General features: G+C 47.3%; 1 protein-coding gene, 11 non-coding genes and 2 pseudogenes across 12 annotated transcripts; 1 reads left to right on the top strand and 13 right to left on the bottom strand.

Moving 5' to 3' along the window:
• Positions 1 to 418, bottom strand: part of LOC146183850 (uncharacterized) — a 1274-nt pseudogene extending 856 nt beyond the window's left edge.
• Positions 419 to 519: 101 nt separating this feature from the next.
• Positions 520 to 592, bottom strand: TRNAK-UUU (transfer RNA lysine (anticodon UUU)). The gene has a single exon. It is a non-coding gene; the product is annotated as a tRNA-Lys (tRNA).
• A 31844-nt stretch (positions 593 to 32436) lies between these two features.
• On the bottom strand, positions 32437 to 32509 carry TRNAK-UUU (transfer RNA lysine (anticodon UUU)). Its single transcript has one exon. It is a non-coding gene; the product is annotated as a tRNA-Lys (tRNA).
• A 68-nt stretch (positions 32510 to 32577) lies between these two features.
• TRNAK-UUU (transfer RNA lysine (anticodon UUU)) lies at positions 32578 to 32650 on the bottom strand. The gene has a single exon. It is a non-coding gene; the product is annotated as a tRNA-Lys (tRNA).
• Positions 32651 to 32720: 70 nt separating this feature from the next.
• TRNAK-UUU (transfer RNA lysine (anticodon UUU)) lies at positions 32721 to 32793 on the bottom strand. Its single transcript has one exon. It is a non-coding gene; the product is annotated as a tRNA-Lys (tRNA).
• A 70-nt stretch (positions 32794 to 32863) lies between these two features.
• Positions 32864 to 32936, bottom strand: TRNAK-UUU (transfer RNA lysine (anticodon UUU)). The gene has a single exon. It is a non-coding gene; the product is annotated as a tRNA-Lys (tRNA).
• A 68-nt stretch (positions 32937 to 33004) lies between these two features.
• On the bottom strand, positions 33005 to 33077 carry TRNAK-UUU (transfer RNA lysine (anticodon UUU)). The gene has a single exon. It is a non-coding gene; the product is annotated as a tRNA-Lys (tRNA).
• Positions 33078 to 33148: 71 nt separating this feature from the next.
• Positions 33149 to 33221, bottom strand: TRNAK-UUU (transfer RNA lysine (anticodon UUU)). Its single transcript has one exon. It is a non-coding gene; the product is annotated as a tRNA-Lys (tRNA).
• A 3945-nt stretch (positions 33222 to 37166) lies between these two features.
• Positions 37167 to 38149, bottom strand: LOC146183842 (uncharacterized; annotated as a pseudogene).
• A 122-nt stretch (positions 38150 to 38271) lies between these two features.
• Positions 38272 to 38344, bottom strand: TRNAK-UUU (transfer RNA lysine (anticodon UUU)). Its single transcript has one exon. It is a non-coding gene; the product is annotated as a tRNA-Lys (tRNA).
• Positions 38345 to 38411: 67 nt separating this feature from the next.
• On the bottom strand, positions 38412 to 38484 carry TRNAK-UUU (transfer RNA lysine (anticodon UUU)). Its single transcript has one exon. It is a non-coding gene; the product is annotated as a tRNA-Lys (tRNA).
• Positions 38485 to 43554: 5070 nt separating this feature from the next.
• On the bottom strand, positions 43555 to 43627 carry TRNAK-UUU (transfer RNA lysine (anticodon UUU)). Its single transcript has one exon. It is a non-coding gene; the product is annotated as a tRNA-Lys (tRNA).
• Positions 43628 to 43694: 67 nt separating this feature from the next.
• TRNAK-UUU (transfer RNA lysine (anticodon UUU)) lies at positions 43695 to 43767 on the bottom strand. Its single transcript has one exon. It is a non-coding gene; the product is annotated as a tRNA-Lys (tRNA).
• Positions 43768 to 52902: 9135 nt separating this feature from the next.
• Positions 52903 to 53361, top strand: LOC146183837 (uncharacterized). Its single transcript, XM_084608431.1, has 2 exons — positions 52903 to 53095; positions 53208 to 53361. Exons 1-2 carry the CDS (start codon positions 52920 to 52922, stop codon positions 53359 to 53361), a joined length of 330 nt encoding a protein of 109 aa, XP_084464557.1. The 5' UTR covers positions 52903 to 52919.
• The last annotated feature ends 17368 nt before the right edge of the window (positions 53362 to 70729 follow it).

The following is a 70729-nucleotide window of genomic DNA, read 5'->3' as shown; positions in this document are numbered from 1 at the left end:
TCATGGACACCGTAGACAAGCCAGTGCAACTTCAGCCTCACGTCCTGGTTCATTGGATCGATGATGACGCATCGTCGTTCCTTCACCTTGAAATCACGCAAGGCCAACATTTTCTTCATCCCGTCTCCGCTCTTGAATGTAAGCGCCCAGACGTGATTCATCTGGTACGTCCCCAAGGCGATCACCTCGGGGAGCATATCCAGACCATCCAACGCATCACGGAAGTCTTCCACGCGATACGGCCGACATCTCACATCAGCATGCAGAAAAACAGTATTTAAAACATTCCGACCTGATGGCAGTTAAGGCAAAATGACCTGATAATCCTGGTCCGGTAAGTCCGCAATCCTGTTTCCGCGACCCAGCTGGGCCGCTGTTACCGCTCCGTCGGAGCACATGATGGCACGTCCGTTCGCCTCGGCGGCCGGAAGTAGAATCGACTGAGCTATCCGGGCTGCCCTCGCGAATCAACAGGAATTGTTGATGGAACAAATTCTTAAACAGAAAAAAAGCAGACTACGCCCGAAGAGGGGCTCGAACCCTCGACCGATAGGTTAAAAGCCTAACGCTCTACCGACTGAGCTATCCGGGCTTGTGCGTAGCAGTATCTTGTGCGTAGCAGTATCTTGAGATGTGCTTCGCAATTAAAAGGTCTTCCAGAATACTGGACATAAGTGCACGTTCTAATCAGCATTTTTAATTGTGAAAGGATTAAGCCAAAGGCTACTACCACGAGCAAAATATTGTCTTGTTTCCAGCTGCATAGCATAGCTACGACACTTCTCTATTCATCTCGATCGTTGGCAGCGTTTGCCAGCAGGGGCTGTAAAAAAGCTGATAATAATAATTGCACAGTGCAGGCCATCTACTCTCTCCCGGTCGAAGAGAGTTACTCTCTAACATTCCTCCCAACGGGACAGGAATAACTGTGTTAGTTTAGACCACGCCGCAATTCCACAACCTCCACATCTAGTGTCCCGAGGCTCGTTTAGAGCTAGTTTCAGTGTGTGTATGTGTGTGTGCGAGCGTGTGTGTGCGTGTGTGTGTGTGCGTGTGTGCGTGTGTGCGTGTGTGTGTGCGTGTGTGCGTGTGCGTGTGCGTGTGCGTGTGCGTGTGCGTGTGCGTGCGTGTGTGTGTGTGTGTGTGTGTGTGTGTGTGTGTGTGTGTGTGTGTGTGTGTGTGTGTGTGTGTGTGTGTGTGTGTGTGTGTGTGTGTGTGTGTGTGTGTGTGTGTGTGTGTGTGTGTGTTCTTCTTCCACACAGCTGCTCTCGGCGTGTGGTGATACTCCCTCCGTTGCTTCGCCCCGAACTTCATTGCTTGAAAACGAAGCTCCAGCTTGTACTGCGCATGCGTGGTTGCTGCGGCGGCTGAACCTAATCAGGCATCACGTTGGAGAACTGCTCGGATCTGGAAAATGTCTTAGCTGTGAGCGTTCATAAAAACGGGGAAACAATATTTACGCAGTTATGTATTGGGCTAATTCGGCCGAAAACCCGTCGCTGCACCCCGTGAATTGAGATGCTGCACAAAGAGCAAGTAGAAAAACATGTCCGCAAACCAATGCACGTGATTTCATATCAAAATTATCGCACAGCCACTCTTTGTGTAGGGTTTAGGCTGTTGTCATACCAGTTCCCTTCCCATTTAGCATGAATCCGGCATAGTCAAGTTGGAGGTATAGTTGGCGACAGGGATTCGAACCAATGACAGTAACTTCCCATTGTGTCCCGTTAATTGTAAGTGAATGCGTAGACCGCCAGATACTTTACCTGACTCCCTCATACCAAGGTATATAATAAAAAACTGAAATATTCGACTATTGAAAAGCCGGTGTAAATGACGCTATCGCGTCTACACTCAAGCCGACGCATAAGAGCCCCCCTCATTTTTCTCATACCTTGCTCAAAAGAGCTATAGCCATCCCATACGCGCAGTAAACGGCATTCTCTCGTGGATTCTTGCGAACTCAGGAAATATGCACAAGTGCTTCCAATTCCTGCAGCGGACACCGCTTGCTGCGAGGAGATAATCATCGAAGATAACAAGGGTTCCTCGTAGGCATCGAGGCAGCATAAAGTTAACTGAAGTGGCTATAACTCTGGAAACTCCGCAGCCTTCTTCTCTAATAAGTGAGGAAGCCTCGACAATCTGATTCATGAAACCTACTTAGCATCTGGGGCGCCAGAGGGCAGCACTATACTGCAGAAAGGTCATTCCGTCGAAAGATTCCGCCGTTTCAGTACCGGTTGCGTTATGAACGGGAGAATGTTTTTTGTTCTTCAGGTAATGGGCGCATGATCACATGACACAAGGGTGCTGTAGTGTCTATCACTCCTATATGATCATCATCATCATCAGCCTGACTATACCCACTGCAGGGTGAAGGCCTCTCCCATTTCTCCACTTAACCCATTTCTGTGCTAGCTGTATCCACTTGACCCCTGCGAACTTCTTAACCTCATCCGCCCACCTAACTTTCTGCCGCCCCCTGCTACGTTTTCCTTCCCTTGGAATCCAGTTTGTTACCCTAAGCAACCATCGGTTATCCTCTCTTCGCACTCCATGTCCTGTCCATGTCCATTTCTTCTTAATTTCCGCTAGAATGTCGGTAACGAGTTATTTCTCTGACCCACTCTGCACGCTTCCTATCTCGTAATGTTACCGCTACCATTTTTCGTTCCATAGCCCTCTGGGTTGTCCTCAACTTAAGTAGAACTCTCTCGGTTAGCCTCCACGTTTCAGCCCCATAGGTGAGTACAGGTAAGATGCAACTGCTGTATACTTTCCTCTTGAGCGATACCGGTAAGCTGCTAGTCATAATCTGCGAGTACTTCCCAAATGCGCTCCACCCTAATCTTATTCTTGTTATTTCCTTTTCATGGTCCGGATCTGCGGTTACTACCTATCCTAAGTAGACATATTCACCGACTACTTCCAGTACTTCGCTGCCTAATGTAAACTCCTGTTCCTTCCCTACCCTGTTGAACATTACCTTAGTCTTCTGCATATTGATTTTTAAGCCTACTTTTCTACTTTTCCTGTCTAGGTCATCAATGATTATATGCAGTTCATCCTGTGAGTTGCTTAGCAAGGCAATGTCATTAGCAAATCGCAGATTACTGAGGTATTCTCCATCTACCCTTATTCCTAACTGCTCCCATTCCAAGTCTCTGAATACTTCCTCTAAGCAAGCTGTGAACAGTACTGGGGAGATTGTGTCTCCTAGCCTAACTCCTTTTTTATTTGAATTTTGTTACTTTCTTTATGGAGAATTATGGTTGCAGTGCAGCCACTATATATATCTTCCAGCACTTTCACGTACGGATCATCTACCCCCTGATTTCGCAATGCCTGCATCACCGCCGAGGTTTCAGCTGAGTCAAATGCTTTTTTTTAATCAATGAATGCTATGTATAAGGGCTGGTTATATTCCGAGTATTTTTCTATGACCTGGTTGATGGTATGGATATGATCGATAGTAGAGTACCGTTTCCGCAAACCTGCTTGATCATTTGCTTGATTGCAGTCTAAGGTTGTCCTGATTCTATTCGCGATTACCTTAGTAAATACCTTATACGTAACAGACAGTAAGCTGATTGGTCTGTAATTTTTAAGGACCTTAGAGTCCCCTTTCGTATGTATGAGGTAACGTTTGCATTCTTCCATGGTTCCGGTACTGCCGATGACACCAGGGACTGCTTATACAGGGTGGCCAGTTTTTCTAGCACGATATCCCCCCCCCCCCCGTCCTTCAACAAATCTGTAGTTATCTGATCTTATCCAGCTTATTTCCCCCTCTTCATAGTTTCTAAAGCTTTCTTGACCTCGTCCCCCGTCAGTGGAACGTCTGACTGTTTCTCCCTACCGACAATCTCCTTACGGTCCTGACTACTTTGGCTACTGTAGAGATCTGTATAGAACTCCTCGGCTACTTTGACTGTCGTGTCCATATTCGTGATGACGTTGCCCGCCTTGACCCTTATCGCATACACCTGGTTTTTGCCTATGCCCAATTTCTTCTTTACCGCTTTAAGCCTTCCCCCGTTCTTTACAACATGCTCAATTTTCTCCATGTTATACTTCCTCATATCGGCCACCTTGCGCTTATTGATTAGCTTTGATATCTCGGCCAATTCTATCTGGTCTGTTGGATTGGAAGCTTTCATACTCTGGCGTTTCTTAATCAAATATTTCGTCTCCTTAGACAGCTTACCGGTATCCTCTCTAACTATCCTACCGGCTACTTCTACAGCGCACTCAGTAATATCTCTGAAATTATTGTTCATTGCTTCTAGGGTAATGTCGCCATCCTCGGTTAGTGCTGAATATCTATTCTGTAGTGAGATCCTGAACTCCTCTGCCCCCCCCCCCTCACCGCTAATTCGTTGATGGGTTTCTTTCTTACTAATCTGTTGCGTTCCTTCTTCAGATTTAGGCTAATTCGGGACCTCACCATCCTGTGGTCACTGCCTCGTACTTTCCCGATTACCTCTACATCTTGCATATAGGCGGGGGTTGAACAAAGTATGAAGTCAATTTAATTTTTAGTCTCCCCGTTAGGACTTTTCCATGTCTATTTCCGATTCTTCCGTTTGCTGAAGAAGGTATTGATGATTCTTAGGTTATTGCGCTCTGCAAACTCAACTAGTAACTCCCCCCTGCTGTTCCTGGAACCAGTGCCATAGTCACCTACTGCCTGGTCTCCTGCCTGCTTTTTCCCTACCTTGGCATCGAAGTAGCCCATTGGTAGAGTATACTGCGTCTTTACGTTTCGCACTGCCAATTCTACATCTTCGTAGAAGCTTTCAACTGCCTGGTCATCATAACTAGATGTAGGTGCATAGGCTTTTACGACCTTCAGTTTATACCGCTTATTAAGCCTAATTGCGATGCCTGCCACATTCTCATTAATCTATAGATTTCATTTATATTTCTATATTCTTGTTGACAAGGAGACCTACTCCCAGATGTCGCCTCTCCGGTAAACCTCGATAACACAGTGCATGCCCATCCTTCAGTACAGTATATGCCTCATTCGGCCTCCTAGCCTCACTAAGCCCTATGACACCCCATTTCATACCCTCTAGTTTCTCTAACACAACTGCTAAACTAGCTTCACTATCTAGGGTTCTAGTGTTAAACGTTGCCAGGGTCTGTTTCCAATGGTGGCCTGTCCAGCGGAGCCAGGAATTCTTAGCACCCCCTGCTGCGTCACAGGTCTGACCGCCTCCGTGGTAAGTTGTTCCGCAGCCGCTGGTGACTGAGGGCAGGGGTTTTATGGAGCTTATCGTAGGAGGTGGCAGCCAATTACTTCACCAGGGTGGCCAACTCCTGTTCTGGTGAGGGAGTGCGCTGCGGAGGTGTTCACCGGCATCAGGTCGCACCCCAAACCTGTTTATGCAATTCCATCGACACGCCGATTTTTTTCTTTTTAATCCGGTAGAGAATTGCGCTGCACCGGGATTTGAGCCCCGGTCCTCTTGCATGCGAGGCGGATGTTCTACCGCTACGCCACCGCTGCCCTCTGGGAGCCCTTATTAGTACTATGCGTGATAAGCAGCATGCTCCTAGTGTTTCGATATATACCCCGACCGAAATAGGGGGAGCGGTGAAGAACGACGACAGCGTGAAGCGACTTATAATGGCCGTCACAAAAGCAACACGGAAAAGAACACAGGGTAGTTCGGCCGGTAGGCGACAGCGGACAACGACGGACCATCGGGATCAAAAAGCCCTTTCGACGCAGGGGTGTCCCAGACCATGAGCCGCAGGCACACACCGAGCTCCTCTTGTGCCATCATCTACACCGCAACAATGGCTTCCTCCACACCAGAACTCTAAACTCTTTGGAGGTGGCGTGTCTGCAAGAGTGACAGTGTATTAATGTGAGAGACAATGAAGTGTTAAGGACAATCCCTCCACGACGAGCCTGCCCTTCACCTAGGGAGCCTGGGAAACACGAACCCTATAAAACTGTGTGTGTGTTCGGGCATCGTTGTCTTCTCTACTTCTTCAAAAATGTAAATAAACGAAGTCTTTGTCAGTCAACTCCTAACTCCTTCGCTCAGTGGCACTTCTTCATAGGTGGAGCGGGCGTCGTTGCGGCCAAGGATACGTCCAGCAGCGCCCGAGTACCACCTCTAACAGTATACATCGCCGCAGCACAGCAAGGAACAAGAGTGAGTAGATGTGAGCCGGTCGATCCCTCCTGCGGAGCGTGAGATGCAGCCAACACTTAGATGAGATTTTATTGCACACAAATGTTAGTCTCATTTCTGCCAACTGCACAAAGCTGTACGACGCGAAAGCAAAAGCCTGCACAAAATCCGCTTTCGCGCGATATTATAATTTTGAGGCTATTAACTGCGTTGCTGCTGGATTTTGTTTTTGTGGCAACTTCTGGTTGCAGCAAGAATAGGTCAATGACTCTTACTTCATCTGGGAGCCCTTATTAGTACGATGCGTGATAAGCAGCATGCTCCTAGTGTTTCAAAATGTGGTAGCGAGCGCAGGTCAAATGACATGAAATAAAACTATAGTTCACGCAGTGGTAGTGCGACGCTTGCTCTGAAGGCTTTTCTAATGCAGTTGTAAGTTGTTGATTTGCGAATATTTTGGCAGTTTTTACTTACCAGTGCAAATAACGACCGGAGTTATAAATATTTCAAACGCCGTGTTGATTTTATATGGTCGTCAAAACTTTTCGGTACTGTGCGTTCCTACAGTGAGGTGGTAGCCACAGCCTTGCGCCTCAAACAAGGTCTGGACCGGTGGCAGCGTTTGTGAGCAGGTTCCCTCAAAAAACTGCTTACAAACAGTTGGACAGCGCACGCTATCCACTCTCCCTCGACTGAACAGCGACCCTCTCACATTCCTACTACCGTGACGGGAATAACTGGTTTAATTTAGACCATGCCGCAACCTAACCAGACAACTAGTGCGCCGAGGATCGTTTGGTGCTCGTTTCAATGAGTGAGCGTGTGCTTGAGTGAGTGAGTGAGTGAGTGAGTGAGTGAGTGAGTGAGTGAGTGAGTGAGTGAGTGAGTGAGTGAGTGAGTGAGTGAGTGAGTGAGTGAGTGAGTGAGTGAGTGAGTGAGTGAGTGAGTGAGTGAGCGAGCGAGCGAGCGAGCGAACGTCCTTTTCTTTGCTTCTCTGTGCTTCTCAATGCTGTCCTCTCCTTTCGCCGACGACGGAGGGGGAGCAATTACATTCCGGCGTATGCACCAATACATGGAGCGATCATCGAGCCATGCAACTGTCCTTAAGGCGGCACTGAGGGAGCAGCAATGTTGCAAGAGAGGCCACAATAACCGAAAATAGAGCGGTCATTAGCCACGCAGCAAAACCAATCAACAGCAGGCATAACCTAGAATAACGCCATAGCACGTCCGCTCAGTTTAGCGGCGGCTATCCTCTTAATCGCGAATCTCTGAGGCTAGACCACAGCGCCGTCCGCATAACCAGCGATCTCGGAGTCCAAGAAAGTCGAAACGCTATAAACAGCGCCAACAGATTGCATCAAGTTCCTGAAAAATGAATCCAGCAACTTCTCATCAATAAATGCTCTTGCCGCCAAACGAGCGTCACAGCCAAATTTACGAGGCACGAAAATATGAGGGAGTGGGGCTCAGCATTGCATTCAGTACAGAAGTCTCTGAAAAAAAAAAAGCGCTAAAACCTTGCAGGTTTATTCTGAGGTGTCCAGTACAATAGTTCTGTAGACGTCACCCCTGCAGTGGCCCTCTACCTTTCCGCCTACCTTTCCGCTTCGCTGTCTTTTCATTACTCTGACATCAGGTTTGCTCTGCTTCACCATTTAAATAAAATTTAGCATTTTGTGTTCCCAACCGTGAAGCCACGATCTCCAAACAGCGGATTTTGCATACTACGCCTTGGGCCTCTTCAATCAGATGAGCGCGTATTTCTAGCGGTGAAGCGGAGTCACATAATGCCGGCTGGCTTATGAATATATACACGTGCTTGCCTGCGTTGCCTATAGGGACAGAGTGTCCAACTCTGAATGCAAGATTCATGGATTGCTGCGCTTGCTTTTCGAAAATACTGGCCATGTTTTCATTGACGTACGTTGTGTACTTGAGCGTAAGCATTTTTCCCCGTGCTTTCCTTGCATGCTCATGGAGCGAAATCCTGTGCACGAGAGTTGTGCATGGGATTTGTGCGAATATGTGTCATTTGCTAATAATGGAAAGAAGGAAATTAGGAATGAAAACGATTCACGGCGATTGACAATGAATAAATGTTGTACGATAGACATCGATACAGAATGTCAAACGACGGCTTATAATGACCGCCACTGACTGGAAATTAGTAAAAATGCAAAGCTATGAGTGATAATGACCACTATGACTAGGCATGACTCATCATGGCTACGGAACGACCAATATGCCAAACGCCGACTCGTAAGGGCCGCAAACGGCCGCAAACGGCCGCAAATGACTGGAACTGAGTAAATATGGTTAGATAGGGAGTGGTAATGACTACGGTGACTAGGCATGATTTGGTATGACTGCGGGGCAACCAATATGACAACCGACGACTTGTAATCACGGCAACTGACTGATCGAGTGGATTTTAAAGAGGAAGAGGCAAACGATGAGAGGCTAATAATAGAAGATGAAGGGCAAGCTTTAGCCGCTCTTCTTTAAAAGGTATCTAAGAGACGCTCTTGTTTTTGAAGCACCATTCAAGCTAGCCAGCGAGAAAATAAGTACTTGTCAGGACAGTGCTTCGCACCCCGCACCGTTAGACTAAAAACCTCACGTTCTACTGATTGAGCAATTATAGTTTCTCAATCAGTAGAAAGTTAGGTTCTTGAGCAGCCTTCCATGGGGCATGCTCTATTAAAGCACTGTCATTGATGAAAACTACAGAGCAGTCGAGCTGTGTGCATGGAATAGGACATACGGGCATCACATACTTGCTCACGGGTCTATGGCCGTAAAGCTACAAAGCTCTGGATTGATGCTGTATATTTGTAAATGCTGCTAAATGCACTCCTTTTCACTCCCTTATGAAGTAAACTATGCTTGAAGAATGCCTCTTGGGAATGAAACCTTTTATCACCACCGTGCGCTTGTGCCGCATCTGACAACATAAAACTGAAACAATGCAAACACTATTGCAAGCTCTTGCACAGTAACTGATTGTTAAACGTGTTAACTTATGAGCCAAAATATTTTTAGGACATCACCAGGTCATACTAATTCAAAGAAATGCGAAACTCTCGAGATTCTTGACCCATATGTCTCAGAACAAGGCATTGTTGTTGCAAAAACAACAAAAAATCAAAAAAGAAATTTCAGATGCAGACATGATGTACCGTGCAGTACGATCATGTTTGACCTTTTTCCTTACCCCTTCACTGCTCTTACAAACTTTGATAGCGGTTCGGCTCCGCCTCCAGTCACCAATTCAATGTCCTAGAGCTCTTTTTACATCATTTAAAATTGCTTGAAACTAAACAAGAACTTGCATGCCTGCTAACAAATGTAGTAAATAAACCTGCTGACCTCTCAGGATTTCAACACAGCCATAATTTCTACATGTTTAATTTGATTAAAATGTAATCAGGCCACATAATTTGGCAAAATTGCAAATGATTATATGTAGTTAAGATAGATAGCATACACACTACAATGAGAGATAAATGAGAGGTCCAGGACTCAAAATTCATATTTGCACTCTCTAAAATTTTCTTTTTGTCTGGAAAGCAGTCAGAGGCTGTCATCGCAGCACCAAACTAATATGAGTCGTATGCTAAGTACTAGGCAATAAAGCAGTCATTTAGAAATTCAGAAACATGAATATTCTAAATATACAAATTGTTAAATCTTCTATTAAATTTTATTTTATACCACTTGCACCAAAATTGTATTACCTGTTCAAAATACCATTATTCAGTTAATTGGCCGGAAATTTTATTTGCTCAATTGGCTAGGGAATGGTATTTTACTTTATGTAATACGGTAATTCTTTAAAATGCTGAATTTGCTTCAACTTTGTGTTCTCACTAAGAAATACTTCCTTTCACTGGTTTCACCTGTGAGTAGTTTAAATACTATTCACAAAAAAACGCGGGCCAAATTGCTTCGGCGCAATCTTACAGACGTTTCATCCGTCGTAAAATGGATGAGATGTAGGGGCTACGTTTGAAGCAAAATAAAGTGTGATAAACGATAGCAGGATACAACTGAGACGTGCAGCAATTCCGCCCGCCCAATCCCTGCCCAACGGAAAGCAGGCTGCTGTTAATGCTTTTATCTTTACCCTAATATAAAAGATACTACTGGTCATCGAAGGAAACCAGAAATAGTAGGAAAATGCGGATTTTTAAAATTTTCTTCCAACTATATAATCTGCTCATGTCATTTGTTGCGCGAACGGAGGATCCGCGTGGCCACAACTGAGGTATACGTGGTAACGATTCTCGTATGAAACTCGAGCCACAACTGTGCTGGCAATAGGGCCGAGCGAGGGCTGTTTTGGCCGCAAGCACTCTTTTCTCTTCACTTTATGCTAACTTGAGAGAAAATATATAGTTCACCGAATGTCAGCTTATTTCTTCGTCGCAGCCAATCCGCACGCTGACAATCGTCCCCCGCAGAAATTAGTTTCCTTTTCTTCATAGAAGATAAATCATACACTGACTTAGTTGTTCACCACTAAACCTGAGAGCCCTAACTTTACAATGACACGTATGAGAAATATTGAATGTACACGTACCTTACAAAAGATCGGCACGTTCGTTTGCCGTAACTTGAGTCAGCAACACAGATGATCTGAGAGGAACGCGGGGTTGTTTGTCCCGTCGTCGACGGAGGTCAATGAGCGGACCATCGGGGACAAAAAAGCTCAAGTGACTCTGTACCCTACAGGCGGCCGCGTGGGCATTCCCCCTTTTGGGTAGCAAGACGGAGGGCAAAAGGGTCCGGCTACGCTTCTCCCTTCTCTTGGAGACGGCGAGCGTGGGCTCCTCTCCCGCAGGTGTGTGCCCTGAACATGAGCCATTGACAGATACTGGGCGCTTCTTGTGCCGCCATCTTCACTGCCACAACGGCTTCCTCCTTGCCACCAAGTCTGAACCCTTTCGGAGGTGGTGTCACCAGGAGTAAGAGTTTGTGGAAGTGCGTCACTGTGCAGTGATCAAGACACTCCCTCGACTAATAGCATCCTCAATCGCACGCACCAGTGCGCACAGAAGCGCCCTAGTGCGCAGCATCTATCCTCGATCAACTGCACTGGTGCGCACCCGCTGTCCTCAATCACTGGAAGCGCCCCATGCTGGGGCAGTTTTTCGTTGCCCCGTCATCATCATCATCAGCCTGATTATACCCACTGCAGGGCGAAGGCCTCTCCCATATTTCTTCACTTAACCCGGTTCTGTGCTAGCTGCATCCACTTGACCACTGCGAACTTCTTAATATCATCCGCCCACCTCACTTTCTGCCGCCCCCTGCTACGCTTTCCTTCCCTTGGAATCCAGTTTGTTACCCTCAGCAACAGCGTGGCGTTGCCCCGTCAAGCACTCAGAAAATTGGTGGTTCGCAGGGGTGCAATCCCGGCAAGCACTGCGGGACGCACGCTGCAGAGAAGCCACTTTGCCCTGCTCGATGTGCTCGCTTCTGCCATGGCGTCTGCACGCAGACTGACGCGATGGAGAAAAATAGTACGGATGGTTGCCGTAATCGATAAAAGAGCAACTGGTGACGGTATGACAACCGACCTCACTCAGCACGGTGATAGCCCGAAAGTCAACCAAGTTTTTCATCGGGCCGATCATCTGGCGCCTCAATGATAGCGAGCGGCTGTTTACGATTAACATAGCAGTGTGTAGAGCCTTTAAAACGTCAAGCTTGTAACGTACTACATGTGCCTTTGAGGCGTGAATGGTGTTATTTATATGCAGTTCCGAAAGCATTTCTGGGTGAGCAGGAACATCTGCTATGAGAAGTCGTGATCGTCTGAGCGAGGCCCTTACCTACAGACGACGCCTGAAGAACCCATGCTTTCATTTATTGTTTTTGAGTAATCACGATTGTGTGCGTAATGACTGGATTTAACTCACTCGTGGTATGCGGCAAACAAAAGTAGCGAACAAGCCGTAGCCGTAATATTTTGCATTGCAGAAAGTACACTCTATATATCATTCGACCGTGCAGCCGCTTCCATGATATCATTGAGTTATCTTCCAGACATTGCCGAATGACGCCTCGTACCGTTGATATTGTTACTTTCTACAACGGTGTGCGTGCGGCACGGAGTTTGGCGAGATTGCAGCAGAATATCAAATTCGCGCTCGAGAAGAAAGGTGTCGCTGCATGCATGCACCCGCGCGGTGCATTTTGTCCTGGGTGTTGATCCTTCTCAGGGTGCACTGCCGCGGTGCAAAAGGCACCCAGTGCATGGTGATCGAGGATGCTATAAGGCCCGCTCTTAACCTAGGGAATTTAGGGAAGACAAAGTCTATAAATAAACTCCCCAATGGGTACGGGCATCATGGCTCTTGCTCTAGCTGTTGGTTCTTGATTGATTCGTCAAAGATGTAGATAAACCCAGTCCTCTTCGTCATTCAACTCCGTACTGCCTTCACTCATCAGCATCTCTCTCCTGGGTGGAACGGGCGTCGCCATATTTAATGAATCGTCCAGAGCGCACCCGAACCCCAAATCTAACAACGTCGGTATATTAGTAGAAACACTGTGCTACGTAAACGGCGTGTTTCCAAAGTTATGGGAACACACAAAGCACTGTGATCCCTACGGGTTTTAACAGGAATGGCATGGCCAGAATTGCTTTTAGAGCAGCTCTTGGAGCAGGCAGATATGCCTTCTGAAGCACGCTATGGGGCAGAAAATGTGCGTTCAGAAGTATACTTATGGAAAAGGAATATAAATGTTTTGTAGCAGCAACCTGAGACTGCGTCCATGCAATGTAAATCTCCATTAAAATCATTAAGTCATCCGCGGCTTCTTTGGCCAGGCAAAACAGTGGAAGCGGTACCTAACTACAAACGGCCTGCTTCACTGCACCGACTCCAGGCAGCACGCAGTTTCAGCGCACTGGACGAACCGCACGGATGAAAGTGAAGGAAATGTGTGTAGACATTAAAACGCGTGAACACATCCGCAAATAAAAATAAAAAACAGTGTGGCGCCAATAAATGTTCAAAACGGCCCGATTGACCCAATCGCGCACCTGATTGCAGCCACGGGGCGACGATGAAATTAACGGAAAATATGCCCCTTAGCTGCACTTGAGATCTGGGGCTCCGACCGTCATCGTGCCCGCCATACCATGCGTGAAGTACACGTGCACCACTGTTCTATTAGATTCAGATTTCAGGGACCTTGTTCTGGGATCGCTGGCAGCGCGGGTCGCACATTTACGGGATGCCGCGCCCAAATTTACCGGTGCGAGCTCGACCAAGCCCGTATTAACGAGCGACCAACGCCATAGAATTACGTGGACCTGGAGGACGACGCTTCTACAGTCGGAATGAACGAAGTTCGAATAAATTCGACGTTGTAAAATTGTGTATAATATTAAAACGGTCACGGCGAAGCGATCGCAGGAGAGCACGCATACTTTGTCTGTTCCACTGTGTTGCTATGCGGGACATGCTGCGCAGCTGCTGCGTCCATCGTGGTACAGTGATCGAAAATGATCGTAGCACTGGCACCCGCTCACTTTTTGTCACCGCTGCTCGTAGACTGCGCTCTGGCCCCGCACTATGACGTGCCGCGCAGCACCGCATGTCTCACTCACTTGCTGGTGCCGGCTCTCATTGCCGTCAAGGCATCGCTTTCTTCCCTAACTAGTACTACCGCACGCGTCGATTCCACGAAAGGTGAGCAACTGATATGAACCTTGTGAAAAGCTGCAACCAATGAACGCCGCTTGGAATCCACGATTGCTGGCCGCGAGTATGGACACAAAAAATACCGCAGTTCACGAATATTCACACAGATCGAATACATATACGTAGAAAACGTGTGGTTCGAGTGCAAGAGCAATCGCCATCGCGAATTACTTCGTATGCTCGGACGCCCCTGGAAACCCCAGCAAGTGGAGAAAAATATTAAAAAGTGCGGAATTTTTGGCGCAAGCTCGCTTTATTTCGGCGAATTTAATGCTTTTCGAGCAGTATGGAAACGAAAACTCCATTGAATGAAAATGGCGCTTTGGCGCAGCTGTCCCCCATCTGGGTAACCGCGGAAAAAAATAATGTGATCGGTTTTAAGTGTTATCCATGAATTTCAGCTAAGATCGAAACTAACAATGAGATGCGCAATTGAATGCCTGCAGCTGTGAAGTAATACATGATAGTAATAAATCATAGATAACGGGGAAAACAACATGAAGGCAGAAAAAAAAACAGTCGCGAGAGCACTGTAGTATCTGCAATGGAGAATGGCGCTAGCCCGAGCGTTGCTGCTTCACACGGTACCAGGTTCGATTCCCGGTGCCGCAGGTTAAACTCCGGTTTCCAATGGGTGCAAGATTTCCCCCGTCCTGGTGCTGGGCTCTTCTGGGGTGAAATGCTTGTGAAAAAGGGCCATGGATGAAAAATCTTGGTTGAAAAAACCGATGCGGAGACCTTAGGAAGAGCATCCGCCTCGCATTCGGGACGTGCGAAGTTATATTCCCGATACCGCCGGGCACCAACCGGTTTTCAATGGCTACAAGCTTTTCCCTGCCCTAGTGCGCGGCTCTTTAGGATGAAAGGCTGGGGAAAGAGGCTATGCGCCAAAAACGCTCGCCGGTGGGACAGTAATTCGCTCCGCCATTGGACAGTCGTAAGTCCGCCTTGCGCGGCAGAAGCCCATAATGTGGCCCCTTTTACATCACTATGCGATGGAGATTCATACTCCTGATTTCCCGTGAATAAAAGCAAGATATCCTTTCTGCGTTTTTTGGTGAAAATTACCGATATGGTAGAATGAAATGACTTTTCCTTCCTGATCTTTATTTTCAAAGATGAGCCCACCAATGAAATAAAATACAGGAGTGAAGTCGGGAAGATAAAACGAAGAACAAACTAAGGAACAGCACTTTTACATATTTAGCAAGAAGCATCAAGAACACACTACCACTTCACTCAAACCACACTTGATAGCAGAGGGCATCGTTGGCGACAAACCCGGCCTTTACAACGTTGACCCACGCATAATCTTGGCTGTAAACGGCGGGATTTTCAGTTCCGGCGACTGGCTTCGTAAATGCATCTTCTGGCACTGCCCGTAGTGGATATAACTGTGCATTCATGAACCTTGGTTTCCTCTGGGGATGAAGGACTTCAAAAAAAACGGTCTTGCGGAATGGCCAATGACAAAAGTTGTCGTACTCTCCCAAGCAGAAAGACAGGCCCAAAGAGACCATGGTCACACCAAAAAATTTGCGGAATCGGCACACCACGTGGAATGTGTACAGGGACAGGACTTCGCGCATTTTACTCTTCAGCGTCACTACGGGTTCAGTCTCGAGTGCGCTGGTCATCGCCCCGATGCCGGAAAAGGTGAAGATAACCTTGCGAGCCTCGCACACATCAAACTTCACCTGTGGTTCAACCTTCATCCTTGCCTCTCGACTCGCACCGGAGTCTGAAGCACCGCCACCGTCAACAGCACCGAGAACATCCTCGCTTGTACGCACAAAGCTCGAGTCGCCCGCCCCGTCTGGCTGGGCTGCAATACTTGCCCTGTGAACGTACAAATTTTGAGAGCTGCCGACCGCCACACTGCGTTGCGATGCATTCTTGTTGCACTCAGCACTGGGAACATCGAGCTGGGCGGACCTTTCTTCACAACGACCACCTTCCTTCTCCCTCTCGGGTTCGTTCCAGATTTGCTGCTGTGTCACAGATGAGTGCTCGTGCGAATGCTTAGAAACTCTAGCAGCGTCGTCGATGAAGTGTCTGCCATCTTCGTCTGCCTTTAATTGTAGCAATGCGGAAGCACCGGAGGGTACCCCCGTTATGCTACTGAGAGCGCCCGATGAAGTGCTGAGCATGTCGAAGTTTGCCACCTTTCTATCGTTTTGCCTCAACGTCAGCGGAGTATTTGGAAGGGCCGCACATGGTTCTGCTGACGTCAGCTTAGGGGCCTCAAAGACAAAGTTGTCGGCAAACCTGGAGGCTTCTTTTTTACTGACCTCTCTCTCTTCTACAGACTTCGTCCCACTTGTGGTAGGCCAGCTCCAGTCAGTCCCGGATCCTCCGTCTCCGTTGCGCTGAGGAGAACGCGGCGCTGAGGCCAACACTGGCAATTTACCTTCCTGTCGCTCATCGTGGTGTACCTGCCTCAAAAGAGGAGGCCTTTGAAGACCGGGTGTGACGACGTCGGCCCTAGGATGTGGCGGGCAGTGTGGTTTCTTCGGAGCTGCTTGGTCCATTGCACTTAAATCTGCGGCGACGTTTCTTCCCTCGGCTGCAACTTCAATGGAACATGGCGACCTGTCTATCGCGGCTGACACGTCATCTTCTTTTTCACTTCTGTATTTGCCCGAACCTCATGAAAAGCAGCCCGCCTCGCGCGGCAGAAGCCCTTTATGTGGCCACTTTATTCTTTTTTTTTAGAACTGCTGCTGACTGCTCCTAAAGCCGAAATTCAAATTGAGAACTAATACGAACATAAACCACCTTTGCAGGCTGTTAGGTTGTTCGAAACTGGGTTTAGCCCACCAGGGGGCGCCGCGGGGTTTATGCAGTTTTAGCGCAGTTAAGTCGGGTTTGATGAATTTCAACGGCTCAACTGATCAGTGTCTTAAAATACAAGGCCATGAAATACCCAGAGTATCAGAATATAAATATCTCTGAGTATGGGTAAACGAAGGATTGGCATACATTGGAAAGCATGAGCAATCACTTAAGTTCAAAAGGCGATGAAATGCTTGGAAGCATAGAGCATTGTGGGGACACAACAGGTATGAGGTTCTGAGGGGTATTTGGAAAGGAATTATGGTGCCCGGGCTTACTTTCGGAATTGCGGTTCTGTGCCTAAACTCAGAGGTACAGTCGACATCAAAGATAAATAAGAGAGCCGTCGGACGATTAGCACTAGGAGCCCAAGGCAAAACCAGAAATGAGGCGGATCAGGGCGATATGGGCTGGGCATCATTCGAAGTACGGGGAGTTCAGAGTAAAAAGATTATATGAGGAACGCCTGAGGAAATTGTACAGTAACAGAGGGACAGCGAAAGTGTTTTAATATCTATGCCTAAAAAGCGTTGACTCACAATGGAGGAAAAAAACTAGGAAACTGACCAGTAAGTATGCTGGTCACAAGGACGAAGAAATAAAGAGCGTTAAGCAACAGGTTAAAAACACAGAGGGTAAAAATTGGATAAATTCCATTTATAAGAAAGAGCGGAATTATACCGAAAGTGGAAAACGCGGATCAGGAAGGAAGCTTTCTTTGATAGCTCAAGAGACAGTGCCCTACTTTTTGAAGCTAGATCAAGGTGCCTTAGAACACGCAGCTACAGAAATAAATTTAACAATGAAGATGACGCACGTGCTGTATGTGGCAACTCCAGTGAAACAATTGACCATATTATACTCTAATGTAATGGTATCCATCCGGAAGTCGATGCAGGCGCAGTCACTCTTCCTGAAGTTCTGGTGTTTAGAGATACCAGTGGCCGGGTGAAAAACCGTCGGTGGAAGCTAGCAAAAAACGACTGGAAGATTGGTGGCTTAAAAGCAGAAAAGTGACATAATGTTAGTAAGGAAACAAAAATTCAATAAATAAAATGATGGTATAGTTAACCAATCTAAAACAATAATTAAGATATAGGGAGAAAAATGAGCATGATAGCTACTGCTACCACCCCGTTTCAAAGGGGACTCTCCTATATTCCATCCATCCATACACCCATCTATCCAGCTTTTTCCAAGCGCACACCCCCAGGTAAGCTAAGCGCGAGGCCGGGGGACACTTGTGCCCATTTTTACCGGTGGGAGTGCGGCGGTGGCTGTCGAACTAACCACCTCCCGGAACCGAGACGGGTGCTCTAACCACCAGGCCATGGCTGCTTTGCTGCGCCCCTTGAGCTTTGAGCCCCTTGAGAGCAAGAGCATGTGCCCTGCAATGCCAGGGCTCGTGACGAACAGTGAAAATTTCCATTGTTTCGAACGCGGATCGCGTTCGTTGCAGTGCTGGTAAAGTGTAGTTTACGGTTTGTGGAGTTTAGCATCCCAAAGCGACTCGGGCTGTGACAGGCACCTTAGTGGAGGGCTCCGGAAATTTCAACCACCTGGGGTTCTTTAACGGGAGTGACATCGTACAGCACAAGGGCGCCTAGATTTTCGCCTCCACCGCAAAGCGCTCGCCAAGGCCGCGATTCAAACCCGCATTATTGGGCACAGTGGTCGCGAGCCCTAACCACTACGCTCCCCCGCGGGGCTGTAAGTGTGGTATTTTACGGAGCACCATCGCTCCTGTCGCGTGGCGTTCTTTTGAGCGCGTTCGTTGCAGTGCTCCTGCAAGTGTGAGATTGTCGATATGGCATCGCTCACCATCACGTCCCCTACGCTCCCATGGAGACGACAGGAACGCTAGACAAAGAGAACACATCTAGCGGCATCTCGCGGGCAGATCTCGCGCACGCGAGATTTTTCACTATGAGCCAAAAGAGGCTTCCGCCTTAATAAGTAGTGCATTACTTACGACGCCGCTAATAAGGTGGCAGACTGTTCATGAGTGCCGGGCGTCTCCTTCGTAACGCACTGCACTAATTCAATGCCCATCTTCACGTCCGGCGCTTTCATTCCCAGTTGAGAGACGTAAAACAGCACAGCAAGGGATAGAAACACACATTGCACGCATCAGCACCGTTTGTTGCAAATGAGCTCCTTGTTTGATCACGGAATTAAGAAAAAGTATCTGAACTGAGTAATGGTGAAAGCCAGCACAGCAGTGCATTTATAGCCACGAAATTTAGAAGAAGGGAGGGTATTGGCTTCGTGAAGACACTTTCATACATTTCCACCCTCCCAGCGACGGTCTATAGCTTTGTTAGGTTTAAAATAAGCAGGAGAACGCAACATCGCGCGCCGGTCCTTCGCCCACTACACCTCGAATTGTTTTGCGCGAACGCTGTAGACAAAATGCTCGCTCAAATGCTTCCTGCACACGTGATAATGAACAGTCACTTCTTTGTCCATTCACAGCTTGGTTAACCGAGCTTATCTCAGTTAATTTTGGTCAAAAATGGGAGCTTACGCTAGGTTTCGTAGCGCACGTCCGGTATTGATGAGCAGTTACGGAACGTGGTAACAGCTTAAAGCGCAACTCTAGCGACGGCGCAAGATCGATATGTTCGATGCTCACATTCGCTAACAGGCAAAAATAAACGGATAAAATATTTACGGAACGTTTAAGCTCCTCATTTAAGGCTACGACGAGATGTCGTTAATGGCTTCCCTTACGGCTTTTCCTTGCTTCACTTGGCCCTCTGATACACATTCCTATTGGCATATATATACAGTCCTAGGCTGCAATATTATCCAGCTACTGACAGTAAGCAACCATCCAAATTAGAGATAAAGCCAGCCAAGCCTTGCGAACATGCGTGCATGGCCTAGGGAGTACCGGTGCTGAATAGGCATTCAAGATACCTATAAAGTATTCTCACCCACCCTCCCGTCTCAAGTGAGGACCCCGAGTTGGCAGCTCTTAAGAGCATGTAGTATCGTTACACCGCACAACCGATTCACTGCTCGGCCATGTGAGTTGCCAACTACCACCTACCGAACCATGCCCGTGATATTTAGCTCCCAAATGCGATGCAGAATTTTTTTTTAGAACGGAGCCATTCAACGCTATATCGTTAAAGTACGCCTCCAGTTTTTCAAACGCGGATGCTGCAGCTTCACTCGAGCGCCTGCTCAGCAGCAGTAAGAGGAGCCACTTGATCCTACTTACTCTCGTAGACGCTGCAGTGAGGAATCTCACACCCGTAATTATGTGATACATTAGGTTTAACGTACCGATACGACTCAAGCGGCGATGGGCGTCGTAGTGTACGGCTCCGAAGTATTTTCAACCATCCGTGGTTATTCACCCAGTTACGCCTCCATCGAAACGCTGCCGCCGCGGCCGGGATGGAAACTGTCTTAGCAGTCGAGCGTAAACTCTGAGTCACGGAGACGGGGCTAGTTAGAGCTTCTAAATTTTCCAAATGGCCGGGTCCCCATCCAACACGATGATCTTTATATGCGGCCACTGCCACTGAGAACAAAAAGTGCCGCCCTCAACGTCCGCGCTTCTCAATTCAATGCTCATATCAGAGGAGCCACAAAACGGAAAAAGCATACAATGCTGAGTCGCTTTGTTGAAAGAACGACGAAAAATAGCGCGAACGTCGCAAGGGCACTGAAAGTGAAGGCAAGATACAGCGCAGTGTATTGTGTCCTTTCTGTGTCCTAGCGAATTTTTCGTACTTCTGCATCGTCTTGAACAGTCAACCATTTCTTGATATGTTGTTGATTGCTGAAAGTACATAGGTACAGTTTGGTCGTAAATTACAGCTAGACAACTGCCGACCCTTTTGTTGCTTTCTACCCTCCTACACAGCACAGAGTGGGTCTTCTTTTCGTTCCCTAAAGAGTCATTCTCTTAGGAAAAGCACTTTAGGAGAACGTGGGAGAATCCACGTGCTACACTGGCGATACCAGCCATTTGGTAGCCCGTGGTTACACGGTCGGCTGCTCAACACGAACCGAATGCCGGCCACGCTGGTAGCGTTTCAATGGAAACAAAAGCCTAAGGACATCTGTGTTATGTACGATATCATCATCATCACCATCATCATCATCAGCCTGCCTATACCCACTGGAGGGCGAAGGCCTCTCCCATATTTCTCCTATTTTCCCGATTCTGTGATAACTGCATCACTTAACCCTGCGAACTTCTTACCTCATCCGCCCACCTTACTTTCTGCCGCCCCCTGCTACGCTTTCCTTCCCTTGGAATTCAGTTTGTTACCCTTAGCGACCATCGGTTAACCTCTCTTCGCACTACATGTCTTGCCCATGCCCATGTCTTCTTGATTTCCACTAGAATGTCAGTAACTTGAATTATTTCTATGAGCCCCCGCTCTGCACGCTTCCTGTCGCTTAATGTTACCGCTACGATTTTTCGCCTCCCATGAATAGTCTATATGTACGATATGAGGACACGCTGAAGAACCCCACGCAGTACTGTGGTGCCCCTTTCGGACTTTACTGTTTCCCTCCCTCCACCTACCTTCACCCATGGCGTGGTCGGGGTGTCCGTCGCTAGTAACAGTTACCACGCGTCTGCTTTCATAGACAAAATAGAAGAAATATTATGAATGGCTCTGGAGAATGGACGACATCCTTCAGGTCAGGTCTTTATATTTTTGCAGCATGACTGAAATTACGTTTGACATCTTTTGTATTTTATTAGACCCACCAGATGTGTGGGTTTCTGTCGCTAACTTCTCGCTGTCAATTTTCGAAACGATGATTGGTGACGAGGATAAAGCATAATACTCCGGGCTGGCTGTTTTTACTTTGCGCTTGCGATCACTAGCGCGTACTTCAAGACAAGGCAAGTAGTCCGCTTTTGGGAGTGGTTTAAAAACGAAAGCATTTTGGTTACCCTTGCGTTCTGTGCAATTGCAAATACACAACTGGGACCTCTGTTTTGTTTTTCTTTTTAGATGCACGATAGAATAAGATCAGCTCCAAGACGTTGTGTGCACGGCATCCGCAAAGAAATGCTTGATCAACTCGGTGGGCGCTCCCTCTGCAAGTAGACGTTTCACTGCGTTGCCGTTTTTATTTCTGAAGAGCCTTCAGTAAAAAAAAAAAGGAAAGGAAGGAAAAGGACACCAACTTGCTGACGCTATACATGCTTGTAAAGAGTTTAAGGCTGTCGTACTGGTGTAGACGTCTCACTTCTTTTTTTTTTCTGTCAGCAATTTTGAACAACAAGCATTCGGAAGATGAATAATTACTGCTCCAAAATAGCCCTCCTTCTGAAACAGTTCGGTCAGTGTGTAGTCTTCCCATGCTGCCACGCACAGGAGAGCACGAACACCGGCCGCATGTGCGCGCTTCCGTTCATGTTTCGCAACCCTCCGGTATATTACAGCGGCGCCCACTCACCTCCAGCTGCAATGGCCCGGAGCAGACATGACAGTAACTGAATTACAGTAATGAAATTACTCTAATTTTTGTCATTACGTTTAGTATAAATGAGTAATGTAATTTATTACTTTTCTGCAATTTTCAGTGAAGTAATTAGTAATGTAATTTAATTACTTTTCTAAAGTAATTTTGCTATGCATGGCCCGGAGGGCCCTTTCGGCGCACGCCGACGGAAGGCAGTCCCAAGAAGCCGGGGAACTCGTCCATCAGCTTGGAAACGTCCTTGAGATCATTTTTCAGCGAGAAGAGGGCATTACAGAGTATTGTTCAGTATCGAGAGAGTTAAAAAAAAAAACGAAAGGTAGGAAGGTTACTTTGTCCGGAAAGCAGGGAAGGTATGAACGATCGATTGAAAAGTAAAGATAAATTGGCGTTGTGGTGCAGGGCAGCAGGTTAATTTTGATCCCCTGCAGTGTTTATAAAGATAGCGCGCGACCGAGAGCGCGTAGCGCACGGGCCTCTTTCGCATATCGTCTCCAACGATGGTTGGTTGGTTGCACAACTTTTAATTCCATCGGAAATGGGTGTCCTCTTCCCCGCCCCCGGCACGCGTGCCGGGGAAGACGGGGAGTCGTGCGACCGTGGATTAGAGGCTGGCAGGTAGCCTTTGGCTTGTTGCGGCCTCTTCCGCCAGATGGACGGTGCGGTGCTGGATCGCAGGGTCCGCGCTTCGCAGCAAGGTATCCCAGGCTACTCTACTTGTAATATTTTGTCCTATCCCTCGAGATTGTGGGCTCTCCCAAATTATATGTGATCGAGGGTCTCTCTCGCCCCACAGTGTTTGCATATATCATTGTCCCCAAGGTCTGGTAGCGCGTGAAACGCCCAGACCGGGTTCATGAACGCATTAGTTTGTAGCCGCCTCCTCGCGACAGCTTCTCTATTATTTAGGCTAACATCTGGCGGCGGTACCAGTGCACGTCCCAATTTATAATGGTCGATGATTTCCCCGTAATTTTGCAGACGCTCGTCATATGCCGAGTGTTCGGGGGGCTCGACGGCTACCCGAAAGTAGAGAGCTCGGGATAGCTCGTGAACCGCCTCGTTACCAGGGACGGCAGCGTGAGCGGGTGTCCGAACTGCATTTTCCTATTCAGCATTGTTTGGGTGAGGATTTTCGAAATGCGGCCGTTGTGTCCGGGGCTCGGTCTCGTGGCCTCGCGCTCCGCAGCCCAGCGCCATTGAAAGAGCCCCACGGGGTAAAAATTAACCCGCAGCCCTCCACCAAAGCGTCGCTTTTTCTCCTCCTTCTCTCAGTCCTTCCCCTCACGGCACACTTTTAGCGGTCACTGAGAGTGGGAAAGTTATAGCGTCTTTCTTTCATCGCAAGTAATCTTCAGACACTGCGACGTGTGTGCGCTGTGGTACAATTCTTAAAAATTTGCGTAGTGTGCTACAGGCAGATGCTTGGCATAATGCGAGATCCAGAAGCCAATCAATAAGTGTCCGGCCCCCCAACAAGAGAAAAATAAAAGAGAATAAACTGAATCTAAACGCCACGTTCATGTGGCTTACTTGAAATGCTGGATCCGACTTTGCATATTTCAACATTGACATGCAACGTAAGAACAAAGGCAAGCACAAGTGGGAGTCGGGGCGAGCGAAAGCCACGTTCATGTGGCTTACTTGAAATGCTGGATCCGACTTTGCATATTTCAACATTGACATGCAACGTAAGAACAAAGGCAAGCACAAGTGGGAGTCGGGGCGAGCGAAAGCCACGTTCATGTGGCTTACTTGAAATGCTGGATCCGACTTTGCATATTTCAACATTGACATGCAACGTAAGAACAAAGGCAAGCACAAGTGGGAGTCGGGGCGAGCGAAAGCCACGTTCATGTGGCTTACTTGAAATGCTGGATCCGACTTTGCATATTTCAACATTGACATGCAACGTAAGAACAAAGGCAAGCACAGGTGGGAGTCGGGGCGAGCGAAACCACATAACGCTGATCATCTGTCCGAGAAGCTATCCGCGGAGCCGGATTGGCATTATTATTACTCCTTTTTTTCTTTTTCTTTTGTCTGTTAAAATGCGTTCAAACTGGCACGAAATGGACATTTTGCAGGCGACAGCCGTCGTACTAAAATCCACATTTCCCAGCGGTTGGAGTGTGTCATCGTAGACAGGCCCCGACAGCAGTGCAAGTGGAGTCGTGGAATTAAGCATAACCTAATTAGGTGATGCGTTGGCCGCACACTACTCGGGGTTGCGTAGAACCGTTATTCATAGGAAATTATATATCTTATCAGAATAAAAATAAAGTACGATACTGAGTAATGTACGATGTGAAGCTAGACGAGCCGATTCGGATGCTTGCAGTGAAGGAACGGCGGAAAAAGACGCGATAAGAACGCAAAAGAGACTACAAAAACAGTGACAATCAAATGTTCGTTTTATTGCAGGAATAACCCGGAAATACATTCGCGCGCGCGCATATACACGCAAGCACACACGCACACAAACGCGCGCGAGGAGGAAACCGCCGTCTCCATATGCATGTTCTCCAACTTTGGTCTTTTTTGAGTATGTTTGTTTTCGTATACTGTGTACACCTATTTTACCTGCGGCAACAAGATCAGCAGCTGATGGTCAGCTCCCACGTTGAATGGTCTGCCTCCCGTCGCGTTTTCGTTTTGCGCGGGTGCTTCGCTTTTATGAAATGGCAAGGCTTCCGCGCAAGGGGTTCAATTTTTATTGTATACGAACAAAAGCACGAGCCCAGATGCCGTTTTTGCGCCTATAGCTATGTAGGCACATTCTCGGCAACGTTGCGAGTATTTATTTCCTTCTTAGTCGAACAGAATACATCTAATGAGGCGGCATTAGAAACGCTTTAAAAAAAACTTGCGAAAGAAACTGCACACAGAATTTAAAGAAAGCGGCCTGTTCGCACGCAGGCGCTCAAAGAAACGTAACAGAGCTGAAACTTGAATTAGCTAACTTCCTGCGAGGCCGTAAGCTGTTCCTGAGGCGAGGTATACATTGCGTTGCTCCAAGCGGGTGCAAAATGTACCTATTTTGTGCTCTACGACTTCCGGAAAGTTTGAAAGGTTCCGGACTAGCGGCACTAAGCACTTTTACCCACTATAGTAACAGGCAGTATACTGAGAGCATCCATCATGACTATGATTTGGAATGGTATCTTCACGAACGCTTGTGCAACCATTCGACACGGCTTTCGAAACAATAATTTCTCTTCGCAAAAAAGTTTCTCTATTGCCTGCTCTGGCACCAGCGCCGAAGCTGACCACGTGCAAGGCGTCGTCATAATTGCAAAAATGCTTTCACCTATTCTAAGGAGGGGGTTCTCCTGTATTGTAAAAGGTCCTCGAACATGTGACCACAGTATTTTCACGGGAACACACAGAAAGAGTCGGAATCGCCAGCTCGTTAGAGGTAGGGAACGATAGTATTTTAATTAATAGAGGCCTACGTGTGTATGTCGGTTAGCTCCACTATTTTGATCTGCTTAGCTGTAAACATGTGGTAAACACGAAAACATAAATCCTTTCGATGCGTTTCGCCACTTCGGTGCCTGTGTCTTGTCGCTTCGTCAGCGACGACCCTTTTACGTGCGCATTTCAGTTCGGGAATCCGAGGCCCATATTTTGAAAGCAGGTCGCCTTCAGCAAACAACCAGAGAGAGGAATTGGTGGTGGAAATGATGGGTGTAGGTAAAAACATCCAGGAAAAAATGTCCCCGAAGGATACGGCCTCGGAAAAACGTAACCAGATGAAAAGGCCCCTGAGGAAGATGCCTCTAGGAAAAAATGTCCCCTAAGCAATATTTGGTCCTTATAGACTGAATCCTTCCGAAACAATGTGCTAACGAAATTGCACCTTTTTGCTTGATTCCTAATTAGAGAACAGATGTAACCATTGTTTGGGATTTGGCTCCTCTGGGTGCCTGTCACTTACAGGCAGTATAGGAGTAGAGAAGAAATGGCGAAAAAGTCCATCGACATGTGATCCGGTAAGGTTTATATAGGTTACGTTTAGGCTTGTGCTTTTTTGTTGTAACGAACGCTCCGCATCGCTTCAGTGTTTGGCCACTTTCAAGAGGACGGGTGGAAGCGCTGTAGCATACAGTATTGCCGCTCTCCACGGGGTAACGCAGTCTTAAGACTTATGGCACAAAAGGAACCACAACAGGTGAAAAGGAAGAAAAGTTTGTAATAAATATGCAAATTACCCTCAAGCTAAAACCATAAAAGTAGTTCTAGGTAAAAAAATTGGCTGTGGCTTAGCTTGGGTAAGCCTGGAAGATTGCGGAAGAACCGCCTTTGTTCTGCTGGTAGTTTGGACATTGTTGCCCTGTATGGCTTTGCATGGATTCACTCTGTACACATCATGGTTCTACTGGAATTTTTCTTTATTTAATGCGATGAATACGCTTTGCTGGTCCGTGAAGAAATGGCTTTTGGTCTGTACATCGGTGATGACATAGTCGTCGGAACATAGAGAAAGAGATTGGTAAAGAGCGGACACTCCCATATTGCCCAGCGGCCCATTTGACTGTAGCGCACCAAGCGGCCGGCGACAACTACTTCCGGTCTTGCCCAAAGGCGCGCGATTTGAATGCTATAGCATGCGCTGCGCCCTTCCCTGCCCTTTTGGCGCATTATTTTGGTTTTACATGGTCTGCTAGTGTTTGTATTTATTTTCAGCATGCATAACAGCATGAAAAAAACTGGCCATCAAAGCAGCTGCGCCACAGCCTTTGCAAAACAATATTGCAGAAAAGACGCCAAGTGCTTTGTGAAATGAACATTTATTTTGCTGCATATAAAACACATAAGAGACGCAGCAGATGTAGACGGATGCATTGACAAAACTTGGCAAGCATTAGGAAGATGTGCACAGCACAGAAAAATAAAAATACACAAGGCGAGAAACAGCACTTAGGTAGAGACAAAAAATAGCATAACGTTGATTTCCGAATTATGGCAAATGATATGCAACAAAACATGCATTATACATAAACTACATAGTCCCAGTCGCGGCTACCTTAGCAAGGGTAGCTTGTATTGTTCAGGGCAGAGAGGAGTACTGACGCTTGGGGGAAGGCCACACCGTTCACTCGTTGCATGTGCCGTGCTTTGGCTGTAGTCCGTGGGTCCATGCAGTGCTGTTGGAAAAGGAATGAACATGATGCAGAAGGTTGCAATGAAATGCAAGGCCACTGCACCGCGCACACATCTGTGCAAGTGGGTGCGTACTGAAGACTTGGTGAGCAGCATTTATGGTCCAGAACAGAAAAGCTGTCATTCATAAAATTGATACAAAAGCTACTCTTGCAACGTAGAGGTCAGGAAATGCAGGCTAACCGAACCTATCTGAAAATGCATTTCTACATTGAGTGAAATAACAGCCACTAAACTAAGTCAGTTCAGTTCAGTTCAGGCGTTCAGTCGTGTCCGACTCTTCGTGACCCTATGGACCATGTCACGCCACGCTTTCCGGTCTCTCACTATCTTCTTAACATCACATAGCTTCATCTGCAATGCCTCGAGAATGCCATCCCACTAAACTAAAATATTCCTCAAAAGCACTGAACAGGTGAAGCTTGCAGCATAATAAAACATTTCACACTTTAAGGTTGTCCCGTTAAATGTAACGCGACACCACGCAAAACTAGCTGTTCGCAAAACCGCGGCCTGGCCTCACCGCAGCCGGCAAGCACGCCTGTTAGCTTGCCCTTCATACGCGACTTTGTGAAGCGCAGACCGTCGTGCTGAGCTAAACTACCCGAAATGCCTCACAGTTTGACAAGAATGAAACATTTCTCAACTTGCGGTTGCCCTGTTAAACGCGACACCACGCAAAACCACCTCACGCCACCGCGACCAGCACGCCTTGTCATGCCTTTAGCTTGCCCTTCACGCGCGACTTTGTGAAGCGCAGTCGCCGCCGTACTGAGCTAAACTGCATGAAATACTGCGCAGTTTGACAAGAAAGTCGAGAATTCAACATTTCTCACCTTACCATCGCCCTGTTAAACGCGACACTTAGGAAAACTAGCCGCTCGGCAAACCGCGTCAGGCCTGGCCGCACCGGCCGGCTAATACGCCATGTTGGCGCAACGGCATGCCTTGGTGCCTTCACATGCGACTTTGTCCAGCGTGCTGAGATCAACTGTTCGAAACGAAGCTCAGTTTCCCTGGAACACAACATATTAAACCTCGCTGCGGTTGGAAACTGCCGGAGCGTCACGAACTGCGCCTGAACAGCCGGCGCGAATGTTCACGAGCTGCGAAACTTAATTGACACCGGCCGGCGTGGTCATGGTAAAATGCTTCAAATGCAGCGTAGTTCAGCAAAAAACGTTGCTCACCTTGACGTCGTTCCAAACCGTAGTCATTCCGCGTAGCAGCCCACAAGAGATAAAAATATGCGGTCTGTGCCGCACAGGCGCGGTGAGGCACGAGCAGACGACTGCTCGCTCCCTTCGACAACGTTCTGTCGTCTGCTCCGGCGGGCTACCTCTGAAGCGAGTGCCGTCGCGCGCGCGTCCGCGCATGCCCGCGCTGGTGCCGCCATCCATCAATCGGCGGCAGCACAAGTCACGCGTCATTTCCTGGGGCCAGTTTTCGCCGAGTGTCCGCTCTTTACCAATCTCTTTCTCTATGGTCGGAATGCCTATATTCGTCCATAACTTGTCTCCGAAGTTTCACTTGGCCTTTCCGTATACAGCGATCTTGACCGGCGTGCTCGCCAGGCTGATACATACGCACGGTGTTTAACTCGCCGTTCTTCCCGCACTTCGTCTGTTTCTTCGGCACGGCTCCGTCGCTTGGCCGCAGCAGATCGTTCCAGCCTCGCCTTGTACACATCATCCGACATAGCGCACTGAGAGGAGCGCCGCTGCAGCCCCGCGTTTTATCCCTTCCTCTCGGCAGCGGCGCAGCCGGCCTGTGAAGCCTGACCTCCGCCATCGATGGCGCTAGCTAGGTCCGCGTCTCTCGGTCTGTATTGACGTCACGCGGTCACGAGGCGCGCAACTGTGTGAGAGGAGCCACGACCATCAATGGCAGAAAGTGGAAGCAGTATTGCTTTCGCAATAAAAATCGGTTACAGTTATTGACAGTAACATCAGCTGAACTTTCGCTTCCAGGTGAAGCGAAAGCGTAATGTTAGATTGCACCCTTCTGGGGACATTTGTTCTAACTTCGCAAATTGTGACTTTTTAATGCAAAAGCATTGCTTCGCTATTTTCACAAATTTCTGTCCGCAGACCGCGTCCGAAAAATTGTGTCCGAAGCAATTGTGAGTAACTGAGAAGTTGTAGAGGTTAATGATTGGTGTCAATCGATAGAGGTAACGTAATATTGTGTCCGAAAAAATATTAGGCCGATAGGTTAGTTAGATAATAAATTATAAGTAAAAATGTAGAAATCAAGGCAAAAATGGTCGCATTAGCCAATGGCTTGGCGGCGCATTTGAATGTATCAAATACTAAAATAGTAAATAAATCAGTCAGTTAAGGTAACGTCAATGATGTGACGTCACGCAACCTGAAGTCGAGCCAAAAAAGGGCATAGGAAGCTACGGACGCGCAATTTGAAAGTACCAAAGATATAATTAATTAAGGCAGGCAATTAGGGTGAGCCAAGGTACTTTATTGGGCGAGTTGGTACAGTGGCTTTCTTTTATCTTGTCCTTTGTCTTCGTGTTCGCGCTGTTTAAATTAATAATGAATTAGGGTGAGGTCAAAATTGCGATGTTCCGCAAGCGGAAATAAATCCCAAAAAGGGCATAGGAAGGGATTGGCGCGCTGTCTGAAAGTCATCATCATCAGCCTGACTATACCCTCTGCAGGGCGAAGGCCTCTCCCATATTTCTCCACTTAACCCGGTTCTGTGCTAGCTGCATCCACTTGACCCCTGCGAACTTCTTAATCTCATCCGCCCACTTAACTTTCTGCCGCCCCCTGCGGCGCTTTCCTTCCCTTGGAATCCAGTTTGTTACCCTAAGCGACCATCGGTTATCCTCTCTTCGCACTACATGTCCTGCCCATGTCCATTTCTTCTTCTTAATTTCCACTAGAATGTCGGTAACTTGAGTTATTTCTCTGACCCACTCTGCACGCTTCCTATCTCTTAATGTTACCCCTACCATTTTTCGTTCCATAGCCCTCTGGGTTGTCCTCAACTTAAGTAGAACTCTCTTGGTTAGCCTCCACGTTTCAGCGCCATAGGTGAGTACAGGTAAGATGCAACTGTTATATACTTTCCTCTTTAGCGATACCGGTAAGCTGCTAGACATAATCTGCGAGTGCCTGCCAAATGCGCTCCATCCCAATCTTATTCTTCTTGTTATTTCCTTTACATGGTCCGGATCTGCGGTTACTACCTGTCCTAAGTAGACATATTCGCTTACTACTTCCAGTACTTCGCTACCTAATGTAAACTGCTGTTCCTTCCCGAGGCTGTTGAACATTACCTTAGTCTTCTGCATATTGATTTTCAAGCCTACCTTTCTACTTTTCCTGTCTAGGTCATCAATCATTATTTGTAGTTCATCTCCCGAGTTGCTTAGCAAGGCAATGTCATCAGCAAATCGCAGATTACTGAGGTATTCTCCATCTACCCTTATCCCTAACTGCTCCCATTCCAACTCTCTGAGTACTTCCTCTAAGCAAGCTGTGAATAGTACTGGGGAGATTGTGTCTCCTTGCCTAACACCTTTCTTTATGGGAATTTTGTTACTTTCTTTATGCAGAACTATGGTTGCTGTGCAGCCACTGTATATATCTTCCAGCACTTTCACGTACGGCTCGTCTACCCCCTGATTTCGCAGTGCCTGCATCACCGCCGAGGTTTCAACTGAGTCAAAGGCTTTTTCGTAATCAATGAATGCTATGTATAAGGGCTGGTTATATTCCGAGCATTTTTCTATCACCTGATTGATGGTATGGATATGATCGATAGTAGAGAACCGTTTCCGAAACCCTGCTTGATCCTTTGCTTGATTGAAGTCTAAGGTTGTCCTGATTCTATTAGCGATTACTTTAGTAAATACCTTATACGTAACAGACAGTAAGCTGATTGGTCTGTAATTTTTAAGGTCCTTAGAGTCCCCTTTCTTATGAATGAGGATAATGTTTGCATTCTTCCATGGTTCCGGTACCGTCGATGACACCAGGCACTGCGTATACAAGGTGGCCAGTTTTTCTAACACGATATCCCCCCCGTCCTTCAGCAAATCCGTAGTTATCTGATCCTCTCCAGCTGATTTCCCCCTTTTCATAGTTTCTAATGCTTTCTTGACCTCGTCCTTCGTCACTGGTGGTGGTCTGAAAGTACCAAAGGCTAAAATGGGTAAACAAGAAGTGATATAAGAAACATGAAGCAACAAGAAGCAGCCAACAGTAGCATCCGTACTTTCGCATTACTTCAGTGCAGATTCTGCAGTGCTCTTTAATTTTTGTCCTGGTACATTCTTGCCGAAGCGATATATACCGGAGACGTATATTCCGGGGACGTATATTCTTATTATCAAGGCGAAATTAAGCGTCGTTCTAATTTTTTACATGGTGGTGATGTTGATTAAAAAAAGACGAATAAAAAAATAGAGAAAGTAAACATCAATTTATACTTCCATTTTAAGGTGTGAGTGCAGGCAAGGGGCGCTGCCCTTTGGTTGAACGCCGGGCTACTAAAATTTTAAGCCACCGGGTGTAAGAAGAGAGAACAGTTCCCAGGAAACAATTAACATTCTCCCGCGTCTGCAAAACGTCTCAACAGTCAGACAGGAGCCTTCTGTCTACCTGCGCATGTGTGGTTCAGTCTCCGTCACAATTTTTGTGTCTAATTCAACCCTTTTGTCCCAATGCGCCCGGCCCCTGCACGTCGCTCTCTGTTTATTTGTCTGTGAAAAGATTTCTCCTGCTTCACCCTTTCTGTGAAATTCTTCGTTTCCGCAACCTACGAAGTCATGCACTCGAAGCAGAGGATTTTCCATACCACGCCCCGGGCCTTTCCTTCTGGATGAGCCGGTCCTTGCATGTGGCGTGGGATAACGAGCGGCCTGTGTAGTCTGCACCCTTTCATTTACGAAAGCACTGCGAGTCATGGTTTCGCTGATACTTTTTACGAACAATTGCGCACGCATTTTCACCCCTGGCATTTCACCCTTCTTCGAGTATGGGGACGGAAACTCGTTTATTGTTATGCTTAACAACCACGCGACACAAGCCGCCATGAAAAGCGAGCTAGCGAGAAACAAAAATGTCACCTGCCCGAACAGGGGCTCGAACCCTGAACCGTTAGGTTAAAAGCCGAACGCTCTACCGACTGAGCTATCCGGGCTGCCCTCGCGAATAATCAACAGGAATTGTTGACGGAACAAATTCTTAAAACAGAAAAAAAGCAGACTACGCCCGAAGAGGGGCTCGAACCCTCGACCGTTAGGTTAAAAGCCGAACGCTCTACCGACTGAGCTATCCGGGCTGCCCTCGCGAATCATCAACAGGAATTGTTGACGGAACAAATTCTTAAAACAGAAAAAAAAAGCAGACTACGCCCAAAGAGGGGCTCGAACCCTGGACCGTTAGGTTAAAGGCCTAACGCTCTACCGACTGAGCTATCCGGGCTGCCCTCGCGAATAATCAACAGGAATTGTTGACGAAACAAATTCTTAAAACATAAAAAAAAAGCAGACTACGCCCGAAGAGGGGCTCGAACCCTGGACCGTTACGTTAAAAGCCTAACGCTCTACCGACTGAGCTATCCGGGCTGCCCTCGCGAATAATCAACAGGAGTTGTTGACGGAACAAATTCTTAAAACAGACAAAAAGCAGACTACGCCCGAAGAGGGGCTCGAGCCCTCGACCGTTAGGTTAAAAGCCGAACGCTCTACCGACTGAGCTATCCGGGCTGCCCTCGCGAATCATCAACAGGAATTGTTGACGGAACAAATTCTTAAAACAGAAAAAAAAAAGCAGACTACGCCCGAAGAGGGGCTCGAACCCTGGACCGTTAGGTTAAAAGCTTAACGCTCTACCGACTGAGCTATCCGGGCTGCTTTTTTTTTTATTTATTGCCTGGACAACATAAATACATATTTAACACTACCGCAGTACAATGGTTAATAAAAGACGTCCAGCCTTCTTGGACAGTACGTCGCTTAAAAGGGCTTCAAGTTGACTAGCTTGTCCATTTCCGGTAGCCATTCAGGTGGATCACCTCGGCTTTTCAACACTTGTTTGATGTAGACCACATTTTCCATAAAGTACTCTCGCGCAGGACGGACATGTTCATCAGCATTTCTCACAGCCATACGGGTCTTCCATAGACTGTGCAGGTCCAGTAGAATAATCATATCGAGGGGTAATCCCCCTTCATCAGCTGCCGGGAGGAAGCGGATACCCCGAGGGGAAATTGGAAGCTGCTTTTTGAGCGTGCGCTGCAGAATATCCCAAAGGAATATCGCGTCCCAACATTCAAGAAAAATATGCTCAACGGTTTCGGGCTTTCGACAGATTATACAGTTCACTGACCAAGGGACAAATATTCCCTTATCCTCCAGCCACGGTTTAACCGGCAGTGTTCCGCTGTGTAGTAGAAAAAAAAAATGTCTTTGTTGACGAGCGCACGGGCATTTTCTTTACCCTTTTCAGGACGTTCATTTCTGGCCCTGCACCGTATATGGTGCGATACATTGGGACCGGGAGCATTACATCTAGTAAATCTTTGTACAATTGTTTCTTTGTTATTGAAGACAGGTATTCTTTGGAAAATCTAACATTTAACATTCGGAAACTCAGTACGACTTCACGCAAAAAACCACGAATACTTGTTCGCCTTAATTCAGAACAAGACACAACAAATCCTGGTAACTCGTGCCATAGACGCACCTGTATCACAGTGCGCAATAATGGATGGCTCTGTGTACGCAGAAACATAAAGCGAGACACAATCTGTTTCAGAAACAAGTGAGTAAGACCGAGTCCCCCTTCTCTAACCGGGCGGAAGAGATTGGTACGACTTGTTCTTTCCCACACTGAACCCCACAAAAAAACAGCAAAAACTCTGTGTAGCTTTTGAATACTGACTCGCGACATGCACAACACTTGAAGAACATACCAAACTTTAGCAACAATAAACAAATTTCACACAGTTGAACGGGCGAACATGGAGAGCTCCCTTCCGCCCCACCCTAGTGTTTTCTCCCGATAATGTTCAGTCTCTTGCACCCAATAATCATTTGCGTCTTTGCAATGTTCAAGTGGGACCCCTAGATATTTCACTGGTAGTGTCGAGAATTTTATGTTTTCGAGGGATTCAGGAGTGGAATCCCAACTTCCATGCCAAAAGCTCATACATTTGTCCCAGTTTATTGAACTACCCGACATCTGACAAAACTTCTTTGCTAAGTGCACTGTTTGACTAATACTTTCCTTGTCTTGACAAAAGACAGCAATGTCATCGGCGTACGCCAAAATTTTAACTTCGCTAGCCATCAGTCTGAATCCGTGTATACGTTCACAGTGAATGATCTTTTGGCAAAAGGGTTCGAGGTAAATCGCAAATAGCAAGGGCGATAGTGGGCAGCCTTGTCTAACTGATGACATCACAGGAATATTTTTCGTTAGTTGCTTGTTTACAACAACCTTAGTATAACATTCGTTGTAAGCCATTTTTATTCCATCTAATAAAATAGATCCAACTTTAATATGTTCTAGTATTTGAAAAAGTATGCCATGATCAACAAGGTCGAAGGCTTTCTCAAGGTCTATCTGGAGCATTGCAACGTGGTCACCCCAAGCGTCACAACACTCTAGAATTCTTCTAGCTACATGAATGTTTACACTTATTGTTCGGCCTTTAATACCACAAGTCTGATGATGCCCTACTATTTCCTTAATGACCTTCTGTAACCTACTCGCAAGAACCTTCATAAAAATTTTATAGTCAACGTTAGTCAGACTGATTGGACGATATGATGTTACAGATAAGAGCTTTAAAGGATCGTCACTTTTTGGAACCAGTACAACGTGTGTTTCACGAAAGGACGGAGGGATGCAGTTTTCTTCATACGCCTGGAAAATCACTCGGTGCAAGGCGGTTGCGATTTCGCTCTTAAACAACTTGTACAATGCTGCACCAACACCGTCTGGACCAGGTGTTTTCCCATGGCTTAGTTCCTCAATAGCTTTTTCAATCTCATTTACAGTTATTGGCGCTTCCAGACCTGCTGTAACAATTGCGTCCAATGCTGGAATTAATGCACGAAATTCTTGTTCGAAACCTTCTTCCACTGGCCGTTGGCGCCCTATCAGGTTGCGATAGTGCTCAAAAAAGGCCATTTTTATTTCCTCGCCGTCACTAGTAACCGTATCTCCGTATCTTATCTGTCTTATTTCGTTTCGTTTCGCGTATCGCCTTTCATCATTTATCGAGCGTTTCGTCGGCGCTTCACCCATGAACAACCTTTCCGCCCGGGCTCGTATTATTGCTCCCATGTATTTTTCTTTATCTGCACATTCTAACTGCGCTTTCAGTTTTCTGATCTGTGCGGTATATTTTCCGGGCTGCAGATTTTCCAAGCTTAAAACGAAACTTAACTCGCACTGCAGTTCTTTTTCTTTCTTCCTTTCTTCTTGTCTCAGGACGGTGCTCCTTTCTATAGCGCCTATTTTAATTTCTTGCTTGAATATTTCCCACGCCGCGATAGATTTCGAAGGCTCACTTTCAAGCAATCGCTGTATCTTCATTTTAACCTCATTTACAAAAACATCATCAAGGAGCTTAACGTTAAACTTCCATAGGTCCCAGCAAAATTTCGAGTTTTTTTTCTTTGTGCCTATAGTAAAAGCCACTAAGCTATGGTCGCTGAAAGAAACATGTTTAACTTTATAATCCGAACACCTTGGTAGCAGAGCCAAAGAGACATAGGCACGATCCAGCCTGGCGTGACTTGCACGCTGGTAGTGCGTAAAGTGTGAAGAGCTGCAAGCCAAAACATGACCGACATCTTCCATTTCGCATTCTTGCATTAACGTGCTTAGTAGGAGAGCACTTCTGTCTCGCACCGACCTCTTGTCTGACCTGTCCTCGGCATAGCAGACACAGTTGAAATCGCCGAGTAGAATGATGCTCTTTGAACATTTCAAGTAGACACCGATTCGCTCAAAGAAACTACGCCGATCATCCTCTCTGTTAGGAGCATACACGCACATGACACGCCACTGTACACCCGTCAAAGAGAAATCGCAGGCAACGAAACGGCCATTATCACTCACAGTCACTGCTTCTACTAAAATGCCCAAAGAATTCCGCAAGAACAGCGCACAGCCACCCGAGGTACCAACCGCATGGCACACGCAAATATTATAGCGAGCAGAGAAGGGCTCGACCATGCGGCTCGTTTGCTCATCACTCTCCACTTTCGTTTCTTGTACCGCCATTACGTCTATATCGTTATCTAACAACAGACGGCTGACTTGGTACTGTTTTCGCCTGGCTGACAACCCTCGCACATTAAGCGAGGCTACACGTAGAGCTACTTCTGGTTCAACCGCCATGCTGAAAATGAATCAAACGAGCCGCACGATCTTACCTGGTACATTGGGGTCAGGAGCGGACAAACTGTGCAGTACAGGCTGGCATGACCGAAAAACAATGCTCCAAGGTGGCATCACTAGTTCATGCTGGTGGCGTTGAAACAGAGCGACACTGCATTTGTCGCCGCTCCAGGCCGCATCAGGAATCCTTGAGCCCCAGAAGCGGCCCGAGCAGCCACTAACTCGGGGCTCCTTCATGGCGAAGGCTGCAACCCTGGTGGGTTCCGGTCAGGCGGAATAGTGGGCTTTGGCTTGAAAGATGGCCGACGTAGAGAGGCCGCTTTGTGGGGCGGTTCCTCTTGATCGGTCTTGTCGGGGCGCCCGCTGCGTCGGTTACGTCGCGCGTGCGTTTCGTGGTCGCACTATTACTTGTACTTTCGCGCGTGTCCATCGGTGCCTGTTCCTTTCAAGACGTTGGCGTCGACTTACCACTGGCACCGATAGCAGCAACACTTGCTTCGGTGGCCTCGCCCGCAGCGCTCTTTTCATGTTGCAGGGCTTCTTGTCGCTCAGAATTTCCCTCGAGTTGAGGGGGCTGGTTTGTTCCCTCCTTTGAGACCTTTGCCCTCGCACTATCTTCCGCACAGGTGACTTCCGCGACGTCCACCTCGTCCATGAGGTGTTCTGAGAAGTCGTTGGTTCTTGCAGGCCCTGTTGCACTGGCGTATGTTTTGACACACTGCTCATCCGTGTGGCCGAAGCGACGACAAAGGCTGCATTTCGGCACTTTACAATCCCGCCTAATATGATCTGTGGCCTTGCACCTCAAACAGAGCGGCGCCCTTCCCGGAACAACAAGAAGTGCGGGCTCACCTGCTATCTTGAGCTGGTGCGGAATGTCCTCTCTTGAAATTCCATTTTTCAACTTGAGGGCCACTGTTCTCGTAGTGGACCCTTTGTCTGCGACACCAAAGGCTCTCCAACGCTCTTTGGACACGTCAGTCACTGTTCCGTACGGCAGCAAGGCAGCACGGACATCGTCGTCACTAACGCCATGCAAAACCCAGTGGATTTTCAGGCGCACATCCTGGTTATTCGGGTCAATCAGTAGACACGGCCGGTTCTTCACCTTGACATCATTAGCCGCCAGTAGTTTCCTCGTTGCCTCGGCACTCTTGAGCGTAACGGCCCAGACATGGTTCATCTGATACGCCCCCAAAGCAAGCACTTAAGGGAGCGCACCAAGATGAACCAAAGTATCTCTGAAGTCCTCGACGCGATACGGTTTAACCGCTGGGTCTGCGTGCATAAAAATTGTGTTCATCACAATTCTTCCTATCGGCAAAGTTGGCAGTACGACCTGGTAATCTTCATCGACGGCAGACAAAAACCTGTTTCCGCGGCCAGACTGGGCCGCTGATACCGCTCCGACGGAGCACATGATTAAACGTCCGTTTGCTTCGGCGCCCGGAAGTAGAATCGACTGAGCTATCCGGGCTGCCCTCGCGAATTATCAACAGGAATTGTTGACGGAACAAATTCTTAAAACAGAAAAAAAACAGACTACGCCCGAAGAGGGGCTCGAACCCTCGACCGTTAGGTTAAAAGCCTAACGCTCTACCGACTGAGCTATCCGGGCTGCCCTCGCGAATCATCAACAGGAATTGTTGACGGAACAAATTCTTAAAACAGAAAAAAGCAGACTACGCCCGAAGAGGGGCTCGAACCCTCGACCGTTAGGTTAAAAGCCTAACGCTCTACCGACTGAGCTATCCGGGCTTTTTTTTTTTTTCTTTATTGCCGTGAAACAGAAAACAAAAATACACATGATAAAACACGTCAACTACACTTGAGCTAACGCGTACGCGGCTAAAATCTTTTCATGTTCACCAACTCATTAACAGAGAATGCCATTGTGGCGGATCCTGCTGCATCCTGAAAGTTTCGCGCATATACACCGCACTTTCAATGAAGTTTTCACGCGCAGATCGTGTATTTATATCTGCGTGACGCACCTGAATTCGTGTTTTCCACAAACTATGGAGACCAAGAAGCATAATTAAATCATAAGGTGCATCATCGTTCTGCACTGGTAGGAATCTGATTCCGTACGGAGTTAGGGGAAGTTCCTTTTTAATTGTCCTTTTGAGGACGTCCCACAGAAAAACAGCATCCCAACACTGTAAGAAGACATGTTCAATTGTCTCCGGATTTTTGCACAACAGGCAATTTGTTGTCCATGGGACGAAGATACCTTTTTCATTCAGCCAGGTTTTAACAGGGAGCGTATTAGAGTGAAGTTTGAAAAGGAACGTTTTAGCAGATGGCCTCACGGGCATCTTCTTGACTCTTTTCAAAACATCCTGCCCTGGGCCTCCACAGTGTAATGCCCTGTAAAAAGGCACCGGCAGCATCACGTCAATGAGATCTTTATACAGTTTTTTCCTGGGAACATTGAAAAGGTAATCAAAAGAAAACCGCACTTCCAGCAACTTGCACGAAAAAACAACTTCGCGCAGGTAGCCAGTCACAGTACCAGGCATGCTTTCACATGACATAATCCATTCAGGGAGCAGCCTCTGCAATCGCACTTGCATCACAGTTTTTAGAAAGGTATCTTTTTGATCACGCAGGAATATAAATCGCGAAACCACTTGTCGCAAGAACAAATGGGCAAGGCCAAGCCCGCCCCTTTTAACAGAAATAAACAAATTCGTCCGGACGGTTTTTTCCCATGTGGATGCCCAAATAAAAACAGCAAAAACGCGGTGCATTTTCTGAATTGAGGTTCGTGAGACACACAACACATTCATGAGGTACCACAGCCTTGAAATAAGAAAAACATTGCAAATGGAAGCGCGCGAAAACATTGAGAGTTGCCTTCCTTGCCACGCATCCGCTTTTTCTTTCGCTCTGGATGTTTCTTCCATCCAGTGCATGTTGGCATCTCGATAACAATCTAAAGGCACGCCTAGATATCGCGTTGGGAGAGCAGACCATCGCAGCTTACAGAAGAAATCAGGTGTCACGTCCCAATCACCGTGCCAAAACCCAGAGCTTTTCTCCCAATTGATCTTACATCCGGTTTGATCACAAAATGTTTGGACGACACCCGTAACTTCACAGATGCTCTTTCTAGTTGCACAAAACACTGCTATGTCATCAGCATATGCCAGCATTTTCACGTGTGCTGATTGCAGCTTGAACCCTAAAATGCGATCGCTATCAATGATAGCCAAGCAAAGTGGCTCTAACTACAGTGCAAAAAGCAGGGGTGAGAGCGGGCAGCCCTGCCTTACCGATGAACGTACTGCGATGCTCTCAGTCAGTTCACCATTCACTATAACACGGGTCGTGCAGTTCGCGTAAGCCATTTTAACACCCTCCACTATGACTTTTCCAAGGTTAGAATGCTCCAAAATGGAAAAAAGAATTTCGTGAGAAACACGGTCAAAGGCTTTCGCCAAATCTAACTGCATCATGACTATCTGACCACCGAGTGCATCAACACATTCTAGTACGGTTCTTGCGACATGTATATTCGTGGCAATGGATCGACCCTTGATGCGGCACGTTTGATGAGACCCAACCAGTTTTTTTATTACGCTTTGCAGTCTTTTTGCTAAAACCTCCATATACACCTTGTAGTCAACATTGGTGAGGCTAATCGGTCGATATGACCCCACCAACAGTCGTTTCTCCGGATCATCTGTCTTGGGTATTAGCACAATGTGCGATGTAGCGAAAGACAATGGAACAGTATTACGTTCATAAGCTTCAGTGATTACATCGAGCATAAACTGAGCCGCATACTGCTGAAAAGTTTTAAAGAAGGCAGCGCTTAGACCATCCGGCCCAGGGGCCTTCCCAGGTGTCAGGTCATCTATTGCAGATAGTATCTCCTGCAACGTTACCGGTGTTTCTAGGCGCGCTTTACTTTCGTCATCCAGCGCAGGCATCAGTCTTAGAAAATCTGTTCGAAAGCCGCCTACAGTCTCAAGCTTAGCGCTAAGCAGTTCTTCGAAGTGCTCTGTTACCGCACGCTGAATATCTTTAGCATCTTCAGTGATATGGCCGGCATATCTTATACTCCTTATTTCTTTCTGGCAGGCGTATCTTTTCTCGTCTGCTAGCGCTCGTTTTGTCGGTACTTCTCCAGCCCAAAGTTTTTCAGCCCTTGCACGTATAACAGCCGCTGTGTATCTTTCACTGTCGATTGTTTCCATCTCACTTTTTATCTTTCGTATTTTACTGGCGAAATGCCCTGGCACTGAACTTTCCATGCTCAAAAGAAACTGGAGTTGTTCATTCAGTTCTTTTTCTTTTTCTTTCTCTTTATGCCGCACCTTACTGCTCTTTTCTATGGATTTCAATTTGACCCACTCTTTGAAGCTGTCCCATTCCGCAGCAAAACTTACTGGTCGCATAGTCAGACGACTTTCAAACTCGGTCTTAACTTCCGTAAGGAACTCTTCATCGGCGAGAAGTTTGGCATTCAGTTTCCATAGGTGCCAGTTAAAGCGCGATTTCTTTCCTGCCCTACCGAACACTGCACTCACGAGACAATGATCGCTGAAAGACACAGGTTTGACCTCATATGCAGTACATAGAGAAACAAGATCAACCGAGGCATACACCCTGTCCAATCGAGCATGGCTATCTCGCTGGAAGTGCGTGAACTCTGGTTGGTTTCCAGTGGAGAACACACTACCAACATCCTCAAGGCCGTATTCATGCACAAGTGCATTCAACTGCTCGGAACTTCTGTCTCTTCGAGGTTTACACTTCGCCGCTCGGTCCACAGCTGAGCACACACAGTTGTAGTCACCAAGTACAAGCAAGATTTTGTCGACCTTCAACCACGATTCAATAGACTCAAAAAACACTTCACGTTCGCGTTCTTAATTGGGAGCATACAAACACAACACACGCCAGCATAAATTACAGTAGGTAAAATCAGTAACCAAAAGCCGACCACTTGGACAGGCAAAAACGGACTCTACGCTTATTCCCAGCGTGTTACGTATAAATAAAAGGCATCCACCCGATACACCAACAAAATGGCATACACACACATAAAAGTTTGTTTGAAAAGAAGCCACCATACGGTCAGTGCTTTCTTGGCTCTCAATCTTTGACTCTTGCACAGCTGCTACATCTATATCATTATCTAAAAGGAGGCGATTGAGCTGGCATTGTCGCCTTCTCGCTCCCAGCCCTCTGACATTCAAAGTAGCTACGTGTAACGGCGAATTAAGCTTGAGAGTCATGTATTAGCGAGAGACGCCCGTACCCGCATGGTGCCTACCTTCATGATTGCGTGGCCTCCGCTTCTGAAGAACAGTGGCATATGTGTGCATGTATTGTCCTCCCAGCGGAACGTCGGGCTGCATACAAACGAAGTCCAAGCACCGTCTGTCATTTTTTCTCACACACGCCCCGCTTGGTTGCAGAATGTTCCTGACGCTGGTCGGTAGGCAGCCGACCCACAAATCGTTCAGGACACCACAAAACCTACGGAGGCGGTTTCCCCGCCTGCCGCGTGTCGGCCGAGAAGTTCGGCTTCGGTCTTAACGTTGCTCTTCGGATGCCCGAAGTTTTCGGCGGCGGCTCACCACAAACGCCACCTGGCAGCTGAGTCCCCTCGACGCTTTCCTCGTGTGGACGTTTCGCGGCAATAAAGGCTGCTGTCTCCGGCCCAACCTCCACAACCTCCATGGCATCAGTAAAGGAAGGCTCAGTGCTGAGATGCTCCTCAGCGTCAGAAAAATTGATTACATCTTCTGATGCTTCCTTTGACTCGCCTTCATGGTCCTGTGACGGATCTTGCAAGGCTTGCCGAGTTTCACTCTCTTGACTGGGCACCGTCACCTTATGCTTTGTTAAAACAGTCATGGAAGGCGCGTCCTGTTTTGTTGACTGACCTCTAATGTCAGCAGCCTCCTCCGCATCCACCTCGTCCATTATTAACTCCGACGAGTCTTCGCTGGTCCCAGGTCCGGCAATGCTAGCGTAGGTACGAGCACACTGGCTCTCTTCATGCCCGAACCGTCGACAGGTTCCGCAGCGAGGAACCCGGCACTCTTTGCGGATGTAACCCGTACTCCGGCAGCGTAGGCACAGCGGCGGTCTGCCTGGCACAATAACGAGCGCCAGCTCACCGCTAACATTCAGCTGATGCGGCAGGTCGTCGAGCTTCATGCCAGCTTTCAGCTTCAGCGTGACGTGTCTAGTAGTTGAGCCCTTTTCTAACATACCTTTAACTCGCCAGCGCTCCCGTGTAACTTCGGATACCTTTCCGTACGGCGCAAAGGCAACACGGACATCCTCGTCTGGCACGTTGTGTAGCAGCCAGTGAAGTTTCAGCCGCACATCCTGGTTCGCCGGGTCAATTACCAAGCAGCGACCGTTTTTCACACACAACTCGCCTACACTAACAAGCTTGGTCACCGCTTCAGAATCCTTGAGAGTGACAGCCCAGACATGGCTCATCCGATACGCCCCCATCGCAACAACATCGGGGATCAGCGAATGCTGTGCCAAAGCGTCGCGGAAATCCTCCACCCGGTACGGGCGGGCCCTGATATCGGCATGCAAGAAAACCGTATTCAAAACAAACCGACCTGTTGGCAGTGCAGGCAAAACAACTTGATAAGTACTATCCTGATCAGCAGTCCTGTTACCGCGGCCTGACATGGCCGCTGAAGCCGCTCCTGAGGAGCCCTGCATCCTGCGTCCGTTCACTGGCGTGGCCGGAAGCAGAATCCTGAGCTATCCGGGCTGCCCTCGCGAATCATCAACAGGAATTGTTGACGGAACAAATTCTTAAAACAGAAAAAAAGCAGACTACGCCCGAAGAGGGGCTCGAACCCTCGACCGTTAGGTTAAAAGCCTAACGCTCTACCGACTGAGCTATCCGGGCTGCCCTCGCGAATCATCAACAGGAATTGTTGACGGAACAAATTCTTAAAACAGAAAAAAGCAGACTACGCCCGAAGAGGGGCTCGAACCCTCGACCGTTAGGTTAAAAGCCTAACGCTCTACCGACTGAGCTATCCGGGCTGCCCTCGCGAATCATCAACAGGAATTGTTGACGGAACAAATTCTTAAAACAGAAAAAAGCAGACTACGCCCGCAGAGGGGCTCGAACCCATCTGACATGGTATTTATTACACGTGGTCGCAACACTGCACCTTTTGTTCTACCTAGACTCCATTTTATCAGAATCATGCTGCAACTGAAGAACATTTATGAAGAAACTGACTTTCAACCTGTCTGGTTTCCGCTGGTGACACGGTGTTTATCTTTGCCTGACTTTTAATCGTGTTTTCTGTTGTGCAGCCCAGCAACGGCTGAGCGCTTAGGAGATAGTCTTCGTACATAGCTCTTTCTGAGCTATCCGGGCCACTTTCAATCATTGAGAACATTCCTGATTAAAAAGGCAGGTATTTCCACATACGTCCCCGCTTATGAGCTTGTCTAACTATAGAAAAACCTAAAGACCGACATAGAAGCGGCTATTGATATTTGGGCCAAATTTCTATAGCCGACCGCACAAAGGATTTTCTATAGCTGACCATAGGACATTTTTTATGGGACTGACCGAAATTTTGATCATTATGTTGAATAAAGTAATGAACCTAATTTTTTTACACATTGTATAGCATCACGTAACAACCAACAGCAAGTTTTGGAATAGGGACACCCGCTAGGTTGAGAGGCTATAGGGTAATATTGTGGTGCGAGTGCACATGCTCGGAGTGCGCATTGTCGTCTCGCAGTCACCGTATTCCCCTGACCGGCTGGGTCCCCCTGTTCTAAAGCTCGCAAATATTTCCACAGATATTCCGTCAGCAGGCGTTTAGTTCTTTATTATTCATTTTCAAGAACACGCCCTGTTCCTTTTCAAAGGTAATATCACTTTTTTTTGTGAGTGCAATACGATTTTTAACCATGCTTGAAATCATATCGCATTGGTTTTCTAGGGAGAGTCTTAACTAATTCTTTAATCATGGGAGAAACTTGAGAAGCAACATTTCGTTGCGACGCCTAAACCTTTAATATCAATTTGATCACAAAAAGTTTCAGAATATGACACTGATTACACTGCTGACTTAAAAATATATTCGAAAAGACAGCCTATTTTTCCTGTGCCGATTTCAAGTGCAAGCTGTGAGTGCCTGAAAAAAAAAACTAAAAAGAATTTTTTTCTTCATATATCGGAAGCACGGATAATTCGTATCAACTTGTGCGTAGCAGTATCTTGAGATGTGCTTCGCAATTAAAAGGTCTTCCAGAATACTGGACATAAGTTCACGTTCTAATCAGCATTTTTAATTGTGAAAGGATTAAGCCAAAGGCTACTACCACGAGCAAAATATTGTCTTGTTTCCAGCTGCATAGCATAGCTACGGCGCTTCTCTATGCATCTCGATCGTTGGCAGCGTTTACCAGCAGGTGCTGTAAAAAAAGCTGATAATAATAATTGCACAGTGCAGGCCATCTACTCTCTTCCGGTCGAAGAGAGTTACTCTCTAACATTCCTCCCAACGGGACAGGAATAACTGTGTTAGTTTAGACCATGCCGCAATTCCACAACCTCCCCATCTAGTGTGCCGAGGCTCGTTTAGAGCTAGTTTCAGTGTGTGTGTGTGTGTGTGTGTGTGTGTGTGTGTGTGTGTGTGTGTGTGTGTGTGTGTGTGTGTGTGTGTGTGTGTGTGTGTGTGTGTGTGTGTGTGTGTGTGTGTGTGTGTGTGTGTGTGTGTGTGTGTGTGTGTGTGTGTGTGTGTGTGTGTGTGTGTGTGTGTGTGTGTGTGTGTGTGTGTGTGTGTGTGTGTGTGTGTGTGTGTGTGTGTGTGTGTGTGTGTGTGTGTGTGTGTGTGTGTGTGTGTGTGTGTGTGTGTGTGTGTGTGTGTGTGTGTGTGTGTGTGTGTGTGTGTGTGTGTGTGTGTGTGTGTGTGTGTGTGTGTGTGTGTGTGTGTGTGTGTGTGTGTGTGTGTGTGTGTGTGTGTGTGTGTGTGTGTGTGTGTGTGTGTGTGTGTGTGTGTGTGTGTGTGTGTGTGTGTGTGTGTGTGTGTGTGTGTGTGTGTGTGTGTGTGTGTGTGTGTGTGTGTGTGTGTGTGTGTGTGTGTGTGTGTGTGTGTGTGTGTGTGTGTGTGTGTGTGTGTGTGTGTGTGTGTGTGTGTGTGTGTGTGTGTGTGTGTGTGTGTGTGTGTGTGTGTGTGTGTGTGTGTGTGTGTGTGTGTGTGTGTGTGTGTGTGTGTGTGTGTGTGTGTGTGTGTGTGTGTGTGTGTGTGTGTGTGTGTGTGTGTGTGTGTGTGTGTGTGTGTGTGTGTGTGTGTGTGTGTGTGTGTGTGTGTGTGTGTGTGTGTGTGTGTGTGTGTGTGTGTGTGTGTGTGTGTGTGTGTGTGTGTGTGTGTGTGTGTGTGTGTGTGTGTGTGTGTGTGTGTGTGTGTGTGTGTGTGTGTGTGTGTGTGTGTGTGTGTGTGTGTGTGTGTGTGTGTGTGTGTGTGTGTGTGTGTGTGTGTGTGTGTGTGTGTGTGTGTGTGTGTGTGTGTGTGTGTGTGTGTGTGTGTGTGTGTGTGTGTGTGTGTGTGTGTGTGTGTGTGTGTGTGTGTGTGTGTGTGTGTGTGTGTGTGTGTGTGTGTGTGTGTGTGTGTGTGTGTGTGTGTGTGTGTGTGTGTGTGTGTGTGTGTGTGTGTGTGTGTGTGTGTGTGTGTGTGTGTGTGTGTGTGTGTGTGTGTGTGTGTGTGTGTGTGTGTGTGTGTGTGTGTGTGTGTGTGTGTGTGTGTGTGCGTGTGTGCGCGTGTGTGTGTGTGCGTGTGTGTGCGTGTGTGTGAGTGTGTGTGTGTGTGTGTTCTTCCACACAGCTGCTCTCGGCGTGTGGTGATACTCCTTCCGTTGCTTCGCCCCGAACTTCATTGCTTGAAAACGAAGCTCCAGCTTGTACTGCGCATGCGTGGTTGCTGCGGCGGCTGAACCTGATCGAGGCATCACGTTGGAGAACTGCTCGGATCTGGAAAATGACTTAGCTGTGAGCGTTCATAAAAACGGGGAAACAATATTTACGCAGTTATGTATTGAGCTAATTCGGCCGAAAACCCGTCGCTGCACCCCGTGAATTGAGATGCTGCACCAACAGCAAGTGGAAAAACGTGTCCGCAAACCAATGCACGTGATTTCGTATCAAAATTATCGCACAGCCACTCTTTGTGTAGGGTTTAGGCTGTTGTCATACCAGTTCCCTTCCCATTTAGCATGAATCCGGCATAGTCAAGCTGGAGGTATAGTTGGCGACAGGGATTCGAACCAAGGACAGTAACTTCCCATTGTGTCCCGTTAATTGTAAGTGAAGCCGTAGACCGCCAGATACTTTACCTGACATCCCTCATACCAAGGTATAGAATAAAAAACTGAAATATTCGACTATTGAAAAGCCGGTGTTAATGACGCTATCGCGTCTACACTCGAGGCGACGCAAAGGTATAGAATAAAAAACTGAAATATTCGACTATTGAAAAGCCGGTGTTAATGACGCTATCGCGTCTACACTCGAGGCGACGCATAAGAGCCCCCCTCATTTTTCTCATACCTCGCTCAAAAGAGCTATAGCCATCCCATACGCGCAGTAAACGGCATTATCTCGTGGATTCTTGCGAACTCAGGAAATATGCACACGTGCTTCCAATTCCTGCAGCGGACACCGCTTGCTGCCTGGAGATAATCATCGAAGATAACAAGGGTTCCTCGTAGGCATCGAGGCAGCATAAAGTTAACTGAAGTGGCTATAACTCTGGAAACTCCGCAGCCTTCTTCTCTAATAAGCGAGGAAGCCTCGACAATCCGATTCATGAAACCTACTTAGCATCTGGGGCGCCAGAAGGCAGCACTATACTGCAGAAAGGTCATTCCGTCGAAAGATTCCGCTGTTTCAGTACCGGTTGCGTTATAAACGGGAGAATGTTTTTTGTTCTTCAGGTAATGGGCACATGATCACATGACACAAGGATGATGTAGTGTCTATCACTCCTATATGATCATCATCATCATCAGCCTGACTATACCCACTGCAGGGTGAAGGCCTCTCCCATTTCTCCACTTAACCCGTTTCTGTGCTAGCTGCATCCACTTGACCCCTGCGAACTTCTTAACCTCATCCGCCCACCTAATTTTCTGCCGCCCCCTGCTACGTTTTCCTTCCCTTGGAATCCAGTTTGTTACCCTAAGCGACCATCGGTTATGCTTTCTTCGCACTCCATGTCCTGTCCATGTCCATTTCTTCTTAATTTCCGCTAGAATGTCGGTAACGAGTTATTTCTCTGACCCACTCGGCACGCTTCCTATCTCTTAATGTTACCCCTACCATTTTTCGTTCCATAGCCCTCTGGGTTGTCCTCAACTTATGTAGAACCCTCTCGGTTAGCCTCCACGTTTCAGCCATATAGGTGAGTACAGGTAAGATGCAACGGTTGTATACTTTCCTCTTGAGCGATACCGGTAAGCTGCTAGTCATAATCTGCGAGTACTTGCCAAATGCGCTCCATCCCAATCTCGTTCTTCTTGTTATTTCCTTTTCATGATCGGGATCTGCGGTTACTACCTATGCTAAGTAGACATATTCACCGACTACTTCCAGTACTTCGCTACCTAATGTAAACTCCTGTTCCTTCCCGACCCTGTTGAACCTTACCTTAGTCTTCTGTATATTGATTTTTAAGCCTACTTTTCTACTTTTCCTGTCTAGGTCATCAATGATTGTTTGCAGTTCATCCCGCGAGTTGCTTAGCAAGGCAATGTCATTAGCAAATCGCAGATTACTGAGGTATTCTCCATCTACCCTTATCCCTAACTGCTCCCATTCCAAGTCTCTGAATACTTCCTCTAAGCAAGCTGTGAACAGTACTGGGGAGACTGTGTCTCCTTGCCTAAATCCTTTTTGATTTGAATTTTGTTACTTTCTTTATGGAGAATTATGGTTGCTGTGCAGCCACTATATATATCTTCCAGAACTTTCACGTACGGCTCATCTACCCTCTGATTTCGCAATGCCTGCATCACCGCCGAGGTTTCAGCTGAGTCAAATGCTTTTTTTTTAATCAATGAATGCTATGTATAAGGGCTGGTTATATTCCGAGTATTTTTTTATGACCTGGTTGATGGTATGGATATGATCGATAGTAGAGTACCGTTTCCGCAAACCTGCTTGATCCTTTGCTTGATTGCAGGCTAATGTTGTCCTGATTCTATTAGTGATTACCTTAGTAAATGCTTAATACGTAACAGACAGTAAGCTGATTGGTCTGTAATTTTTAAGGTCCTTAGAGTCCCCTTTCTTATGAATGAGGTAACGTTTGCAGTCTTCCATGGTTCCGGTACTGCCGCTGACACCAGGCACTGCTTATACAGGGTGGCCAGTTTTTCTAGCACGATATCCCCCCCGTCCTTCAACAAATCTGTAGTTATCTGATCTTATCCAGCTTATTTCCCCCTCTTCATCGTTTCTAAAGCTTTCTTGACCTCGTCCCCCGTCACTAGTGGAACGTCTGACTGTTTCTCCCTACCGACAATCTCCTTACGGTCCTGACTACTTTGGCTACTGTAGAGATCTGTATAGAACTCCTCGGCTACTTTGACTGTCGTGTCCATATTCGTGATGACGTTGCCCGCCTTGACCCTTATCGCATACATCTGGTTTTTGCCTATGCCCAATTTCTTCTTTATCGCTTTAAGGCTTCCCCCGTTCTTTACAACATGCTCAATTTTCTCCATGTTATACTTCCTCATATCGGCCACCTTGCGCTTATTGATTAGCTTTGATATCTCGGCCAGTTCTACCTGGTCTTTTGGATTGGAAGCTTTTATACTCTGGCGTTTCTTAATCAAATATTTCGTCTCCTTAGACAGCTTACCGGTATCCTCTCTAACTATCCTACCGGCTACTTCTACAGCGCACTCAGTAATATCTCTGAAATTATTGTTCATTGCTTCTAGGGTAATGTCGCCATCCTCGGTTAGTGCTGAATATCTATTCTGTAGTGAGATCCTGAACTCCTCTGCCCCCCCCCCCCCCTCACCGCTAATTCGTTGATGGGTTTCTTTCTTACTAATCTGTTGCGTTCCTTCTTCAGATTTAGGCTAATTCGGGACCTCACCATCCTGTGGTCACTACCTCGTACTTTCCCGATTACCTCTACATCTTGCATATAGGCGGGGGTTGAACAAAGTATGAAGTCAATTTAATTTTTAGTCTCCCCGTTAGGACTTTTCCATGTCTATTTCCGATTCTTCCGTTTGCTGAAGAAGGTATTGATGATTCTTAGGTTATTGCGCTCTGCAAACTCAACTAGTAACTCCCCCCTGCTGTTCCTGGAACCAGTGCCATAGTCACCTACTGCCTGGTCTCCTGCCTGCTTTTTCCCTACCTTGGCATCGAAGTAGCCCATTGGTAGAGTATACTGCGTCTTTACGTTTCGCACTGCCAATTCTACATCTTCGTAGAAGCTTTCAACTGCCTGGTCATCATAACTAGATGTAGGTGCATAGGCTTTTACGACCTTCAGTTTATACCGCTTATCAAGCCTAATTGCGATGCCTGCCACATTCTCATTAATCTATAGAATTCATTTATATTTCTATATTCTTGTTGACAAGGAGACCTACTCCCAGATGTCGCCTCTCCGGTAAACCTCGATAACACAGTGCATGCCCATCCTTCAGTACAGTATATGCCTCATTCGGCCTCCTAGCCTCACTAAGCCCTATGACACCCCATTTCATACCCTCTAGTTTCTCTAACACAACTGCTAAACTAGCTTCACTATCTAGGGTTCTAGTGTTAAACGTTGCCAGGGTCTGTTTCCAATGGTGGCCTGTCCAGCGGAGCCAGGAATTCTTAGCACCCCCTGCTGCGTCACAGGTCTGACCGCCTCCGTGGTAAGTTGTTCCGCAGCCGCTGGTGACTGAGGGCAGGGGTTTTATGGAGCTTATCGTAGGAGGTGGCAGCCAATTACTTCACCAGGGTGGCCAACTCCTGTTCTGGTGAGGGAGTGCGTTGCGGAGGTGTTCACCGGCATCAGGTCGCACCCCAAACCTGTTTATGCAATTCCATCGACACGCCGATTTTTTTCTTTTTAATCCGGTAGAGAATTGCGCTGCACCGGGATTTGAGCCCCGGTCCTCTTGCATGCGAGGCGGATGTTCTACCGCTACGCCACCGCTGCCCTCTGGGAGCCCTTATTAGTACTATGCGTGATAAGCAGCATGCTCCTAGTGTTTCGATATATACCCCGACCGAAATAGGGGGAGCGGTGAAGAACGACGACAGCGTGAAGCGACTTATAATGGCCATCACAAAAGCAACACGGAAAAGAACACAGGGTAGTTCGGCCGGTAGGCGACAGCGGACAACGACGGACCATCGGGATCAAAAAGCCCTTTCGACGCAGGGGTGTCCCAGATCATGAGCCGCAGGCACACACCGAGCTCCTCTTGTGCCATCATCTACACCGTAACAATGGCTTCCTCCACACCACGAACTCTAAACTCTTTGGAGTTGGCGTGTCTGCAAGAGTGACAGTGTAATAATGTGACAGACAATTAAGTGGTAAGGACAATCCCTCCACGACGAGCCTGCCCTTCACCTAGGGAGCCTGGGAAACACGAACCCTATAAAACTGTGTGTGTGTTCGGGCATCGTTGTCTTCTCTACTTCTTCAAAAATGTAAATAAACGAAGTCTTTGTCAGTCAACTCCTAACTCCTTCGCTCAGTGGCACTTCTTCATAGGTGGAGCGGGCGTCGTTGCGGCCAAGGACCCGTCCAGCAGCGCCCGAGTACCACCTCTAACAGTATACATCGCCGCAGCGCAGCAAGGAACAAGAGTGAGTAGATGTGAGCCGGTCGATCCCTCCTGCGGAGCGTGAGATGCAGCCAACACTTAGATGAGATTTTATTGCACACAAAGGTTAGTCTCATTTCTGCCAACTGCACAAAGCTGAACGTCGCGAAAGCAAAAGCCTGCACAAAATCCGCTTTCGCGCGATCATATAATTTTGAGGCTATTAACTGCGTTGCTGCTGGATTTTGTTTTTGTGGCAACTTCTGGTTGCAGCAAGAATAGGTCAATGACTCTTACTTCATCTGGGAGCCCTTATTAGTACGATGCGTGATAAGCAGCATGCTCCTAGTGTTTCAAAATGTGGTAGCGAGCGCAGGTCAAATGACATGAAATAAAACTATAGTTCACGCAGTGGTAGTGCGACGCTTGCTCTGAAGGCTTTTCTAATGCAGTTGTAAATTGTTGATTTGCGAATATTTTGGCAGTTTTTACTTACCAGTGCAAATAACGACCTGAGTTATAAATATTTCAAACGCCGTGTTGATTTTATATGGCCGTCAAAACTTTTCGGTACTGTGCGTTCCTACAGTGAGGTGGTAGCCACAGCCTTGCGCCTCAAACAAGGTCTGGACCGGTGGCAGCGTTTGTGAGCAGGTTCCCTCAAAAAACTGCTTACAAACAGTTGGACAGCGCACGCTATCCGCTCTCTCTCGACTGAACAGCGACCCTCTCACATTCCTACTACCGTGACGGGAATAACTGGTTTAATTTAGACCATGCCGCAACCTAACCAGACAACTAGTGCGCCGAGGATCGTTTGGTGCTCGTTTCAATGAGTGAGCGTGTGCTTGAGTGAGTGAGTGAGTGAGTGAGTGAGTGAGTGAGTGAGTGAGTGAGTGAGTGAGTGAGCGAGCAAACGTCCATTTCTGTGCTTTTCTGTGCTTCTCAATGCTGTACTCTCCTTTCGCCGACGACGGAGGGGGAGCAATTACCTTCCGGCGTATGCACTAATACATGGAGCGATCATCGAGCCATGCAACTGTCCTTAAAGGGCCCATGAAAAGCTTGAAGCCGTGCTTAAGAAAGGCGCACGAGCGGTCGGCATGCCTTCACTAGTCAGCAAAGCGCAAAAAAATTCTAGGCTAACATCTTTAATAGCGCAGATATTCCATATTAAAAATGACGCTCCTCCTCTCCCGTCACTGTAGCCCTCAACTCACACACGCCGATGCGCCGGCCAAAAAAAAAGAAAATGTCCGGCCCGACGCCCCGCCCATAATGCGTCACGAAGTGACGCCACCGACTCTCGGTTTGTTTACTTCCGGTAGTGCTCCGATTTCTTCCCCTTCGTGTTTACGGCGGTTCGCGTGTCGGTCGCCATGGATCGCATGGATCCCGAGCTCGAAGCGAGGCTGCGTGAAGCCGCTGCCGAGCTGGACTTTGATCCATATGATTATACTCCGTTTCGTGATCCGCTAGACAGCGACGACAGCAGCACGCCATCGACTGGCCCTTCTGAACCACCCGCTGGCAACGGAGACGACGGCCTACCATGGTGCGTTCCGTGGCGCACGCGCCACTGCACATAAGTTATTACAACTTTCTTATTTCACGAAATGCCGTTTCGTGTTTGCTTCGCGGCCTTTTCACATTTTACTCATGCGCAGGTGCCGCTGCGGCCGCTGCGAAAGCATGCCCACACCTGAAGAAGATTTGTGCTGCCGCAGCATGCCGGAGGTGCTGGTGGTGTGCCGGCAGGACGGCGGCTGCATTACGATCCACCCAGTGTTCCAAAGCGTGTGCATAACGCCCGAAGTCTGATTTATTTATAGGCCTTCGGGCTGTGCACATTTCACTAGAGGAGGAGGGAGCGAACATCGATGGAGACGGAGATGTAAACAAGTAGGTAGTGCGGAAGCGTCAGGTGACAGATTCGCATTATTATTTTTTTTGTGTGTGTATGATCCGTTTACTGTAAAGCGTGGTATTTTCAGGCAGCACCGCTTCATAGCCTACCGCTTGTTTACCATGTGGATTTGGGGCAGGATGGGCGAAGGCAACAGGGTGGTCCTGCCAGTCTGCGTCGTTTGCCGGGTTTGGCGTGAATTTCCGTCGGCGAGCTACGTGGGATTCAGGCACCCTCCCCTTTAATCTCAGGTGATTGTCGCTTCACTGCATGCTGTATTCTAAACTTTATCACGTGTGCCAGGCGCACTGCATCGAGTGGTGCATGGAAGTGCGTTTATTTTTAAGGTGGAAAAATAGAGAACGCTATTTTATGAACGCCAAGTTATGCACTGCGTCAAGTGTCTGTTTTGTGGCACTGTTTAAGAACAGACATCTCATTCCTCTAAAGTGCCAGAACTTGTAGATATCTAAGCAAGAAAGGTGTAGAACTGTTAGTTAGTGAAAAATAAAGCCTGGGAAGAAAATTCAAATCCTAGTAAAAAAAAAGATACACATCCAAAAACAATCCAGAATGGAGGACAATGCTGAGCATCGCCAAGTCTGCTTGAGCACATGCTTCCAAGCATCTACCATAAACATTCATTTATTTGGAATGGAATTTTATAGAAAAAAAAAATTAAAATCGAAACACAGAATGCTTGTGCCGAGGCAGCACAAGCATTCTGTGTTTTGATTGATACCGAGTGTGTGAGTGCTCAATACTGACACAATGAAATGAGTGCTTGAAGGTTTGTTTATTGATACTCCTAGCCGTGAATACATGACAACAGATCGCAGAATACATCCATTCCAGCAGTGGAGTAATACAGGTGAAGCACAGATCAAACCACAACTATTGTTCCTGCATTTGCTGATCTGAATTATTAATTTGAATTTATTTACCGTCTAATATGCTTGCAGAGTGTTACATTTCTTATCTCCAAGCTGCAGTAATAGCTGGTCCCTTTCAGGTGTGTTTGCCAAAGTGTAGGGGCAGCACTGCATATTTTCAAAACGTTGTGCAGGTTCAACCGTCCTTGAACCAAATTTCATGAGCGTTAGCCATTGGCCGCAGTCACAGTTGCTGCTGCCACTTCGATCTTGGCTCGCTTGCACTCTTGCTCAGCTTTTTGGCAATGGGCTAGTCTGGCTTCTCTTTGTTCAATGGTCTCGGCAGGCTGTCTGGCACGGTTGCAACCTCCGTCTATAGTGAGGTGGCGTATGTGCATGGTGTATTTCCGTAAGTTTAATGAAGGAGAAGGAGTAGATGAAACATTAAGACGATGATCATTGTAGCGCACGAAAATGTCTTGCAATTAAAAATTGATGGAGGCGATGTTTACTGTACAGTGCGAGAGTGTGTTGTAGTTTTACTATGAGGTGTGATAGGTTGTGGCAATAGCATAGTGCTCTCATGTCTAAGCTATAAAGATGACATTGTTTGCTGCACAGCGTGAGAGTTCAAAGTCAACATTGCATTCACTTTGAGCTTTGTGCACGGGAGAAGTAGAGTGAATGCTCTAAAATCCTTATTTTAGCTGTCTCGGCTATCACCAGCTGTCATGCCTGGACATAATCCCCTATTTCTTGATTATCAGCTGTATCTAACTGTGCATTACATCGCTCTCCTTTCACAGTGAATATATGTACACAAATTCTGCCAGCTAAGGTAGCCACTGCTTCTCATTTTGTGGCCTGTACCGCAGAAATCACTTAGTTGGGCTGGGAGACCTTGTCATTGCCTGTTCTAATATTGTCACGTAGTGGTGACGAGGTCGACGACACAAATGAAGGGGTCGATGATTGCACTAAAGAAACTCTTTATTTGGGCTGACTTGCGCCCGCAAAAGAACTAAGTGACTCGGCGGCGGCGATAGAAACAAACGTGCTCGTCGATCGTCGAACAAAGAATGCCCGTCACACTCGGCAACGCTCAATTTAAAGGCTGCACAGAACAATCTAGATAACGTCGCAAACAGCTACCAGCACGGGCTGGAACATTGTGGAAAGACACCCGAGTGGCCGGAACCTTCGAGACAGATCTCGGTGCGTCTTTCGCTACAACAAAACTGATAAAGGTGTGACTTGCGACATCGAGCATTAACAAAAAAAGATTACGGAACTGATACGCGGTCCAGAATCAGAGTTATAAGCCTGTATGCCGGCGGCTGTTAAAAAACAACAAATACTGTTTGAAGGTTTCGCGGCATTACTCCCCCCTAAAAAAACATCGCCTCGATGTTCCAAAACAAAGAAACTTAAACATTAACACTGCAAAGTTTAAACACCACAGATTCTTTAACGCGCGTAATATGGCTTCAGTCGTACAACATGTACAATTTCTGGGCGTGCGCGTCGCCGTTGTGATGCTGACGTTCCGTCGGGAATGACTTCATAGTCCAGTGGTCCGACGCGGCGAAGGATTTTGTATGGCCCAAAATATCGACGCAACAACTTTTCACTTAATCCGCGACGGCGAATTGGTGTCCAAACCCACACTTGGTCTCCTGGATTGTACTCTGCATGGCGTCGTCGTAAATTGTATCGTCGACTGTCGGTGCGCTGTTGGTCTTTAATACGCAGCCGTGCGAGTCGTCGGGCTTCCTCTGCACGCTGCAGGTAGGCGGCGACGTCAAGGTTGTCTTCGCTGGTTACGTGCGGCAGCATTGCGTCGAGCGTCGTCGTGGGCTCCCTGCCGTACACAAGCTTAAACGGGGTCGCTCTGGTCATCTCCTGGACTGCCGTGTTATACGCGAAGATCACGTACGGCAAGATGGTGTCCCAGGTTTTGTGTTCAGCGTCGACGTACATAGCGATCATGTCCGCGATCGTTTTGTTCAGGCGCTCCGTGAGGCCATTGGTCTGGGGATGGTACGCAGTTGTTCGTCGATGGCTTGTGTGACTGTATTCCAGGATGGCTTACGTCAACTCTGCCGTAAACGCCGTTCCCCTGTCCGTGATGAGCACTTCTGGGGCGCCGTGTCGCAAGAGAATTTGTTCGACAAAAAATTTGGCGACCATATGGTAGTGCTCTTGCTTCGGCGTAACGGGTAAGGTAGTCAGTGGCCACGATGATCCACTTGTTACCCATAGACGAAGATGGAAAGGGGCCGAGGAGATCCATCCCAATTTGCTGAAAGGGCAGGATTGGGGGCGGAATCGGGTTTAGTAGTCCTCCTGGTCTGATCGGTGGCGTCTTGCGTTGTTGGCACTCACGACACGTCTTCACGTAGTGGGCAACTTCGGCAGGCAGTCGCGGCCAGTAATACTTCTCTTGGATTCGACGCAACGTGCGCGCAAATCCGAGGTGGCCTGCTGTGGGCTCATCGTGCAACGCCCGCAGAATTTCTTGCCGAAGGGTTTTAGGCTCTACGAGAAGCTGCGCGGTCTTGTTGGCTGCGAAGTTCTTCTTCACGAGGAGGCCATTGCTTAACGTGAAGGATGATAAATGTCGCCTGAACACACCAGGAGGGGAAGCGGTCTTTTCTTCCAAGTAATCGGCTAGCGCTTTCAGCTCAGGGTCTGATCGCTGTTGTTCTGCGAAACTGCTGGCGCTTACCGGTCCCAAAAAGGCGTCGTCGTCATCGTCCTTCGGGGGAGCATCGACGGGAGCGCGGGATAAGCAGTCTGCGGCGGAATGCTTTCGGCCCGACTTATAGACTACAGTCATGTCAAATTCTTGAAGTCGTACGCTCCATCTGGCAAGGCGGCCGGAAGGATCTTTCAAATTAGCCAGCCAGCAGAGCGCGTGATGGTCGCTTACCACCTTGAATGGTCGGCTGTATAGGTATGGACGAAACTTAGAAGTGGGCCAGATGATTGCAAGGCACTCCTTCTCGGTCGTCGAGTAATTGACTTCGGCTTTTGTGAGTGACCTGCTAGCGTAGGCGATTACTTTCTCCTGTCCGGCACTCTTCTGGACGAGAACTGCTCCTAGGCCCACACTGCTCGCGTCGGTGTGAATTTCGGTCTCGGCGTTTTCATCAAAGTGGCCAAGTACGGGAGGGCATTGCAGGCGGCGCTTGAGTTCGTCGAAGGCTTTTCCTTGCGGCGCTTCCCATTTAAAAGGTACGTCAGCCTTTGTAAGCTGCGTCAACGGTTCGGCGATCCGCGAAAAGTTTCTGACAAATCGTCGATAATAAGCGCACAGCCCAAGGAATCGGCGCACAGCTTTCTTGTCGACAGGCGGTGGGAATTGTGCGATTGTAGCTGTTTTTTCCGGGTCTGGGTAAATACCGTCCTTGCTAACGATGTGACCTAGGAACCGGAGTTCTTCGTAGGCGAAGTGACACTTCTCTGCTTTTAGCGTTAGTCCCGATGACTTGATGGCTTCCAACACTGTCTGTAGTCGTTTTAGGTGGTCTTCAAAGTTTGACGAGAAGACAACAACGTCGTCCAAATATACCAAACAAATTTGCCACTTCAACCCTGCCAGGACTGTGTCCATTACTCGTTGAAACGTGGCTGGTGCGGAGCAGAGGCCAAATGGCATCACCTTGAACTCATAAAGGCCGTCCGGTGTGATGAATGCGGTCTTCTCGCGATCTCTTTCGTCGACCTCAATTTGCCAATATCCGCTCTTTAGGTCCATCGATGAGAAGTACCTTGCATTGCAGAGTCGGTCGAGAGTGTCGTCGATGCGGGGAAGCGGGTAGACATCCTTCTTCGTTATGCTATTCAAGCGGCAGTAATCAATGCAGAAGCGAAGTGTGCTGTCTTTCTTCTTGACCAAAACGACTGGTGCCGCCCAGGGGCTGTTCGATGGCTGGATTACGTCATCACGCAGCATTTCCTCAACTTGATCGCGAATTTCCTGCCGTTCTCGCGGCGATACACGATAAGGGCTTTGGCGCAGAGGTCGGTCGTGTTCGTCCGTTATAATGCGGTGCTTGGCCAGTGGTGTTTGTCGTACCTTCGATGATGACGAGAAGCACTCCCTGTAGTTTCGAAGAAGACTGCGAATCTGGTTTTTCCTGCTGTGGGTCAATACTGGATTGATGTCAAATGTGGGCTGACGGAATTGGTCCGGTGCGTCTTCCAGTGGTTGGTCGTGGAGGGCGAATACGTCTTTGAGGTCCGCTAATTCGCCGAGAAAAGCGATGGTCGTGCCCTTGTTTAGATGCCGGTATTCTTCAGTGAAGTTTGTTACCAGCACCTGAGCTTGTCCTTTCCGGAATTTCGCGATGCCTCTTGCGATGCCGATACCTCGTTCCAAGAGCAATTGGATATTTCCTTCGACGATGCCTTCAGCGGTTTCAATGTCTCTGCTACCTACGCTGACGGCGACGCTTGATCGGGGCGGCACGGTTAATTCTAGGTCGAGGACGTTTAGAGCGACGTGTTGCGTCGAAGTCGTCGTAGTAGGTATGGCTTTGTCTGCAGAGAGCTTGATGAGCTTGGATCGGAGGTCGATGATAGCCCTATTTTCATTTAGGAAGTCCATGCCTAAAATCACGTCGCGGGAGCACTGCTGCAAGACCACCAAGCTGGTGGGGTAAGTACGCCCATTTACGGTTATTCTTGCAGTACACCGTCCCGATGGAGTAATCAGGTTGCCACCTGCGGTGCGAATCAGCGGGCCATCCCAAGCGGTTGTAACTTTCCTGAGATGGGAGGCTAACGGTCCACTGATGACTGAATAGTCAGCTCCGGTGTCTACAAGGGCAGTGACTCTGCGACCGTCGATATCAACTTCAAGGTCACTTGTTCGCGTCCTCGCATTGCACGTGGGCCTTAGTGTCCGATCTCGGCTCCGTCGTTTCTTCAGGTCATGGCCGGGGCATACCGTTGTTACTTCGCTGGGCGGCGGTGTCTGCTTGCACTCTGGTCGTGTTGTCGTCGATGCCGTCGAGTGGAGCGGCGATGAAATGGTTGCGTCGTCATTAGTGGTCGTCGGCGGCGGAGGATCATCGTCTTTTCGCCGTTGAGCAACCTCACCTCCAAAGGTTGCTGCCTTTAGTTTCCCCAGCGCAGGCTTGGGGACCTTCCGCGCATACTCTCATCAGTTACGGCCTGGCGAAGCAAAGCGGGCCCTGTACGGCGATGGAGATCTGAACCGACGGCTTGGTGGCGCAATCTCACCGCTACGCAGGTAGTTGTCAATTTCTTGTGGTCGTTCACCTGGGCGTGGTCGTGGAGCGTCGACTGCAAATCCGCGGAGACCGATTCGTCGGTACGGGCAGTGGCGCAGAATGTGGCCGGCCTCACCGCAGTGGAAGCATAATGGCCGGTTGTTCGCTGTCCCCCATGCGTCGCACTTCCTGGGGCATGTTGGTCGTTGGTAGACTTGGCGGGCGGGAGCCAAGGGGCGGTTTTCAGGAACAGGACGGTAGCGGCGAGGGCTGGGAAAGTCATCACGTCGGGGCGGAGGGTGACGTAATGCACCAGCGTAGTTCATCGCTGTTGCTTCTTGTGCTGGAACAGTCGCAGCCGTCGCTTCAGGAACGCCCAGCGCCTGCTGAACTTCTTCACGGACGACGTCCGCGAGCGTCGCCACCTGCCGTTGTTGCGATGATGGCATCAGTCGGCGGAGCTCCTCTCGCACGATCTCCCGGATGAGGTCCCGAAGGTTCTCTCCGCTTGTAGATGCGCTGGGGTAGTGAATTGGGCAGTCCGGCTGAAGTGGTCGCTCGTAGTGGCGCATCCGGGTGGCCAACGTCTTCTCAATATTAGACGCCTCCGTTTCAAATTCCGCCACAGTTCTTGGTGGATTTCGCAAAAGATCCGCAAAGAGCGACTCTTTAACGCCTCGCAATAAAAGTTTGACTTGCTCACCTTCGGTCATATTAGGGTCTGCGCGGCGAAAAAGGCGCTTCATCTCCTCAACATACGCCAGGACAGGCTCGTTAGGGAGTTGAAGTCTTGACTGCAGGAGGGCCTGGGCTCTTTCTTTACGGACGGCGCTTGAAAATGCAGTCAGAAACGCTTCCTTGAAAGTCTCCCAATCCTTCATAGTTGCCTCATTATTTTCGAACCAAACTTGGGCATGTCCTTGAAGAACAAAGTAGACTTGCCTAAGTTTCGCGGCGTCATTCCAGCCGTTGAATTCTGCCACACGGTCGAAAAGGTCCATCCAGTCTCCAGCATCTTCATCCGGTCGTCCATGGAAGCAGGGGGGTTCACGGGGTTGGACGAAAACAACCGGTGCTGTAGGCTGGGCCATTGTCAGCGTCGATGCCTTCCGAGATCGAATGGGGTCAGGAAGCAGACCGTGTTCGGGTTGTAGGCCTTGAAGTCGGCGGCTGGCTCGGTGACCTGTAGGCTGGTCTTCCAGGGCGACAGGAACACGGCTTGGGTCTTCGCTTGAAGGATCAAAGGCAGCACCTCCACCAGATGTCACGTAGTGGTGACGAGGTCGACGACACAAATGAAGGGGTCGATGATTGCACTAAAGAAACTCTTTATTTGGGCTGACTTGCGCCCGCAAAAGAACTAAGCGACTCGGCGGCGGCGATAGAAACAAACGTGCTCGTCGATCGTCGAACAAAGAATGCCCGTCACACTCGGCAACGCTCAATTTAAAGGCTGCACAGAACAATCTAGATAACGTCGCAAACAGCTACCAGCACGGGCTGGAACATTGTGGAAAGACACCCGAGTGGCCGGAACCTTCGAGACAGATCTCGGTGCGTCTTTCGCTACAACAAAACTGATAAAGGTGTGACTTGCGACATCGAGCATTAACAAACAAAGATTACGGAACTGATACGCGGTCCAGAATCAGAGTTATAAGCCTGTATGCCGGCAGCTGTTAAAAAACAACAAATACTGTTTGAAGGTTTCGCGGCAATATTTATCCCTCTGGCATTTTATAGAGCGAGGAGCTTCTTTCATAATTCATTCATTTGGCACTGTTGATAAGGATGTTTTTAACTTGTTCTCTTGCAATTTCTGGGGCCTGAACTTTGTCGACAGCTTGGCTTGTTATCTTGCTTCCTTGAGATCTGTGAATATGTTTCTAGTTTTTACTGTCGCTTTTCTATCCGCATATCTCCTCTTCTGTGGCTTCTTTTCATGGTCGCTTTTTCCAGTGTTGGTGTTTACATTTTATTCATCTGTGCAGGATAGTCAAAGGAAAACGAAAGGCAGTATAGAACAGAGCACCAGATAGAAGGAACAGAACTGAAGAATTTACAGCTTTGCAGAAAAAGACCAAAATTTGCAAGGAGAGAAGAAGGGAGCACTTATTCAAGGGGAAGAGGTCACCTGCCTTGGGGCAGAGCATTCCGACGAGTTACGTGGGTGTGTGATGGTGGGCTGTCGGCTTTGACGGTTCCAAGCGGCCTCCACTGGCTTCTGCTTTGGTTATGTGGGCTGAGGCATTCCCCGTCTACGGTACGAGCAATGCACTTTGCAACACACTCTCATGCTGTGCAGTAAGCATCATTCTCTTCATCAAGTTCAAACTACAACATACTGTTCTGCTGTGCGGCAAACATTGTGATCTTCATGAAGTACCATCTGCACCACTCCTTCATTTAACCTGGGTAAATATGGCATACACGTACGCCATCTGGACGAGTGCGGCCGAGGTTTGCTAGCGTAATGTCGGACCAATTTAAGCAGTGTGACATAATTCGAAGTGCTTTCACATTACTGCACCTAAGCAGAATTGAGTGCACTCGTGCAATTTCTTTTGGAGGGGGGGGGGGGGGAGGGAGCAGTTCTTTTCACTGCACTAGAGTATGCAGGTTGTGCCACAAATTTTTCTCAAAGTTGGCAAATCCCATGAATCCTTGCAGCTCATTGACCTTTTTGTAATTTTTGTAATTTTTTAGCATATGTAATACCTTTCCTGCAGTTTTGGTCTGTTCTATATTGTCACAAACCCCGCCTTAACGATTAACAGAGGCGCGGGATCCCCTTTACGGTTACCCGTCGTCCCTCTATGAGGTTTGAGAACACCGTTAAAAGTTAGGCCGGTCAACCAGTGAAGTGCGTGTGTTGGTGTGTGATCAAGGAATAAATTTATGCGTCACTTTTTTAACACACAATGGGAACATATATAGATAGTAGTCCAAATTGCACTGCATAAAAAAGTTAATAAAACACCGGTAGTAATAAAAAACGACTCAATAAATGGCAAGAGAAAAAACCGACAATGAACAAACGCTGCGATAAAGAAGACTATAAAAAAACAAAGCAACTATTCGAGAGATAGTAAGTAAGGGCGAGAGTTACACAAAAACACAGCGTAAAATACTAAGCCAGGTCAAGGTTTAAACAAAGGCAAAAAGAATATTCAATTAACCGACAGTCTGTAGCAAAACGGATTCTCACAGCCTTCTTATCTAATGAGGTATCGTAATCGCAGAGTTGGTCGGTAGCGGCGGCCGTACAGGGAGTGGGGACGACAAGTTGGTCGTGGGCTCGGTGAAAAAAATAAGACACTTTCCTGGAGCAAGCAGCCACGAGTAAACTTTTTTGTATAGCAGGCCATCACATAGGCATAGGCAAAACTGGCTGTTCGAGGTTGGGTCTTGAGCAGCAGCTATGAACGACTCCAGATGCTGATCGGTGTGTTCCTCGGTTCAAAAGGTATGAGTATTTGGAAATCTCTGAGATAAAGCAGTGACGTAATGATCAAAGTTGTCCGCGTCGCATTCCGTCGTGGCAGGTGGCAACCATTAGAGGCAGACTCCATCTGCGTGCCGTCGGCCACTTTTGTATGAAATGCTGTAGTCGTATTCTTGCAAGCGAAGTGCTCAGCGGGCTAGGCGACTAGACGGATCACAGAGATTGAGTAGCCAGCATAGGGAATGGTGATCGGTTACTACTACGAAAGGCTCTCCGTACAGGTAGCAGCGAAACCGCTGCACGGCGAAAACAACCGCGAGACATAACTGCTCGGTGATGGTGTAGTTGTGCTCAGTCTTGCTTAGAGTCCGACTGGCGTAAGCAATCACATGTTCACAGTTGTCATAGCTCTAAACGAGGACAGCACTGAGGCCTATGCCACTTGCGTCCGTGTGCACTGAAGTTGGAGCAGAAGGTTTGAAATGCCGTAAGATAGGATGTGATGTTAGGAGGAACCTCAGTTGTCGGAAAGGATGAGTCGCATTACCTCACAGACTTGAACTTGTGCAGTGTGCAAAATGGCTCCATTCTGCACAGCTAATACACTGCAAGTCATGTACTTTGCGCTGTAGCCTGGCGAGTCACAGCGATCATCCCCTGTCAAGTCTGTTGTTGTCCCTACAAGCTCACTAGCAAGTTCTACTTGCCTTTGCTGAAAAAGCTGCAAAGAAGATGTTCAATTTAGAGGCTACAAACTTGCACTCATGTGGTTGCCTTAATGCATATTAGGATGAGGGGGGCAGGTTTCAAATGCTGCATTGCTTTTCACTTTTCTCACAGCACATTTACTAAAAAAAAAATATTGCAAAAATTATGCCTTCAGTACTAGAGCATGCAGCTGGTCTATTAAACATGTAGCCAAAGGCAACAGAGATGTGCAGTAGCAGGTGCATTGCACTACAATGCCTCCGCTGTTGCATATATGCTGCATTTTATATGTTTTATATGTTGCATTGTAGCTTCAAGTTGTTGTCATGAAAGGATGCGACATCTAGTTATAGAGTTAATGACATATACTTTGACTTGAATGTTGTATGAGAGATATCCTTATCGTCAAACCTGATTTCTGGCAGGTAGCAAGTATGCCCGTTGGTAGTTGTAGTTGGTCCTCTCTGTGATGCCTTGCACCCCAATGGATTGCAGGAACCGAAGAACTGAAGCTATACCGCAGCCAGAGAACAAGATGCCTGCAGCCAGGAGGACATTTCTTGCTGCCTTTCCTTCAACCAGTGGTTGGCTTTTCCAGAGGAAAGAATGCTGCAGTGAGCATGTCCCCTTCACAGTCACAAGGCTTCCCGCTATGCTAAAGTAAAGGGTTCTTGTTTGCCCGCACATTGTTCAGGTCTCAAGAAGCTGCCGCAGGCAACCCTCGAACACAAGGAATTTTCGCTCTTTGTAGAGGGGTTCCTCAATCGCTGACTGGGCCGTTTCATCCTGATGGTCGCTGAAAAAGAAGTGCAGTGATGTCAGCGATTGGTGCCATGTGATTGTTAATATTATGAACTAATACGTAGCAGCCGTGGATGTTCATCTCGGAATGTCTTGGCTGTCAAATGTGCTAAATAAAGCTGCTGTCAAAGTTTATAGTAGGTATGCATTTTTTTTGTTTTCATTCTATCAACAGGGAACAGAAAAATGCCATGGCAAATTAGGTACACTTTAGGGCTACGCAACTTTTATTTTTTTCACAACAGAATCAAATATCCTTGTGCATCTTAGTGACTTGTTCAAATATTTGTGCAAAATTAAACTTCAAAGTGCATGTGATGGCTCCGTAGTAGCTCTAAAGACAGCACTAATGTACACTAGGCAGACACAGCATGACCATATTATGTAAGGAAAAATTGCCCTTTTGCTACCTGACGCAACTGTGAATATCCTAACACCACGTCCGAGATTAGTGGTGTGCAAGGTATGTATGAGGCATGGTCTCTATAGACTCATCAAGGCAATATTTGTTGACCCATTGTGAGTATTACCACATCCTTAATCATGTCAAGCCATGCATGAGAGTTATGAACGCTATCATTCGAATGGACTGTGTCACAGGGAGGGTATATTTGCAGGTTTGAATGAGTGAATATGTGACACATAGGTGACGTTTCGTCAAGTTTTCTTTTTTTTTTTTGCCTAATGAACAGTGCTTAAATGACAAATTTTCTTGCCTGCCATAGCCAGCAAATGCACAAAAGTGGATGAAAGAAGTTCTGTTCTAACGAGCGGCCAGTGATAGCAGTAACTGGCTAGTGATAGCAGCCTGCCACCGACTTCTCTGGTGGCAGGCTTCTCTGTTTGAACCTTGGTGCTGACTAGAGATTTACCAATAGACACCTGTGTGCCTGGAAAAATTTCATATATTTAAAATTATTCGCAAGCACCCCATCTACGTTTAATGTAATCAATCATATAGCTCTTTAATACATTTTCACAACACTACAAAATCTTTATCAATAATGACTTACCAACAGAATGGCACTCCCACATTGTGTTGCCACAGTATGCGTGCGAGTAGTTGAAGGCCCCGCTGGTGATGCTTCCTGCAGACAGATATTCATAATTATAATGATGGTTGCAGATTTGAAATTTTTCATGCTTTCATTTTCAGGTGCTGTATAGAGTGCACTGCCCGTAACAAAATGCAAACATTGTCAACTTGCTACACATACACAAACATTCTGAAAGTGGAGAACTGATATGACTAAAAAATTTGCACAGACAAGCTGTAGTTTGTGGAGTTTCAAGAGCCCTGAAAAATTTGGAGGCATGTTAGCAGCACAAACAAAAGACACAGTTCAGGACAGTCGACTAATACACTGTTCCATGAACCAATCCAGCAGCTCATTATTTTTGAACGTCGGGTCTCCCATGTTAATCCAGTTAATATATGTGCTCCGAGTTTCTTTTTTTGGTGCGCCAGTGCACACCAAAGCCTTGCATCATCCACTAAACAAAATTAACTATTTGAACTCCAAAATAATCTCATCTATACAGGAAGAGCTACATTTTAATTGCTTCCAGAAGGTGCCTCAAGCGATGATCGAGCTTGTGCATGGAAGCAGACATAACATTTGCACTAATTTGCATAGCTTACTTACTCGGGCAATAGAGCCATCATATGCAATATAATACAAAGCTGTTCAGTACAGTTGAAAATTAAGCATGTACGTATGTTAAAAGACTTGCATCATCCACTGGACAAAATGAACTATCCAAAATATTCTCACCTCTACAGGAAGAGCTGTGGTATTTGGATCACCTGCAGTAGGTGCCTGAAGCAATGGTTGAACACGTAACTAACTGCATGAAAGCATAATGACATAGCAGCAGTTGTGCTAGTTTATATAGCTTCTAGCAATAGAGCCATCGTATATGTGTACAACATATTTCAAAGTTATATATGTGGCCTAAATATACATAAATATAAATATAAAAGTATATATACATTGTTATTATTACCATGATAACAGTACTAACCTGTCCAGAGGAAACCTGTGTAGTGCTGAGGTCTTTCGGGTTTCCTGGCGATGATGGTTTGCCATGCTAGGAAAAGAAAGGAAATTTGTGTGTAATCAACATTGTGTTAATGGCAGTTTTATTATTCTGCACATGAATGAGAATGAAAGGAGACACCAGTCTGCAAGTGCAAGGTCACAGGGGATACCTTCTTTTTTTTTATCTATATACCACATGTCATTTTTCCTTCCACTTGGTATTTAATTATCTTTCTGCCTAAAATCGTTACATGACTAATTCTGATCAATATCAACCACAAAAGTATTTAAAAAAAAACCCACATTTACCAATTGGACGCGACTGTTGGCTCCTTTCATTAATTGTATCATAACGAGCCAATTTAACCTTCAATTTTCCGCTTCGTGAATGAGAAAGACATGCATATACAGGTGTTAAAAGGCAAAGATCAAGAGTAGACTAAACGCACTGTAAAATAAGCATATCTTTAGGTGGATGGGGGGTGGGGGGGGGGGGGTGCAGTTGGTCTGTATTGTTATTAGTGTGCTGGTATTTTTTTATTACCAGTCAGGCTTGGTTTATGGGGTTCAACGCCCCAAATTCGACTCAAACGAGGCGCCGCACAGCACTGAGTGACATCGCACAGCACATGTACAGGTGCGGACGTAAGTAAACGGAGCAGCTAGGCTTTTTCAGTCAAATTAAAATAACGCCTTTCTCACTGGAGATCAGGAAATATTTGTCCGTGAAAGGGCACTTGCGTCTACTACCGGTCCACGCATACCACGACTACCAGTTTCAAATATGCACCGAGTGAAAAATGAAGAAAAAGCGTGCTCCGTTTACTTTTGTCCGCACCGGTACGCGGGCACCTTGCTTGCGCTTCCGTTGAAAAGCGGCCCTTGGGCACAGCAGTCGACCACCCTAACCCACTGCACCACCCAGGCAAATTATACTGCGATTGTTGTGATCGCGTACACGTTAGTGTATGTTAATTCATCGTTTCATGTGCGCAGGTCGCCTTATTTTTTTTTTCCTTATCCGCGCGCCGCAGGGCGAGAGCTCCCTTTCATACATTTTCAGCACCTTAACTTGTTGTGGTCCTCTCGCAAGAGCGGTTTGCGCGCAAGGAATCTGCGCCTGCAAAACTTGCGCTAGGCTTCATGCACTTCCATGCGAGACTCCGAGCCGTGCTACGCGTGTTTCCACAATAACTCGCAACCCAGAAAACTTACCATTCCAGGGAGAAACTGCGTCGGCAAAGCGTCGGACTTGAGGCGTTGACGTCTCACGTTGAGGCCAGTTTGCTGCGCCAAACTGGGATTATACTGGTATGCGTCACGGGAAAAGTGGCGGCCACAAACTCTGAGCTCCTGGCACTTGTCCGACGTTGACAGCCCGACGCGTTGGAGCCAGCTTTTCCGCGTGATACCTTGCTTTGTAGGGACACGATGTCGCATTATAACATCTTTCCTGTCCTCGGCTTTACAGCCAACTACACAGCAATGGTGGTCCATTTCAGACCAGAAAGAAAGCGGCAGCAGTTGGGATCGCGAGATTTCAAGACTGACAACCGGGCAACACGTGCTTTTGCGAGCAGACGGATCTCTCTCGGCCGGAAGTGTTCCGCTTCTATCAAGATGCGCGCAGAATTCTTACCTTTCTTTAATGTACAATAATAACTAACGAATTAAATACTACTTTTAGGGAGAATAGTGCTAATTTTAAAATCTATAATTGAAAAAATTACACGTGACGTCATATGGCCATGGCCAATGATAACGCTAACCCCAATGACGTCGCATGGGCTGGACGGCTGAAAACGCACGGTGGTGAGTCGCCCAAATCGGCTGCGAGCGGCAATTTTCCAAAATTATTTGTAAATTACAGCTAACACGCAGAGCTTTTTGAATGTGATCTCGATGCTCACTAAGACCACCTCTAAACACATGTAGCATCAAAATACGGCCGTAAATGGCGTTTCAGGGGCCCTTTAAGGCGGCACTGAGGGAGCAGCAATGTTGCAAGAGAGGTCACAATAACCGAAAATAGAGCGGTCATTAGCCACGCAGCAAAACCAATCAACAGCAGGCATAACCTAGAATAACGCCATAGCACGTCCGCTCAGTTTAGCGGCGGCTATCCTCTTAATCGCAAATCTCTGAGGCTAGACCACAGCGCCGTCCGCATAACCAGCGATCTCGGAGTCCAAGAAAGTCGAAACGCTATAAACAGCGCCAACAGATTGCATCAAGTTCCTGAAAAATGAATCCAGCAACTTCTCATCAATAAATGCTCTTGCTGCCAAGCGAGCGTCACAGCCAAATTTACGAGGCACGAAAATATGAGGGAGTGGTGCTCAGCATTGCATTCACTACAGAAGTCTCTGAAAAAAAAAAGCGCTAAAACCTTGCAGTTTTATTCTGAGGTGTCCAGTACAATAGTTCTGTAGACGTTACCCCTGCAGTGGCACTATACCTTTCCGCTTCGCTGTCTTTTCATTACTCTGACATCAGATTTGCTCTGCTTCACCATTTAAATAAAATTTAGCATTTTGTGTTCTCAACCGTGAAGCCGCGATCTCCAAACAGCGGATTTTGCATACTACGCCTTGGGCCTCTTCAATCAGATGAGCGCGTATTTCTAGCGGTGAAGCGGAGTCACATAATGCCGGCTGGCTTATGAATATATACACGTGCTTGCCTGCGTTGCCTATAGGGACAGAGTGTCCAACTCTGAATGCAAGATTCATGGATTGATGTGCTTGCTTTTCGAAAATACTGGCCATAGTTTCATTGACGTACGTTGTGTACTTGAGTGTTTTCCCCGTGCTTTCCTTGCATGCTCATGGAGCGAAATCCTGTGCACGAGAGTTGTGCACGGGATTTGTGCGAATATGTGTCATTTGCTAATAATGGAAAGAAGGAAATTAGGAATGAAAACGATTCACAGCGATTGACAATGAATAAACGTTGTACGATAGACATCGATAGAGAAGGTCAAACGACGGCTTATAATGACCGCCACTGACTGGAAATTAGTAAAAATTCAAAGCTATGAGTGATAATGACCACTATGACTAGGCATGACTCATCATAGCTACGGAACGACCAATATGCCAAACGCCGACTCGTAAGGGCCGCAAACGGCCGCAAATGACTGGAACTGAGTAAATATGGTTAGATAGGGAGTGGTAATGACTACGGTGACTAGGCATGATTTGGTATGACTGCGGGGCAACCAATATGACAACCGACGACTTGTAATCACGGCAACTGACTGATCGAGTGGACTTTAAAGAGGAAGAGGCAAACGATGAGAGGCTAATAATAGAAGACGAAGGGCAAGCTTTCGCCGCTCTTCTTTAAAAGGTATCTAAGAGACGCTCTTGTTTTTGAAGCACCATTCAAGCTAGCCAGCGAGAAAATAAGTACTTGTCAGGACAGTGCTTCGCACCCCGGACCGTTAGACTAAAAACCTAACGCTCTACTGATTGAGCAATTATAGTTTCTCAATCAGTAGAAAGTTAGGTTCTTGAGCAGCCTTCCATGGGGCATGTTCTATTAAAGCACTGTCATTGCTGAAAACTGCAGAGCAGTCGAGCTGTGTGCATGGACTAGGACATACGGGCATCACATACTTGCTCACGGGTCTATGGCCGTAAAGCTACAAAGCTCTGGATTGATGCCGTATATTTGTAAATGCTGCTAAATGCACTCCTTTTCACTCCCTTATGAAGCAAACTATGCTTGAAGAATGCCTCTTGGCAATGAAACCTTTTATCACCACCGTGCGCTTGTGCCGCATCTGACAACATAAAACTGAAACAATGCAAACACTATTGCAAGCTCTTGCACAGTAACTGATTGTTAAACGTGTTAACTTATGAGCCAAAATATTTTTAGGACATCACCAGGTCATACTAATTCAAAGAAATGCGAAACTCTCGAGATTCTTGACCCATATGTCTCAGAACAAGGCATTGTTGTTGCAAAAACAACAAAAAATCAAAAAAGAAATTTCAGATGCAGACATGATGTACCGTGCAGTACGATCATGTTTGACCTTTTTCCTTACCCCTTCACTGCTCTTACGAACTTTGATAGCGGTTCGGCTCCGCCTCCAGTCACCAATTCAATGTCCTAGAGCTCTTTTTACATCATTTAAAATTGCTTGAAACTAAACAAGAACTTGC

Source organism: Amblyomma maculatum, chromosome 7 (genome assembly GCF_055883805.1).
Source record: "Amblyomma maculatum isolate TAMU_Amacu chromosome 7, ASM5588380v1, whole genome shotgun sequence".
In the NCBI taxonomy this organism is placed as follows: Eukaryota; Metazoa; Arthropoda; class Arachnida; order Ixodida; family Ixodidae; genus Amblyomma; species Amblyomma maculatum.
The sequence above is the reverse complement of the archived record's forward strand: the minus strand, read 5'-3'. Positions and strand labels throughout refer to the sequence as shown.

Bases quoted from the DNA above. Each gene is read 5' to 3' on its own strand.
- LOC146183837 (XM_084608431.1), top strand. From the start codon at position 52,920: ATGGATCGCATGGATCCCGAGCTCGAAGCGAGGCTGCGTGAAGCCGCT. The intron at 53,096-53,207 runs GTGCGTTCCGTG...ACTCATGCGCAG, and splicing joins GGAGACGACGGCCTACCATG to GTGCCGCTGCGGCCGCTGCG.